Raw genomic sequence first — 72,089 nt, forward strand, 5'->3', positions numbered from 1 at the left:
GTGGCCAAATCCACCTTGGATTGGCGAAGGGTTCGTTGCTTGGCGATCCTCTGTCGTTTGTTATTTATTTGGGAGAGCCAGAGCTGAAGAAAAGTAGAAATGACATGAGGTCGCATTCGAAACACATGAGTATATCATTAACATCAAAACTTACGCAAAAATCATCCCTCCGCCTCGCTTCCAAGTCGTTAGCGGCCAAAAGTCGCTAAAACCGAGAGTATCCCATTAGCAAAGGAGCATGTACTTATGGTTGCTCCAATTAGAAATACGCACACGTCTCAGCTTTTGATCATTTAAGCCTTGTGCGTTGGTGGGCGGACCTGTTGTCATTTGCGCCTGTACTGCTGCAGGATAGGGAAATGAGGAAAGCAGCTCGGTGGCCTTCCTTTCACGAAGATTTACAAGCTTCTGCAGAACTGTCTCCTCGCCGGTTTCTACATCGCAGAGGGGTGGTGTTGATCTGTCAGTCTCACTCTCTCCCACATCATCGATGAGGCGGTCTCGTTTCATGTCGCTATCAAAACTACGAGTATCAGATTCATCCGAATCGGCCTGTTCTTTCAACTAAGTACAGGGATGTGTAAGGTACTTGTGAACACAAAAAATGTTGGGAAGTTACCGTCAGTTACATACCCGACCCATTACTCGTTTACGGTGTATTTCCCTCAGTCGATCAGCTTGAAATTGTCTGCGCTCAGCTAATTCCTGCGCCTTGCGTTGTGTTTCCTAGAAAATGTTAATCAAGCAAGTGGGACAGTGGGGAACAGACCGAAGTATGAATACGTAAATGCCTTCTAGAGAACTAACATCAGAATAGGGAATACACCATGTTCGTGTATTCTCCTGTTTGTAGGCTTCATCCTTCCAGCGCTGCATTTCTTCACGGTAATTCTCACATACCTTACCAAATGTTCGGATGAGATCCTGGTGAAAAAAAAAGGTGGTACAGAATGGATTAAGCTGTTGAGATACAGCAGTATCCAACCATAAATGAAAAAGGACCTTACTTCAGCTATAGGAATAGTGAACTTGTCTGAGTGACAGGGATACTTGAGGGCCAAAAGTTGTTGAAAATACCACGAAATGTGCGCCCCCCCAACAGACAATCGTCGGCACGCAGAAGGAATGTACGTGCCGTTCGAGAACGGAATAATATGTGTCGTGTGATATCCAAATGAAAGCATCATTGTATCTCTATTGAAGGCTAAAGCAATCGAATAAAACGCAACAGATACCTGGAGAATCAGTGCCGAAGTTTGCGTAAAAGGATGCAAGGCCATCTACAAAGTACGTAAGCCTGTTCACTGAATATGTTTCAAAAAGAAGTTCTGTGATTTCTGTAGATTTACATTACGAATGAATGCAAATGGACCTACGAGATCGGGATTGCTGTGGACAACATAGAGGTTCGCTTAATATGACTGGAAAATTAACCCCGGAGGACTCAATACCAATGTTACAAAAAATATGATCAAACACGATTTCCTGTACGTCCAATTGAGTGACTGTATTTTGTTCGAAAGGGGATTTTGAATTAACTTGGCTGAAGTCCATTTCATCCATCGATCCAACGAAAGTTTCCCTCATCCGAGACCGGGATTTCATGACAACGTTTCGAAATTGTAGCATAGGCTCATTCTTATTGGAAAACCCAGCCCTACATTCGAAAGAGCCATTGTCCACGACAATAGCCGGCACCACCATTCCTGAATGAATATGCCAACCAGAATGATACCAGGCTGACAGGGAACTACTATCTTAGCTTAAGCCTAAACTAATGCCAATGGTACAAGAGAGGCAGTAAGTTGTTATTTTTCATTTACATTACTCTGCTCAGCTTTTTATAAAAGCAGGAGCCTTATGAGCATATCATGTCTGGATTTTTTAATAGTAAATATTGATTTTATAGAACATTAAATATGAAAGGTTCAAAATACTTTGAAGTCAAATCTGCATCATTTTATAATTCTGCTGTGTCGTTTCATGCTTGCTTAACAGTAAAATTAGGCTAGCATACACCACACTTCTGCGGGAATGTGGTTATTTAGTCACATTATTTTTCCCGTGGTGCTCCACCATCATAACCATTTACCATACCTTCCTTTGCTCTAAGCAGTTTTTCTCATTTTGCGCTTATATTGCATGGCTAAATGGCTGCTTGTTAAACGTAGCTTTTTTAACAGGTTTATAGTTCATTTGGTTCATATTTGTGCTATTACTTGTCAAAAGGTCCCAATCGTTTATTTTGTACCTAATTCTTGGGTTACCTTATACTTATTCCTATCCTATAGCTAAAAATAAAATATGGTTGTATTCACCTTTTATGATTTCCCATAACTCTTACATTCGACTTTCTGCAACACATACTGATATTTTGCGTTTTAAATTCTAGTGGTTGCAATTCACTGGAAGGTAGTGTTTTGACATTTTGTTCATTCGTGCCTTTCACCGCGGGGGGTCTTTTGATTCTCCTAGGCTGTGCTCATGCTCTGCGCCATGAATCCTGGGTCGCACAAATGCCTTTCCAACTTCTCTGTATGTTGGTAATTGAAGGTTCGAGGCTCTACGCTAAATGTATTTGGATGGGTTAAAGTGGCTGCTGGTGGAGTTAATTGAGAATGGGACGATAATTGCACTGGTTGTGGAAATGACCCGGGTCTAAAAGAGATTTCACTTTGGGTTAAGTAGCGCAATCAAGGCTGCTCTAAGCCAATCCGTATTGGCGTTATAGTGGAAAATGGCGGCTTTTGTCATGTTCAGATTTAAGTGGAACTTCTGTTGTGAGTCGGTGGATTTTAGTGCACAAAGGCTGGTTTCCGCCGTCACTGTTTCGCATTTTTCCTACGATTGGTTACCATCTCTCAAGTTTGGTATAAGCGCAGAGGCTGTGAGACCCTCTTGACGGTACGTTTTCCTATCTTAAAAGCAGTAATGTTCGTTATATTCTCAGTTGCTGCTAAGCCCTAATGAGCCAGTTAGCGGATCCCCCTGTCAACGTAAAATAATTATAAACATGCTCCCCAGGGCGGAAGGTCACGAGTGCTGGAGGCGCTAAACTGTTGTTTGCACAAGCAAACGTCTCCGAGAGATCGATGGTACATTTTTACTTGTTATAACTGCAGGAGGCGGTGTGTGGTGCAACTTGCATAATGTGGTTCACCGTTTTAGAGGTTGGTTTCTTTGTAACGATGCCGTGAATCCTTTGGATTGCTTTTATTTTTGAAGGTCTGAAAACAATGTTTCCATCTAATTTGCATCGATGTTAGGTGTGTTCAGCCGAAAACCTTAGTTAAACGTTTCTTTTAGCTCATTGACAGGAAGGTATGAATTCATTACCGTGTTTTTTAGGTGGTGCATTTGTGGCACGTTTCTAGTCTGTGTGAATAATTATTGTGCTGCCGTTGGTAGGCTGAGCTGCAGAAAACGGAGTACTTGAGCGGTAGGATCCTTGCTTAAATTTCGTCTAAAGGTACCAGTAGACTAGCCTAGAACGTGTAGATTTCCTTCCAATTGTTGGGATTTACTTGTTTCTTCCAATATGCAATGTATGGTAATTAAGCTCATCGGCTGAGGAAAGCGCGGCTGTGTTTTATGGGGTGTTTTCCCACCTAGATTTAAGCCCCGGATGAACGAGAATTCGCCTATTTTGTGTGAATCAGATGCTTAAAGATTAATTTATTTAACTTTGCTCTAAGAATTGGATTCAGATAGTCCTCTAGGCTTCCTCAACTTAACGCCAGTAACTGAACCTACACCCGCAGTCGCTCGACTTTTCAGTCTCCCTAAGGAAATGCGTGAAGATTGGATTCAAGGTACTTGGTTGTAATGCACTTCTGCTGATATGTGTAGTGCTTGTTGAAGGCTCAGGTGCTAACAGGTGTAAGTTAGTTATCAAAGAATTGAGTACCATTTTAAGTTTACTCACTGATATTACTCAGATAAATTGTTCATGATCTTGCACGTGTAACTCAGTGGGTGAGAAATAAAAGACCTTGAAGGATTCATCAGTAAAATTAATGCCTTAGAATTATTAGAGCAAATAAACACACTTAAAGCACAAATCAATAGACAGAAAACAACCGATTTTTGGTATTTAAGGCAAACTTTAGTTCACTTGTTCTCCAGAAATTACCACCTTATGTAGGCAGTGTCAGACTGCTGCTAGTCGACCAAGTGCATACAAAGTAAGCTTTAGTGTTAAATGTGTGAAGGTCTCATTCACTATATTGGCTAGGACTCCACAGACATGCTCCTACGAAATCTCCTGGCCATAAATCCTAGCGGTCAATTGGAGTAGAAAGTGATGGCAGAGATATTGCACTCAATTGTGATCACTGCTTGTGTTGATTCAGAATGTGCGTGTGGCTCTTTTATTGTAGCGAATTGCACCATTCCTAAAATGGCAGTAAGGTGTCAACAGGCGATTTTGAATGTGCCTGCTTCACTGATTACAGATCAACGTTCATCACTGTTTTCTTTAGTAAGACTTTGCGGGTGGTACTCTCATCGAATTTGTCGTTATTCACGCCGATTGATGATGCCATCGCAATCCAGGTGATATTTTCTTCAATAAGTTTTTCGAAAGAAACATGAAAGTACTCCTTTGAAATTCCACCACAACATATTTGCTTTTTTCGATTAGGCATTTAAAAATTATTATCATGCTATTTATTTTTGGGAATATGTTATATCTGCCCCAAAAACGAACTTACTCTACATTTGTATTTTAAATTTCTCTAATTATTTAAAGATATTAGATTTTATGTGATTAGGTGTTTGTTGCATATGACTTGGGAGTCAAACACTTGCAAAATTAACTTTAACTGTCTGCACCAACACCTCATGATTTCCCGTGACAGCGATACGCTGCTGAAGCACAGCCGCTGGATAGCAAGTAGAACACTCAACTTGTGTGTGTCCATTCTTATCTGGAGACAAAGATACGATGTCGATTCGAGGACTCTAAAATAAACATTGCGAAAAACAGGAGCAGGTCCCTGGTTAGTTGAAGGTTAATCTACTATGAGATTCGTCTGCACCGTCTTTGACCTTACCCTAGTGTGGCATCAGACCCCGTCACAATGGTGAAAGTAAATGAACAGAAATGATGGTTTTTGTGTCTGCTTTGATGTTTATCTTTTTGTTGCAAGTCTTTTAAACTTCAGCATTTGATGTCCAGCTTTGTATTGAATCCCCAAATGTTGTATCGCAAATATTGAACTCGATATTGAATTTAAAATAGGACAGTAACATTTACAACCTCTCCTAGCACTCATTCCCTTGTTGCATTGGTTAGTGCCATCAAATTTGAGCGGAGTCTCATCCATTGTGGACCCACCGTTGCATGCCCTACTTACGCGCACACACCCTTGCAAGCACGCACACGTTGAAAGCACTCACAAACTTGGCCATTAAAACGTCGGAACCGGGAGAAGATAAAGCACCGGGTCTGTTAGGCACGCACGTAAGCGCGACGGCGGTGGGCGCAGCTGAGTTGACGTCACGCGGTGGGTTTGCGACGCGTACGTATGCGCCCTCTCACCGCTCGTGTGCGTGCGTGTGCGCGCACTCGCGCCAGCTCCAATCGATAGTCGCCATCGTGCAAGGGTAAAGCCTCGCAGCGCTATTTTTGTGGGTACACGAGTGAATGCCAGGGGAGTGGTGAGGGCAGTTTTGCTAGTGGGCCAACGAAATAAGCTTAAGAGCTCAACAAGCCTCTCCAAGCTCACCCTCCTCTCAAGCTGATTGATAAATAATAGGTGATCATCAGTCTTTAATCGCTAGAGTGTATAGCCCTCTATATGACGCATAGCCTACACAAATATTTGAAGAGATATGATACGGCTGTGATACGAATAAGTTTGCTGAACTAAGGGTTGAGAATGCAAAACGTCCCAAAACGTGATATAGTGGTACTTCTCATAACTTTGATCTCACTATCAATTTGTAAAAGTAGTTGAGTTTGCATTCATGCTAGAATGCCTTTTTATCACCCACTGCTTGTTATACAAGTTTTATGTAAACTGGGTCCCCAAAGCGTACAAATAAAATTGTTTACAATCTCATCACACAGGCACTGAGAATGTTTCTGAAGTGTAATTACAATCCTCCCAGCCATTCTGATCAAGTAGAAGCATGAAATCTTATTTGCTTGTTGTTCACTAAGACAGACCACCTCATTGCTGTTCCTCACCCTCATGCTCTATCAAACCCTCCCAACTTAGATGCAAATTACCTGCTTTTTGGTACTTTAGGAAACGCGTGCATGCCATTTCGGCCAGGCTTTTAAACACACTTAAGAATAAACGAACACTACACGCGTTGTGAATGTGAAGTAAAAACATACTAGGAATATGCGCTTCACGCAGCCAGTCCACTTCTCTTGCAAGTTCTGTCTTGCTAAAACAGACCTCTAACCTCCGCGTCGGTGGATTGGAAAGGTGTCACCCTCAGAAAGCGGGTGTAAATGTAAAAATGGATGCGCCTCAGGGGAAAGAGTCGGTGTACTGAACAACCGACTGAATCATCGTGTGTTGTGAACTACGTTGACAGTGGCGATGCCTCAGCTCAACTGAAAAACTACATGTCCCCTCACGCTAATTAAAAACATCATGCGGGTAACTAATTACTGAATGTAATTGCCTTAACAATTAAGCAAATCTGCACTCCGGTGTGAGTGCATTGCTGCTCGTATAACCTGCTCTTGCCAATAAGATGTTTTAGCTAAGCAGCATATCGCTTGGATTCGTATCAGTGCCTAATGCAACAGACTTTTAACTGGAAGCTAACGAAATTCAACACTCCAGCATTCCTTCCATTTACCGCGCTTTATTATTTGGCACTTGTGCATTCAAAGGGGCTTCGGTGTCACATGGAGCACGAACCATTTTAAATTGCTTAAACCTGTACTATTTATCTATTTATAGCAAAATACCTATGTGAATTTGATGGTTAAATAACCGGGATTATCTGCGAAACTTTTTTGATAATTTCAAAGTGAGTTACAAGTTTTTGCTTCGAAAAATCCTTGCAATTTCGGTGTAATTCTCGTTTGTGTTACTAAAAGGATGGGCGAGTAAACGAAAATAATGGTTATTCATTTAAGCCGGACGACGCCAATAAGAAGGCACAATGGGCTCCTCGCACTACTGAAAATGTTTTCACTCGCGCCTTCTTGACACTATGGAATTCATCACGATTAACGAGCCAAATTGCCCGCTTCAACACACCCATCCACCATTTAAACAGGGACTGTTTGAAGTGCATAATCATAGCTACTATCTTAAAGGGCTTACCCTAGTAGGCTTTGATAAGGGCAAGCTTGCATTGTTTGTTCCAAGGGTTGGTGGTAGGTAATGTGTCTGAAGGCTGGTGTGTTTATACCATCGCTATTTCACAAGTAGGGCTGTCCAGAAAATCAACGCGCGGTAGGAATATACGCTTTTCTGTTGCGGCTGTTATGCAACCCACATTTGCGCACCGGACACCTCGGACACGAAATTATTACACTATTCCATTAAAACATGGGCTATTAAGCGGCATCGCCATAATTCCCCAATGTATCCACATTCATTAACAATAGTGAGGCTGTCACCAACCCTGGATTGAGGTATTATTAAGTGATTTAATAGACAATGTGGGACAATCTTGGTAGTATTTTTGGTACTTTTTAAATTAAACCGCTTGAAATGTCGATTTAGGAGCCTTCAAACAAGCACATTACCATGCATTGCCTCTATAATAGCGGCAAAAATATTGCTTGCTTTAGATTTATAGCCTCAACCAATTGCGCATGGAATATTATTCTGGTGGAATCGCTTGGGGTTTCATACATTCTTTTGTTTGCATTGTTGCTGCTTGTAGTGGATTAACAGAAAAATTATTACGATATGCCATGCTCTTCGAGGAATTTTCCACCGATAGGGAGTTACGTCACAACTGTCCTCGGATTGTGTCTGTGATAAAACTGAAATCGCTTGGTGCAAATGCAAATACAAGCGAACGCTGGCCTGCGTACATTAATTCTTAGAACCGGAATTAGTTAAAAAACACGCCAATAACATGCCTAAACACTACTAGGTTCGTGCTGGATTAAAACCACCCCTTTGACTACAATCTTCCTGATTGCCAAGTTAATTAAAATGGTGCCTGTTAGAGAAACTTTAGAGTTGGATAAATGGTATCGAGGGTCCTTGTAAACCTTCCAGGTATGATACTTTGACGTCTTGAAACACTATTTCACTCTTAGCATTAATGCCAACATGACTGGTGATCAGATGCAATGTTTTTGAAATATTCTAGGTAAATGCTTAACAATATAGAAATGTATTTTTTTAGTTCTCGAAAATGAAATTCACAGATGCATTAGCTTAAAATAATTCCTGATGTCACCACAATAAATCGACTGTTAATTGGAATTAATAGTCTTGCGAAAAAATTGTCTTCACTAGTTGGTGAACTACTACGAACTATACTATTTCTTTGCATCAGAGCACTTTTTAACTTATTTGAGCAGAGAAAAACTATTCCAAATAGAATGAAAATGTCACGCGGAGGTGTCACGTGCAAATTTAATGGAATATGTCAGCATCAACGTCTGTCGCTTTCGGTGTGAGAAAAGTAAGACAAAAGGGTCAGCCAGTCGGAAAGAGGGCAAGAGTCGTGAAGGTCTGTGGTATGCACACTTCTTTCAATCCTTCGTTAGCATGCATAAACACTGTGAGGTAACGATTTTGTATTAAGACCCATATACAAATGCTTCTTTGGCTTTAAAAAGACAGGAAACACCGGCTTTTTTGCTAAATCGTCACCTTGGCTTCAGTTCATGCAGCAATAGCTGCTCTTGCGCCAGTCCCGTAGTTAATCATAGGCCCTCCAAGTTGATGGTGTCTTATGCATAAGCACTTACGTACACACGTGATGCCACGGCACTTGTAATCTGCCTCATGGTACGACCTTCGGATGATGATCGCATAAACAGTTTTAGTGTGTCGCTGCGTTGGTGTGTTTCGCGTGTTCGGTTTGAATGAAGGCACCACTGAGGGGGGGTGTAGGAAAGGTGACATCAACAAACCTGTCTGTTTAGGCTATGTGTACAAGTGCTTTCCGCATGGCTGTAAATTAACTTAGCGTTTGTGTGACGCCAAAGGTGCATGTCAACCAGTGGATGAGTAGCAATAAAAGTGAATGTTGGCTCACTCACTAGTGTAACGAATGGTTATAATGATGCATGGATTGAGGTGTGGTCAACACTTTTACGGTTTTTAATGTCTTTTGCACTTGGAAATGGAAATAATGGCAAAACTAGCTTTTAATTCTCTATCAACCTCATCGAATATTGCCAGCCTTCGAGAAACCCAAATTTCTCTAGGGTGACCTATCAGTGGTTGATTGATTCAGGAGTCAGGTAGTCAAAGTGAAAAAGGCCGCAATCCCTCACTGTGGGAATTTCCATCTTGTGCTCCACCCTTCTGCCAACGCGGTGGCCTGTTTACCGACTTGACTGCGAATGTGCTAGAAATTGGACTCTCAGCTGATATGTGGAATAGCAGTGTTGCGAGTGCAAATCACTTCCACATGCACAACTAAGGAGGTGTCGCCAACATGTCCTGTTCTCAAGGCTTGGCAACGCCTCTTGGATGCATCCACCGACCTAAATTTTTGCAAGATACAGAATCCACATTCACGTGCTGATATTTTACGTGCTAAAATCCGGTAATTTTTCCTCATTCTAATCCGATAGATTCGACAATATTCATTTCCTCCGCTGGATTTCAATTTTCTAAATTACAAAAAGGAGTCTCACCATCTTTTAACTGCAGATCTTGAGATTATGGGTGGGTTTCTACTGAGCTCTTTGGCACATAACTTGTAGCTGATGCCATCAGGCTTTTATGTAGTGACACATATCTTGAAACGTTTTGCTGCAATGATTGTGAATCACGTTATATAAACGTCATTATGTCACTCAGTAATAACTCCTGGTAGTTAGCACTAGCAAACAAAAGAAGCGTTACATCTCATCTCTTACAACGATCATTATCTAAATAACGAAGAGTCAACCATCAAAAATAGGTCAACAGCAGTAGTCCCAGTGCCCCGACTTGCCCCCTAATTTGCGTACGTCTGGTAAATCGCATGCTTTAAGGCAAATTGTGTTAATGTGCCAACCTTTACCGCCCTAAGTACAGTCACGCCGATGGTAACGGCTGTTTTGTGTGAAGTGTTGGTTCCAAACCAGTCTGTTTATACATCTTCATGTCGATGTTGACTTGGCCATACACGTGTCTAATATGCAGAGTGAAGTCGTGGTTGGCGCATGCGTGACCATCGGGTGAATGTGCCCGCGATCGCTTGAACTCGGCGAACGGGCAACTGGTTGATATTCACCCCTAATTACTGCCAGTGTCCGCGAAAGGATCACATGTTTAAGCAGTTGTAGTTCATTATGGTAGCACACTTCAAGTCAGTTCTGTTTTCAGGTTGCCTTTTTCGTGCCCTCAACGCCGACTCTTTTAGCTCTGTGGCTTTTACCTCAGCAGATGCTGCGTAATACTGGGTAATGGGCTTATGGAACCACTGGGCTGTTTTGTCAATTGTACATATTCGAGGAAGGCAACCAATCTAGTCCAGAAAAGATTCATCATTTGAACTACCTCCAAATAACCCGTTGTCCATCCTTCATTGCTTTAAAGTAACATATGTCCCCATTTTACATCGTAATTCAGGTAACCAGCAAATTCCTAGTATTGTTGCTATGAATCAAGTGTTTATGAGTGGTTCTTGTTCGTTCATATTGCTGATCAATTCGCAATCCACTAATAGTGTTTTAATGCGTTAATTGTTTGCTTAGCTTCGGTTTTGGTAATGGGTCACCTATGGTCTCCGCCACTTTCCCTTGCTAGGCACCTGGTGCTCGGGCCGTACCAGTAGCCCCAAGCCCTTCCTTACGTCAATAATACACATTCTGCCCGAGTATTATACCGTCTTTCCATAGTACTTCATGGTAATACGAATTTTATTATCGTCCTTCTTGCCACTTCCTGACGATAAGAAGTAAGAATTTGCAAGAAAACCGCCTTCCTGACCGTTGGCTCCATTACTCAGGGTTCGAGTTCTTTTTTTTTTTTGATGGAAATATTTACGAAATGGTGATTAAAATATTTTTCAAATTACTAGATCTTGTCTTCGTTGCATATGTAGCATGCTGTAACGACATGTAAGGTTCAATTGTTTATGTGCATCGTAAAGCATATACACGCGACTCCTGATTGTGTTATGCGATTTTCGGCTATTTTAGGCTCCAGAGGATGTCGGTTGAACTTGAGGGGACTTAAACAGGGCTCCAAAGCTGCAGAAGCATTACATAAAATGTGCAGTGTGGCGTTTGAAGAGTAATAAATAGCCAAAGGATCGTTTTTTAAAGTGGGAAGTTTGGAAAATAAAAGTAAGGCTGAAAAAGTAGTAGGTAGAGCTATTCTTTTTTATTTTGAAGGAAAATCATTGAACCGAAGTTAAATTCGCATGCCCGTATTTCGTTAAGGGATGACTTTAGATTGTGCTGGTGATTGTTTCAACAAATGAAACGCTTCAAGAAGTCTTCCGTGGTTTTTTAATTTTATCATAGAGGAACACCCAAAGTACATATGCAACTTTCCTTTCCCTTACCACATGTTTACAAACCAGAAGCATTTCTACTAAATGCACTTCGAGGAAGAATGACTGGATGAATGAACCCAACATAAGGCCTCATCAGCTGATCTCGCTGACGCGTGAAGTAGAACGACTTTATCCTCCAGGTAAATTAATGCGCCAGCATTACTCCTGCACTGCCCTCTCCTGCCTACCTTGTGCTTCAGCGCGTGACGATGACGACGCGCCAAGCCACCAGCACACACTTGTGTGTTGTTATCATGCCATTCCCGACTGTTCTGCCTTCTGGACAGGTAGGCACGCGCTTTCAAACACAAAGCAAGTCAGGCGCGTTTACGGTAAGGAGTGCATTTCGGGATTTTCCGGTGGTTGAATAGTGTTCACTCCAAAAAGGGTTTCATTGATCGAAAGAGCTTGAGTCCCCAGGACTATTGATTGTTATGAAAGCTCTGCACAATCCGAGCCCCCCTCTGGCGCATGTGTTAGTGCCAAGTGTGAACGTTCTAAGGCATGTGAGTACAGGTTCAATGCGTAAGAAAGCAAATCATATAAGCCATCAGTAGAAAGCATGCGAACGCCCACCTGAAGGGGAGCCTTTGAGTTCGCTTACCTTCAGGCTCTCACGTTTAGAACTTTTCCTGCCTGCACACGGTAATGATACGATTCCACGCTTCAACCTTAGCGTTTTGCGCTAGATTCCAGATTAATAAGGAGCTTTGGCCATTTGTAGAATTTTCGCTGCAAATGAGAGACATTTGATAAACATGTGATCAACACTATTCAAGTGAACACCCAGCTAATTTTCCTTATTTCTACCAGAGCATTGTAGATTTGTATTTACTTTTTGGAGGAAAGATTAGGAATTCCTATCTTTTCATATTATGTAATAAACAGGGCTAAAAGGGCTCGTGAATAGACTTTTTCGGATTCAGTTAACCTTCCTTAAAGTTCTTAAAAAAACTTTATATGCGGATGATCTTCAAATGTAATTTTTTAAAAACATAGAATAAATAATTTGTGTTATTCACTGTCGACGACAGCTTCTTGGCTGGGTAGTGGCGGTCGTCCTCGGTAGCCTTAACAAATGAATTAGGTAAAAGGCTTAGAACCGCTTTCATCAACCATTCGAGGTCGTATCGAGCACTTTACCCTCTGCTAATGCGACTGAATCACTGCAATTCAACATATAGACCTACCAAAGAACTGCTAAACCGGGTTAATCTAGTGTGAATATTGTAAATCGAAGGAGGAAGTAAGGGAGGAAGACTGCGACAGGCCAGGGATTCCAAACCAAACACTATTAATGAAATCGGTTTTACCAATCTTTTTGCCTTTTACTTTCACCTACACCTGTGGGCTTTACACAGGCGAGTGATCTTTTAACCTTTTTTTATTTAATACCACACACCTTTGCTACAAAAGAGTGAACTTGAAAGCTACTTGTTTTCATGGCTCCAATGCCTTAATACGAGTCTGAACAAATAAGCTAATTTTGTAGATAGCCAGTAGAACGCCTATCAAGTCTGCTTGTGTTGAGCCAAATATCTTTACCTTTTATTAAACTGTCTTGAAGGCATTTAAATGAAACTATTCCTCACCAAAAAAAAACAGCCCTAAACTCCCGTATCACGCGCAATCTCCGCCTAGTACCAGATCCGGGCTGTCAGTCGGTCAATAGTGCGGGATGCAATGTGTGCTGGTGCAGGTGCGCGTGATTAGGTAGTGGCGGGATGTTAAAATGCGCTTACGTCAATTCACAAAACCCTGCACCGAGTGCATTGCAGCATCGAAAACATTCATCCCTATCGCAGGAAAATGTTCCCCTATTGGAACTTTTCCTTCAGATCAGATGCACCTAGCAGTGGTACCGCAAGATTCAGTCCTCTCTGTTTTCTGCTCATATGCCTTAGACAGCTCCGCCTTATGTGATAATTCAAGTGGTATGATGCGCATAAATCCACTTTTCTATCAGAGCACCTGAAACAGAATCAAACAAGTCACCCATGCATCAGACAAAGCGCAGTATTGGTACGCAACCCAAACAGTTTACCACCTTATTAGGATTTAGCTCAATACAACGGGCAAGGTCGAAGCCAAATGGTGGAACCATGTCTCAAGAAAGGTCTTGAGGTACACAATGCTTTGTTTCAGCGTCTGAGAATGAGATACCTCGGAAGACTAGTAGCGGAAATTGTATTCGGCGCCTTATGGGTCAGGCTAGCGGCATCTATCATTAGGCGCCCAAAATGTGGAATAGGCAGGAGGGACGAATGCCGTCTCGACCACAATCCCATCGTACTCGTGAGCGTTAGTCACCAGGGTGTGAGTGGCTTCCAAAACGGGGATCGACAGAGGAGGTGAAAAAACAGCCGCCTCAAATGCACACGCGACGCCATGATGTGTGTGTACTATGCACTGTGTGCACACTTTGTAGCAAATGGTTGTAGCAAGCGCACACACATAACCAGTACTTTTTCCTAACAGTTGTTGGACTGCATGTATGCACACGCATGCACACAAATTGTGTGTGCGGCGAGAGTTGTTAAGTGTCAATGTATCCATCTCGTCATGACCATTCATACCGAATGAATTGCCAAGCATGCATATTTATGTTCAGTGGTGGAAATACCCCTTGGAACTATTCATCTTCACAATGGATCAGTGGGAGCCCGCAAGAGTTGCTTTTCGCGGATAGTCACATGTTTTCAAGATTGGTTACGGTTCATTTTCGGTTACCGTCCGCCTATACTTTTTTAATACCTACACTCTACCAATGTGAATGCATGATTCTATCTTGATTTGAAATTGTATTAAAGCTATCATTGGTTCTCAGTTTTCAGGTAGTGTTACAATTGTAAAAATGCGTTAGACTCTTAGGCGACAGTTGAATACAAGAGTAATTCCCAGTACGGCAATTTGAGATGTTTAAAACAAAACAGAAATTCCTCAATATCAGATGACCAAGTGAGAAATCTGCTTAGCAGTATGATTTTTATAGACAACTGGTTATGGCTGTGTTTCGAGGTTACATTCCAAAGAGGAACAAAGTTTGTCATTGAGATCAATAGATGTATTGGTAGTGCTTAGAGAGTACTATTTATCATGGTTTTCTATCTTTTGGAATCTCGGTTTGAGTAAGATAGCAGTGTGAATCCATCAAGCATAATTTAGAGCATTACAAACAAACATTATTGGTAAGGGCCCTAAAGTCTTGAAGCTCCCCTGAACTTGCATTCGCAACATCGACGAGCTAGTGGAAAGCAGCGACAAGTGATGTCTGAATACTGCCAACCTATTGGTTCGTGCACTGACCCATATCCGATTGTGATTGGTCAGCAGTGCTAGAAATTAGCTTAGTGCGTGCGCACGTGTTAATCACAGCTGAGAGAGAATTGGCAACACCACACGTATGCGTAGTGCGTGGCCTTGACGCCGCTACACTGGGACTGCCGTCGCCCCATGGACTTCATAATATATTCAAATTGCGGGTAGTCGATACGTGCGTGAATACTTTTGATTTCATAACTACTCAATCCAGTTATGAAAAAACGTCTTGCCACAACTGGTGCAGATCCGAACGGATTGTTGCCCTTTGGCCCGCAAGTGACTAGTAGCGTAAACGATCTTAACTTACAGCTCTCCAATTGTCCCCTTCCCCAAAAACCCCCTTGGGATGGCGATCCCAGACAGCCGTTTACAGCGCCAGTTAGTCTGCTAAATGCAAACATGCCCACTTCATCCAAATCTGAGTATGCTCCAACCACGGGTGACGAAAATCGGAATTCTGTCGGTCTCACCCCGCCAGTTATCAATCAAAGTCAATACGATTCCCCCAAAAAGTGCGACATTACAGGTCAGGCATCTTTCAATACCAGTCAGCTTATCGAGGCTTTCATTCACAGTGCCCAAATAGCAAGAGGTGTGCACCCTCAGCAAAGTGATTTGTCCCAACTCATTCTGGAAATGGCCAAGAACCAACTCCATCAGCAGCAGCCGCAGCAGTCAATGAACCGAACTATTCTGCAGCGAGCCACTCCCGACAAACTGCTCATAACGTCCAGAAGTCCGCCCTTGCGTTCACCGTCGGAGTCTATTCGAGGATTTGTCGATGGCAATCATTCCAAGCCTCGGACTTCATTTGGCCACTCACCAGCTCTTCAATCCCCGCCTCCTCCTCTACTCCCACCGCCTCTTTCCAACAGTGCCTCAAGAAACCAATCAGGTCGTCCTCTCACAGCTTCTGACTACAACTCAGCCTCTTCAACCTTCTACAGCCACCAGTTTCGCCAACCCACTCTTACCGAGCAACAAGCCAAAAAACAGGCGGCTTCGCTATCCATCGATCAGCAGCTATATCCCGCTACTCTGTTCTATATGATGGCACAACAGCAACAGCAGCAACAAATGCGCGGACATCCACCGCCCCAAATGCCCCTTTCTTCACATTCGGAAGGCGATAAGAAGTCTCTAATTGACTACTCAAAAGTTGGGTGGGTGATTACTCTTTTATGCAGATCTTGTCCTGTTTCCCTCTTCTTATCTCATTTGTAAGTGTAGTAAAATCGCAAGGCACCGTGACCAGGTGAGGCCACGTGAAATGCGACGGCAGCAGCAATGGCGACGTCAGCTGTCTTGTCGCTCGGGTGCTGAATCACCACCTCCTTCGCTGTTTTAATCGCTGCACTCATCCCTGGCTGGTTCGCTTCACACTTGCGTATGAGCTCAGTGGTTTCTAATCCCGGTCGTAGATCTGTGCCAGAGCGTATCGTGGTTCCTTTTCTGGTACATTCTGGGTTTCGTTGATCCATCTGCCCACTTAAGATGAAAGTTGTCGTGCTTGCCTTATCCGACAGTGGGCTGTTCTGAGGGCTCCTCTCAAGCACCCAAAGCGATCCCCTGACAAACCTTTTTTACTTTGAAGTTATGTCCATTCTGAATTTGCGATGTTGTATCAAGTAGCAACTAATCACCCACCTTATTAGCACAGGCGTTATCTGGTCTTCTCTACTAAGCCTTTTTAGCCCGTGCTGCGATTTTTTCACTTATCTAATGTTTCTCAATTCATGTAGAGCTACACCTTAATTACTAAATAAGTTTCCACGGCATTGTCCCTTCCTTTACCATGTTCATTATAATTACAAGGATAGTGCACCACTCCTCAAATCCTTTTTTGTTACTTTTTCTGCAATAGTTCTAAATCTGAACCTAAGTTTGGGTAAACGCCGAATGCCAACTACATTAAGAATGCTTGGTGTATAAGGATAGTCGATTATTACTTGCTATTCATTACCATCCTCTCTTTTGTCTACCTCTTAGTCTACCTTCAAATGCGCGAAATCCAAAGAACGATCCCTACAGTTCGCATACACATCCTCAATCACACAACCCCTACATTCGCGTACCACCATCCTACCATCCCTGGTCCAAAACGGAGCCCTCCTCATTTACAGGATCGGGTTACTCCACTATCGATATACTTCGAGAGTCCAAACAAGCTTCCGAGTCTGCAAAGCCAGCCAATAAACTACTGACCACCTCTGGTGTTTTCTACCCAGAGAAACAGCCAATTGCTCCCCCGCCTCCCCCCTCCTGCTCCTCCTGCCTCCTCGATCCCTTCTCCAGCCGCAGCCCCAGCACCAGCCCCAGCCTCTTCAATTAAAAATCAGTCCGACGCGGTGGATCATCACTTTCAAATGGCTTTGAGTAACAACAGGAGCGGTAGCGGTGGTGTCGGTGGCAGCACTCAGCCGGAACCACCGACCCCCGTGGAAATGACCAATGAAAGGAAGGCTAGTGACAGCCACAAATATCCTCATCCCTTTCCGAACCACTCCTCCGTGATTCAGACAGTTCATCATGGTGTTTCTTCGTGCTCCTCTTCGTCCTCTATCAGTTCCATGTCCCTCTTTGACCGTGATGCCAATTCTCCCAGTCGAAAACTCTTTCCTTTGCCTCCACCAAAGTCTGAGAATAGAATAAACAGTGAGGCCTGTCGATTTTCCCTGAAAAAGAGACTTATTCAACGCTACCAAGCCGATGCGACCACAGGACTTGCTTCGGAGTCTGCTGCAGTCAACCAGGAGAGAATACCCGAGCAACAACCCCAAACGATGATAAAGCAGGAGCCTGGTGCAATTCTCGCCACAACACTAGAGGCGTCGTCCTCCGATCGTGTATGTTATTTATCCTTTGCAAGTACCTCTTTACAAACTCCACCTGTCTATCTACTTTTATGCTTCATCCATTTAATTTTCCAACATGGGACTCGATGATTACCCATGCACGTCTTAAAAGACCCCATTTTTAAAAATTCAAAAATGCAACTTAAAGTTATTGTAGAAGTTTATATGTGGACATTTATTGTAATACAAGAGCGAGAAATCTGCTAGGTAGCAGTTCTGATGCAGGCGCTCTGTCACGTCGTTAGGTTCGATGAAATCGATCGATCCTTTGACGTATGGGGGCGTCCGCATCTCAAGTAGCTTCAGTCAATAAATATTTAGCCTCGGTGCAGGCACTCTGTTTCCTTGTCGAGTTTTAAAAAATGCGAGATACACAAAAACTATGAAATGTAGGCCCCTCCATTGTTTCGTCACAGGTGCTTCTCCAAATATCAGGGTGGTATTTTTCCCTTATCCAAATTTTAATTTTGGACGCTTCAAAGGCATAGTCATGATGTTTATAATTACAGGCTTTAAAACCCTTAAATCGGCTAAAATGCAAACACATGGTGAAACACTTCAGACTTACCCAGTTTGTGACATTTTAGCTGTTAATTACCACCTTTTGTGGTCGTAATGTCCTAATACTGCATCTCTAGGGTGTGATGCAGTAGAACATTTTGCCCTGTCAAGTCTTCTCCCGGAAACAAAGACGGATGATACTGGTGATGTAAATTCGCCTGTTCTGCTTTGGGTTGCTTTTTTTGCGCTCCTGACTTCGCCGCTCGTAAATTTGTTGATGGGCAGTTAGAAAAGAAAAGGAGCATTGGCTCGGATCTTTTCTCACCCCAATTCCACTCTTATTTGGGTTAATTTTTTGTGTCCCTGATGTGGAAACAATTGACCACTAGTCATCGCACGCAATGTCATTCCCTTCGAGTCAAGTGTTTGTCATTGCCATTCAGTGACGGCTACTCACTTTTTCTCACTCCCTTGGTATACTTGTAAACCTTTTCCGGCTTAGGAAAGTTTTAGATGACCTCGCATGTTAAAATATTCTATATCTGTGTGCATTTAAAAATGATATCGTAGTGGAGTAATTTGTATCGCGCTTGAAAACAAAGTTCACTTATACGTTTGTAGATAAGCAAATGATTTTAATAAATGTTGAAAAAGTTTCAAATGAATATTGGTGATGGTAACAGTTATCCTATTTCTTCTACTCTCATTTAGCAATTTTTTGCGGAATCGAGTAAAGCTGAAGAAGACCGAGCTCTGCCAGGGGGTCATGAATCACCGTCCTCTCCTGCGAGCGCTCACTCCATTGTCAACGGATCCTTGCCAGAAGAGGCTCCTTCCAAAGACATTACGAAATGCGTCGCAAACAGTACAGCTCGTCGGCACCCGCCAGTACGGGCCTCAAAGATGGCACCACTGATGTGCTCCCTCAACGAGTCTTCTCAGTCTCCCTCCACCACCTCCTCTCTAAGCAAACGAGTTCGCAATAATGCTGTAAAACAACATCCCGGTTTCACTTCCGTTCGAAAACGCACTGCTGCTGGGGGTAGTGGCGAATCGAGTGGCACCAAACTGTCACGTGTAAAGCCTACCAAACCCCGGTTTTATAACAGTCGAGTGGCATCACCAGCAGCGGCGAGCGATACAGCTCTGCAGAGCAGTCGCCGAAGTCGCACAACGTCGGTACGATCGACCACTGATCAGACCCATTCCGAATTTGATTTCAATGGGCAGGATGAAGACGAGAAGGAGATTTTGTCAATAGAGACGAGTGGAGGAAGTGCAAAGGCGACTCCTAATCGGAGATGGTTTGGCTCGCGAAAGCGAAAATCGACTGCTGCTTCGTCGGGCCCCTTGTTGCGAATAAAAGTACCACGTAGATCGATAGAAGAGGAGGAGGCTGCGAAACGACCGAAGCACAGGAAACGCACACAAAATACTCGACAAAACAAGACCACTTTGAACACCCTTCCGCGTAACTATTTGGAAGAGGAAGACTATGAGGAGGAAGAGGAAGAGGAAAGAGAGGAGTCGAATGAGGATGACCTGGAGACCACGACTCCAGTCCAGCGGGAAGAAGAGCGGGGATCAAATGGGGGTGAAGACGAGAAGGGTGGGCGAGGGGAAGAGTCTTTGAAGTGTCATCGATGTGGCCAGTTGGTAAAGGCGGTGAAAATAGGGCGTCTAACCGACCCATTTGACTTTCAGTGCTGCGAGGAGAAGTTATCACTTCAGAAAATTAGAAGGCGGCTTCCTCCTCCACCAAATTGTGAGTCAATCCAGTCAATACTGTGTTTAATGTTCTCCGTTGTTGCCCGAGTTAATTCCATTAGTGGTTGCGTGATTGCCATATATAGTTTCATCATTCCACCTTTCTTCTCCCATCATATCTTAGTGCCGTGCCCCCCGTCATGTTTATACCTGCTTTTATTGTGCGCGTGTGGACTTTAGCAGTATTGTGTGTATAAAATGGATAGGAGTTCTATTATGCGTATATTGGATGTCGTGGATATTAATTGGCACGTGCAGAGGCCAGGCAACAATTCACATGATCAACTACTTGGGAAATTTTTCCGTTACGAAGCTAAGTCGAAACGGTTATTTTTCTCATTCCTAGTGGCCATCCTCTCGCATCGGTCACTCTGCGGTGGTGAGCTGGGAGCACAGGACGTAGATGATGCCGGGTCTGAGGCAGAATCCCCCTTCCTTCAGTTGAACAGCTGCACGGAACTGGAGAGGCTAAAGCCCTCCTTCCGTTGCCGAGCCTGTAGGGAGGCCAGTCGAGTCTCATCTACCACCATCGTGGAGACCAACAGTAAGCCCAGCGTTATTGGCAATGGCAACAATAACAGCACTACGGACAAGAACGGTGCCCGTCGACGGAACATCAACAATCGCAACCATCCTTCCTCTGCTGCCACCAGTGCAAATAATCCCTCCTCTTCACGCGGCACTAGTGATGCAGGGAACGATTCGAAGACTGCTGCGGCTACTGTCTCTGTGTTTTGCCGATTCTGGGGCTTCCGAAAGCAAGTTGAATTACGTGCCCTTTATTACCTTCTAATTCACCAACCTTCATGAAGCCTCTTTTAATTCATATACGGCTTCTCGCTGCATGACTTTATTCCCACGAGAGTCATTTTTCCATGATTCAATTATGCTTTCGCTCATTTATGCACTGCAATTTAATTTACATACTTTCTGATTTCCACAAGATGTCAAACGCCTTTGCTATCGATTGGGTGATGCCAAGTCAATCGTGCTTTTAAGCTTCTGTTCTGAAATTTAACTAAAATCGTGCGAATTATTTAGAGACAAGGCTTCACTCATCCTTAACTGTTTCATGTAATTTTCTTTTCCAGCACTTCTAGAGTTTGTCTTGAGAGTGAATCCTCACATCCTTATTCGTTTCAATGATTATTTAATCCACAATCTCACTAATAATCGCATCCTATTTTCTGTGAAATGTATGGAACTTATTTTGAAGGGTTGTTCTTCCGTCACACTTTTCAATGGAACGGTGATGAATGCGTAGCAAGTTTATAACAAAAAAAACCTAGTAAAATTGTACATATTTGTCTAGAGATGCGTGAGAACTATGGTTCACTGATTAAAACAGGCTAGGTCACTATCATGCATCGCATCATTTAAAAAACCCTTGAGGATTTGATTGGTCGCGAAGGCTACTATCCTGCCTTGTTATCATGATGAGAAAGTAGTATTTTTGCCTAATAAAGCCAAGCATTCGAATGGCTTTTGCACTGGATGCTTGGCATTCTTTGTCGGCTGTGATGTATTGCTTTGGTTGGAATGGTTGCTCTCGGCTTTTACCACACAACACAGCATATGGTTAAATACTGTGTGCACTGATGGATGTGAGTCAATGGTGGGAAAATAGTGAAGCCTAAAAGTAGCTATAGCAAGGGCAGCAATAGCACTAGTGTGCTAGCAAGTGCCACGCAAATATCCTTTTTGTGCCTGCTCTTGCACAAAAGTGCAACAGTAGTGCTACCAAACAACCGCTCTTGCCTTCATTTCCTCCGTGTTGTCAGGTGGCGCAACCAGAGCAGCTTTGCTTGAAGCACAGTGCCACCATCCTCAGGGAAAACTGTTGGCGCCTGCTGAATATCATTTACTTTTATGAACTGCTCTGTTGCTTTTTTGTGGAAGGTTACTTAATTGCTAGCTTGGTGCACGTGAAGCTAGAGTCTCCTCTTTGTTGGGCCATCCTTTCCTCAGTGCTTGGGTATCGCTATTATGTGCGGGTCAATTGGGATAACTTTCCGTTTAGATTTTTTACGTCTAAAGCAAGTGGGTGTGATTTCAAGAAACTTATAGCAGATTTAGTGCCTCGTACTGTCGGAATGGTATCTCAATTATGAAGGCGAAAAACTATTCTTTGTGGTAGTGGTGCTATTTCAGGCAGGTAAATCATGTTTACTGTAACAACGAGGATGACTTGTGACTAATACGTTCTGTAGTAAATTCCTGCAAGCACTTGAAAATGTGCATGAAAGGCTCACAAAGATAAACAACCGTGAAAGTCGACATAATCTATCTTAATTTGCTGCCTCACTTAAGATGGTGCGGTCTGATTAAGCTGAAGTCTCAAGAACTACTCTGCGGACAGTCAAGGACTTTTTACATCCAGATGACCTTCTCCTTTTTTCATCATAACCATTTTCATTGGTCAGGGTCGCCAGTGCGATTTTGTAAAGTAGCGCGAACTTGCAATACCTCTCAGCTACGTGCAACTTTTCGTCTTCCCCAATGGGAGCTATTTTTGAAGGTTCGAATAACGCGATTAATAGCGCCAAAGTTGCGTTCTTCTTGCTATCAATGCACGTACACGTTGTAAGCAATTTGGTGCCCTTCGTCTAGTTCTTTTCTCTTCACACTGATCCGCGGCGAAAGCCCTTACAGGCGAATAAATTTACATGGGTGTAGTTTTTGCTTTCTCAACTTCTATTTAGCCGGAAGTTTGGTTCCAGTTCATTCAGTGGTATTCTTGCTGAAGCTGTCGAAATTTCCTCAATATTCAACTATCATTTATCCTGAGGAGCTAATTTTACTGCTTTTCTTCACGAGGCAATTTTCTGTGAGCCGCTGCCTACAATCAATCGACCTGAAATATCCTACTATGTAATTAGGATGAACAAAGCTTTTACGTGGAAATCCATATTTTTCTGTTCGTGAGAAATCCCATTCGGTTTTATTGGATGCTAGGAAATAACAACCACTATTGACTTCCCTTCCGCAAACATCCTGACTTCCCAATCGGCAACGACAAAAAGAAAAACAAACATTGTGTCTAAAAATTGATTCCTTACGTGAGGTAGGGTAAATAGTTGTCAAATCGGTCTTTTCCTTCTTACCTCGTGAACAGACATCGAAGCAACCCCATCGCCAATCTACAACGTTAGTTCGTTTGTCATCCTCGATGAGTTAACAATAACCGTGGATAATTCCCTTTCTTGATGTATAAAGGTCAAGAAACCAGCAGATCTGCACGCACACTAACAACCCTATATCACATATTTCCCTTTCCACTACATAGCATACTCTCCTGTCATCACTAGAATGTGCATTAATACCCCCCAAAAAATTGACTGTGTGGGAAGAGCTTGACGGTTTTGATCACGTTCCAGTCCTGTTTAAGCACCTTCAAAGGGTGCATTTACCTCATAACGGCAATCGATCCAACTTGACCTTGACGCCATGACTGATGCGCTTGCATGTGTTAGGAGGTGCTATTCAGATTGAAAATATTCTACTAGGTTCTTATTGCTGTGCAGATGTAACACATAGTTTTAATAGATCATGGGGCTGTTCATATTTTTCTTCCACTTAATTCCATCCATTTATATAAGCGTATCATACTTATTCACAATGAATGTGTATTTTTAACCGCATTCGATAGTAGGAGCGGTGATTATCTTGTTCTTTTTCTCTGATTTTTGCTGAGCGCTCGTGTGAGTTCTTTTGGGCTGAGCCTACGCACACACACGTCCGTGCGTCCGTGCTTCCACCCCGGTTATCGATCGCTCGCTCTCTTGCGATGCCAGCCGACTAGCGCCACCTTCCCACGCCGCCACCCAAACGCTGAATTCTTTCCATACCACTCATTTTGCTCCCACCCTCTCTCTGCCTTGTGCCGGCAACAATTTCGTACTTAATTGCTCGCTTAAACTTTGTTTTCCTTCCAAAAAAATTCATTTTTACCTCATCATCGTCAACACGAATGTTTTGTCACTATGTTGTCTATAAAATTGGTAAGCTACACGCAGTTTTCCTCGCACCCCTAGGCGCGTCCACATGGCGCGCCTTACCAACCCCCATACACGATAGGGACGTGTTTATGCCTTCAGTATCCACAATAAATCCGGATTTTTTTTCAGGATATATTTCCTCGGCCGAAACAACAACTATACCTGCCATTTGTACTGGAGTGTTATATCATCAAAGTTCTTAACGGTTATTACCTACCCATTTAATATAGCACTCATTTGCATGTCCCATCGAAATTTTAATCATTTCTAATTTATCGTTTTCATTTTTCTTGCGATCCCCTGAGTCGCGAACACAAGAGAAGATGTCAACACATCGAGCCAGACCTGTGGTACATCATGGGATATCAGTTTATTCTCGGCCATGCATCGCTTGCATGAAAAGCAAAACGATCACGCTTTGTATGAGAACTGATTACTTAGGTTTTGCGACTTTTGTAGACTCTACTACGATCAGAAGGGTCTCCTTAGTGTCTCTGACTTCTGTCGAACCTCCGAGGCCGATTCGATCGACCGTTCACTCTGGGCCATGCATCATCATGGTAAATACACAAGTTTTATCCTGAAATATATGCACATTCAAGAGTCATTATAGTATACACGAAGCAGAAAGTGACATGCTGAGTGTCCCCCAACCACTGATGTAAAAATATGACGGTATGAGGCGTTAATGCTAAATAACCATTACGTAGCCGCTCTGTTAGCAGTAAATCTATCAGACTAGCACACGTTCACGCATTTGCTTTGGTATACGTGTCATCTTTTGCGTTCAAAAATCACTGCCTTTATGTAAAACTATAGTGTGATGTTCCTGTTCAAGTCTTATCGCGTACAACACTGCTGCGGTCAAGGCTCCTACCACAAGTTATGCCTTAAAAATACTTTCGTGCTGGTGTCTGAAAAAACTGAAAAGTGGCTGGAGGATTTATTGTACTTAACGGATTTCTTTTTCTTCTAGTGTCCCCACCTCTGAGTCGGCAAAACGCTATGTACTGCCTGGAACAATTAGGTGCAATTGCATGTCGCCTTATGCTCTCTGAGCTCTCCATTCTTTCCTCCTCAACCTCCGGTTATGGAACTGTCACTCGGCAGTGCCGTCCATCTCTGGACTCTGCCGCCAAGAACCTTAACTCTCCTTCGCGCCACGTTGCCTGGAAGCGACCTGTTCAGGGGGTGAGGGAGATGTGCGATGTCTGCGAGACCACCATGTTCAACTCCCACTGGGTCTGCACCAAGTGTGGTTACTCAGTTTGCTCCGCTTGCTACTACGCCAAAGCAGCCTCCCTTGCCAAAACCAAAGACAGTCCCGACCCTCTGGGAGATGTCACTTCCAGTGTCACCTCTACAGTCCACGAAAGTGTAGTGGAGGAAGTGGGAGTCAAGAGTAGGATCCTCTTCTCATTAATATACCTCTCCTTACAAAATGATGGTGTTTAGTGCTACATTTGGATGTTTTCTTTAGATCTCTCACCCGCAGTAGTCCAGCTGAGCTTCGAGGACTACTCGGTGCGTCAGCCGTGGTCCACATGTTCAGCCAGTCGACGACCCCATGATCCCAGCAAGATGATGCTTACTGCTTTGCTCCCCTTCGGCAGTCTGCATTGTTTGTGGCATCGCCTCCACAGAATTGTGCCGCGCCTGGACTGTCCCTGCACTTGCCCTTCGGCTGGAGCTAGGACTACAATTGAGGATGTCGCCTCCCCAGCCTCCTCTACTGACACCTCGGCGGCCACCTCCCTTGACCTCCTTGCAGACCTCGCACTAAAGTCGACCACCTCATCTGGTGGGTCTCTTGAAGATAGCGGTGGTGCTGAAGAGGAGACAGTGGACGGCGAAAGTCGCGAGCTAAGCCAGAAGGCTGGCTCTCTGGGTGTGCTCTACCTGAAAGACGGTGATCCGACCAATTTCAAAGCCTTTCAGGTGAGTCCCCTTTTACCCTTAGCTGCGCTGGTAACTCTGGCTCCCGATATTTGACTTCTCGAAATTGTGATGTAATGGTATTATGTTTCATAAGTGTGCGAATTGAACTTCGCAAACAGAATTTCTTGGTTTATTTGAAAGGTAACAACTCTAGAACTTTATAGATCTTTCTGTGTCAGCTGTACTTTACTGATGGACTCACTCTGCAGCTTCACACACAATTACCTGTGTAGTAATTTTGAATTACTAATATGGAGACTATCAAGTTCTCTCTAAAAATATCTAAAGTCATCTTCTCTCTAGGCTATGTTGTGGATGCTATTATCTTTTACAACAACATTCAACGTGTATATATTTCTTCTAAACCATTGTGAGTTTGGTCCGTATTGGAAAAATACTAGGTGGTATTATGCAAGTTAGTTCTTTCGGCATTTGTCAGCGCGCAACGCTCCCATGATTGCAAAAGTTAGGCTTTTATATAATCATCAGTCACGATAAGACTCTAGGGTAAGCGAAAATAAACACAAACTTGGGTTTACTTGCTGTTGCTTTTTCTGCATGCATTAAGATGTCTTCGATCACGTGACAGAATTGTCTGATAGACGACCGTCTGTTCCCCCACTTCAGCATACGTTGATGATGCATTCATGCACAGACTCAAATACTAACGGCGAATGTTATTGAAGAAAGGTAGAAGTAATTTCATAGTTTAGTAATTAAGTTAGGTTACCAAGATGTCCTAGCCAGTTTGGCCGTTTAACTCCACTGATAATAAACACACGCACTGGATGTACACCTTTTTCTCAAGTGCGCACGGCTATGTACACATCGATTGGCCCATGATCAGTGTGTGGCCCTCGATGCGGGCATATCCAGGAGCAGGCCCGCCTACGTTCGCGCTTCGAGGTTAGTATCGACCATCCGTAGCGTGGAGAACAATCCTAGATGCACACCCTAGGATGGTCAAACGATTCCAATGACGCATTGCTACCTTCTTTCCCACATTGAGGGGTGAAAGTACACTTCACATCGGCGCGTGTGTTTTAGTGATTTGGGGCTTGACAAACCACAATCCACCCCTTGCGTTGGAACGAATCAAGTACGCCTTTTCTACAGACAGTGGGGCATCGCTGCATTCGTCACGTTCCTCCTCTTTGTTCCAGTTTTTGAAAAGTGTGTTTAAAAAATCGTGCACCTATACGTCAGTGTCGATGTGGCATCACGTCGCGGGTGTGTGAGTAGTGCAGTCGCTAAATAACCGCGTAACCAGATTACCGGTCCTGAATTAGGCTTGCACGGTTCACCTGCGGAGAGCCTGCCTTTAGCACTGATTGCGCAAGTCTTTTTCAATTGGTCTAATCATGCTCTCTTCATTATTAAGCACTAATTACCTGAAATGAAACGGCATCATGGTAGCTTACTGTCCTAAGACACAAGAATTACTTGATTTTACCTGTTATTTTCACTTTGAGCATTGCATTTTTAGTATTTATATCAGGCATTATTTGCTTTCGCTCAGAAGAGTGAAATTTTAGCGACTGTTTATTGTGAAGAATCCCCAAGTCGCACAATTTTCTGTGGGATTGCAGTCGTAACGCTTCGCTTCGTTTAGGGCATGAAGATTTTTGTCTAAAAATAGCAACTCGTAGCTTCAAACTCATTTGGGGAACGCAGGAAAAAACAGCCCGCAGGCGTTGTTATAATATCTGCTGTAATGGTTTCTACTAGTCTTGGAGTCGCCTCTCGAGTTTTTGGACTTTTGTGAGGGAACTTTACACTTACCTGCTGATCCGTTCCGTGATCAACTTTGATAATTCTACTGAATGCAAAAAGTGATTTGACGGAGCCTCACTGTCATTACAGACTGTCACTTTGTGTGTTGTATTTGTGCAGTAGTCTCAACTTCTGTCCAGAGGTAAGGCATGTGGATTTTTAGGAAATGGAAGTTAATTGCTCGAATAATGGGAATGTGAACATCGAGGCTTAGCTCGATGCTGTGATTTTGGGCACTTATGGAAAACGCTAAGCTGGTATCCACAGCTAACTATTGCGAGCAATAACGGCGTCCGAAGGCTCACCTGGTTGCCCCATCCAAAGTCATGGGTCTGAGCAACATAAGAGATAGGCTCACTCGTAACCTTTTACCACGTAAACCAAATACGCCACTTTCGTACTGGAAGTTCAGCACCTCGTGGTGTACGTAGGCTATGATTTTCATTCCTTTTTTCGTAAGGAGCGATGAAAACGAGACGTGTTATTTGGTTTTTACACACAATTTTAGCAACACTGGGCCACCAACCAGCCGGTAGTGATCTCCGGCTGTGGGAGGCACTTCAATGCTTCGCTGTGGACCGCAAAATCTCTCAGTCGCGAGAATTCCTCGCCAGGAGCCGCCTCGCAAATCGTGCTCATTGACTGCGAAACCAACCTTATTGTTCCTCGACATCCGATCCGGGCCTTCTGGGAGGCCTTCGATGCCCATCTAAATAACTCCAGTATGTTTCCTTTCACTTCAACTCAATACCTACTTTAATTATTTAAGACTCCCTTCTAAAATTAGACACGTTTCAAGGATCACGTTTCGAGGACCAATAATTGTCTGAGCACAATTGCCGCAACTGAAAAGGTAATGGGGAGGAATCTCAGTCCTCAACCCCAAGCTTGCAAGGCTATGCCTAATTTTCTAGAATTTCATACACGTAACAGTCAACATTTGATTGAAATGTCGGTTGCTCTGAAACCTATTTGCAGCCAGTCGACTATACTGAAAACGAGCAAATCATTATTATGTACTTTGTAGTTCGAACTCGAACTCATTTCGGTAATTGTAAACGGCTTCAGTGCTTTCGCTCCTTTCTTTCTTTAAACTTATTTGGGAGCGGGTGTGTTGGCAACTCTCTATTTTCACGATTCCATTCTTGGGTGTAACTATTCAGACCTTGTTTCATAGAGCTAGAACCTCTGTGACAAGAGTCTCTTTTCTCATGTTACCCCTTTGCTATTATCCTGAGCCCACTGTTTGTGCTTGTAATCCTGCAGCTGCTGATGCTGCTGCTAGATGGCTGTTTTTTAGCCTACATGCTGCTTTGCATAGAGGGAAAAGGTGAGAGAAAAAGCTGCGTGATTCAGATGATGTTGTCGTTTAAAAAACTAATGTAGGGTAGGCGCTGGTCAACGATCGCCACACGCACATGCGTGCATGAGAAGACAATAGGCCCTATGTTAAATTCCGGAAAATTCTCAAGGGAATGGCGCTCACAAAACTGTTTGCTTTCTCCTCTTTTAGTGGAGAAATTTCACCTCCCATAAATGAATGATAGTGTCACTTACACTAACAGGTGTTTTTCAGATGTCGATCACTGAATGTGCTTTCGGTTCATATCAAGTTTGTCTACGCGTTTTGTTGATGTAACGGTAATGTGTTCTCCCTCTGCTGCGTTTGTAGAGCGTGCCTCATCGACGAAGGAGACTACTAGGCCGCTGCAACACCTGAAGATTCGTGAGTGGCCCCCCTTGGGTGACCTAGCGGAGGCGCACCCTGATCGATATGCGGATTTTACGGAGCACTTGCCTTTGCCGGAGTACACTCACCGCGAGGGTCAGCTCAATCTAGCCGCTCGTCTACCCTCCTTCTTTGTGCGTCCTGATCTTGGACCTCGTCTCCACATCGCCCAAGACCTCACTTCTCAACCCAAGGTGAGTTTCACCTTTACCCACCTCATTAATTGGCTCTGGATCTTTAAATCAAATTACCCCCACCGATCACTTGTGTTCAGCGTTGTTTCTCAGGAAGTTAAAAGGGCAAGGAGGATATGAAATTGGCTATACTGCCATCGAAAAGTGGAAGTCAGGTAAAATCCTTGTAGACAGGTATACAATTAGAATAAGTACCATAATGGTATGCAGTCTTCCTTTTCTTTTGAGTATCATTTCCGATGCTCCCCTTGATCGTTATTATACTTCAGACGGCTCAGGATAGTTGAGAAACTGAAACGTGAATAACACAATGGTTTCTAAGGCCGACGAGAAGGCCTTGGTATCTATTTATGTTCCTTTCCTAAACATAATGTTAACCTGAAAAACATTTTACGATAATCAAATTTACTGCGTCGAGTTCTAACAAAGGTAATATTTCCCTAAAAGTTAAAAGGCTGAATAAAGGGCAGAAGGTAAAGTGGTTTCATGGAGCTGTGTTCTGTGCTCATGTTTCCTTCCCACTTTGTTGTTACATCATATTCCTGTTCAAATTATTCTCAGCTTCTTGAACACGGGAGCTTTCCTTGTCAATACGTACTGAAGATTCTGAATCGTTTAAATCTAGTCTCGCTTCACTGTTGGCCACTATGTGAAACTTGAGATTGGAGTGATACCGAATCCCAATGCGGTTTTGGTAGCCTTCTACTTTGATTCTCCATAGGCTTAACCATCCATAGTAGCTGCCTCCCCCCCATACCGTCTAAACTCAGCTGTTAGCCTGTGTAATCTCTATTGCTGTACTTTCTAATTGAATTTGGTTGCCGCTGTCATTTACTGTAGTGCCCAAATCATCACTAAAGTTTTTTTGAAAGCAAGCCGGTCTGGAAGCGGGTTTATTATCAACGCAGATAAGAATTAGGCGACTAGTGGGCGTTGCCTTATGCCACCAGGGGAAAGATCAAAGCAGTGAAGACTGGAAAGGCTCAAGCACTTAGGTTTACGAATGAAATAAACAGTAATGCGTTCGCAGTAGTGCTCGCGAATTCACAACTTTTCCTACCCTTTTCACAAAAAGTTGCTCTACTGGTTACTTACATTTGCTTTTTATGATAACGTTTATGAAAATAACTTCCGAGTTCTCACTTGCTGTCTGCGATTATTGCGGCTTTTAGTAATTCACAAGCCAAACATTTATGTAGTCTTAAATCGTTTTAGCGGGTTTTGAGGTGGTGGCGCCATCGAGGATAATGAATGGGCGTGGTCTCCGTACCCAATTCACTTGCACGCACGGCACGCATTGAATGCATGGTTAACGTATGATGTGCAAACAGACACACCGGAGTGAGGTTTATTTTGCTGCCGAAAATGGGCGACATCATCATCACTATCATGACCAGAATCCCTCAGCGTACAGTACTAACTGGCCAACCAGCACTCTACCCAGTCACCCACCCATTCATTCACTCGCCACCCCCTCTTCTCGTTGGGCGCATCCTAGTTGTTTCCGTTAGGGATATCATGTTGTCCCGTTAGCCCGCTTGCGAGCGTCCAAATTCAGTGCACTTGCACGATGACTCGGAAAATGGTGTTGGCTGTGCGCATCTCCACTTTTTGGGTCATCTAGGCTATCCTCACTTTTGTTTGTCCGTTTAAATTACACCTCGGCTCGTGGATCCTCTTGTTGTTTTCCAACGCAGAAAAGAGTAGTTTAGTAGTTAAAAGCAGCCTTCCAAATTTTTCAATAAGCATTCTTATCTCTAACCCCGTTTAGAATCAATAGTGAATTCCACTGACTTCATAAGGCATCTTATACAGAAGCGATTAAAGCGCCACTTAATGAAATCACAATTTTTTGATTAATCTCTCCGAAGTAGGGATCAAATTCCTGTCATGTGATGTGATCAGGTGCTTTTATGTGTGCCTAATCACTAACGCTTTTTAATGAAGCCCTCTTCGTTGCAGATTGGTACGATGAATCTGCGAGTGGATGTGACGGACGTAATCAATGTGTTGATGACCGCAACCCGACAGATGGAGCAGATGTCGCCAAAGGGCGGAGAGGGTCAGTTGCGCGCCTTCCTTCGCACTGCCAGTGTTGATGTTGCCGAGGTCTTTCTCACCAAAGAACATACCAACGTGTCATCGGCCCGAGGTAAAGTGGATCTCTCCTTCTATTTGATCATTTAAAGATAAACTGGCGGTCATTGGCACGTTTAGATGCGCCAGATCACTGCCGAATCTTGTATATTTTTCTTTCTAGGCTAATTTTGACGGAATTATAATTATCCTATCTGCATACTTCTACTATAGCTGAAACGATCAACTATGGTAAAAGTATAATCTCTCCCCACCTATAGTGGATAACACCTATGCGGTAAACCCGTAGCGGTTAAACGTTGCAACTAGCTAACTCGGTCCCCTGATACTTGTAACCTCCCATAAGACCGATTGTTATTGGTAATGGGAAAAGAATAAGGTGATACATTTTTCCTAGACTTCGGGTCGCATTGCTTCGATATTCAATTATAACTAGTAAAACGGCGATGCCTTTTGATGACAGATGGTTGCTTTAATTGCGTATTGCAGATTACGAGCACTTATATCCAAAAAGGCTAGCTCATTCAATAGCATGACAATAACTAACATTTCATTGCAAAACACCCATTCTCGGTAGACTTCTTTGATCTCAGTAGTTTGGCATTGCTGTGTAATGCCAAGATGACCTTCACGTCAAGCAATTTTCTTACATCCGCACTAGAATGCGGATGTGTGCGTAAGCATGCAGAGCTGGTTATCGCGGAGGTTGCTGGACTCATGAGCAAAACTAATTCGATAGAAATCGGCGATACCAATTTGTACTAAATCAACCGTCAATAGAGGATTTTTTGCACTACTCTTGCTAAAGCTAGGCTCTCGGATTGATACCCACTTCTTTTCATCTCAATGTAGAAATCTGACGACTCTTCCTTTATGCTAATTATAGGACTTCCCGGAGCAGTGTGGCACATTTTCAAGCCGTGTGATACGCCGGTGTTGCGAGAGTACTTAACCAAAGTACATAAGCTCTCCTCCGGTCCCGCCCACCGCGGAGGTAGTGGTGGTGGTGGAGACGCAGGTTCTGCAAAGAACTCGTCCGCTGCTGGTGCCCACGGTAATACCGTGGGTGATGTTATCCATGACCAACGGATTTACCTCTCCGAGGAACAGCTGGAGGATCTGAAGGTGGAGACCGGAATCAAACCTTATACCGTGCTTCAGTTCCCTGGCGACGCAGTATTCATACCTTCTGGGTCCGTTCATCAAGTGAGTATTTTCGAGTAATCTGAAGTACACCTGGCATCACAATGTATCGGAATCAGATTTTCCCATTTCTCTGGCGGCATTACTATTTCCATCTATAAAGACTGCACACGTAAGATGTGGCTTTTGTTGCTTTATCTAAAGGAGGTTTTGCATGATTTGGGTTGTCCCTATTGAGGAGTTTGTTCATTGCTGTCGGTTATTAAGCCTAAAATTAAAATCTCCGGATAACAGATGTTTCAGGCTTCATATCCGAAACGTTAGCCAAGTGGGAATATTTTTGTATTTCGAATTCGTTTTAGTTAATTATACAGTTTTTTTCAAGCAATTATTTGCTACTTCAGATTTTGGTTTCATTGCTTGTCAACCTCCTTGAAATTTTTCCCCTTGTGCTGTTGTCCCTTGATTTTGATGAAGAAGGTTGTGAGCCTTAACAAATTAATACACCCTAACAAATACAAAGTAAATTTTGGGGAGAATGGTAATCATTTTGTGCTTTTGTTCACTTTGGCCATAGAACTGTTTCACCACTACACCACTGGCTCTTACGATGTAACGGATTAACTAGTGTACATGTTCAACACTCCACCTTTTTCAGTATTTTAGAAAACGAATGTTACATTCTGCAATGCAGTTAACATTAAAATCGATTCGTAGCTGTGTGAGAGAGCGAAGGAACGCGCATGCGCCGTTGTTTTGGAAGAGATTGTTTATTGCGTTCGACCTTAAACTTGTGTGCTGATTGTTGATGCGACCGAGTCCAGCCTCTGGCATGAAAGATGTGGCAGCCTTCGCACCAGTAACCATATATTGCAAATTGTGGTGATGTCGAAATGTCCTGTAAAGAGAAGGCATAAATAACCCCACAACCCATGTGGCTATGGAACTGGATTAGGAATTCTTTCTCTAATAATAGCAATACATCATGAATCACACGTAACTTAGGTGTTAGGAGTATTCGAACACTTTTCGCGGGGCTCAGCTACATTTTTCTGAAACTTTAGTTGTTCTAGAGCAAGAAGTGGGAAGAATATTAATGGGCAACGTTTTAGTTGGGCATTTTTGTTTCCCAAATTTTATTATAAGGGCGCCTCCAGGAGCTGTCAACATGTTGCTTGCATTCGATTGAATGCGAATTTGTGGCATAGTACCAATTTTGGTAATGGGACATCACCCACACTTTTTCAGCTTTATTGCTGATCACGATCAGCGTCTCAAAAAAGCGTATCGTTTTTATACATGTACATACACCGGCTTCCTTTTACAAAGCTGTCAGGTGCCATCATAAATGGACTAAATAATGGGTAATTAAGTCCAACTCTCAAGCTTGACAAACGCAGAAAATGCATTGGATGAAAGTTCACCTGCCTGTTGATACTGTGGTAGGCAACGTCATTGTTCGTGCGCATGCGCAACCGTGGTGATTAATTAGCCGGGCCCTGCGCATACAGAATTCCTTTGCGGGTGTGATCAAAGCTGCGCTGTCGCACGACTGACATTAACTTCAGGTCTTGCATTTGTGTTTAGTGCCAGCAGTGAAATCAGCTTACTAAATAGACAGGCAGTTGCATCACATGACACGTTAAAAGTTCTCATACCAGAATTCGGTCGCAGTATGCAAGCGTTTTACAGGCACTCTTCTTCACATTCAGCGGCCAAAATTAGGTATGCTTTTTTTTAACGCTTGTGGTCAATTTCATCAAAACCCATTGTTCTAATTTTATGTAGATACCAAATAAAACAACATCTAAATCTCAAATTTTATGCTGAATTTATCGATGAGGTATTATTCGCAACTCTTACCAGAACCCAGCAGCCAATAAAATATGGCGCCTGTCAAAATCCCAGAAATATACGTGTATACGATTCATTGGTACGATACCTTACTTGATTGAATGAAAACAGAATAGGAAATCAGGCTCTCCCAACGCTACCACCCCGTAGTTAACGCAAGTGGCCTTACATGCAGTGATATGAAAAAGCTCATAAATAAATGAACTTTCGTTATCGGCATGGTCTCAAGGGATCCTGCTGGAACTTGACCGTCACTAACCACTGCGGTAGCCCGCAGCAGCATTAACAATTATTAGAATAACTACTGTCTGTAATCGTGATACTAAGTCATCTCACTGGATGTTTGGCATTAACTTACCATATCTGATTTGTGAGATGGCACATAATTCTGGTTCAGGAGGATGAAGCTCCAAAAGCAGACCCTTATTACCAGGATGTTTGACTTGTGCAATTAGAAGCAGGTTCTGAGTTTAAACTTTTAAAAATAGTGGGATTTTTCAACTGGCAGTCACATAAACAAAAAATTTTGCTGCTATTCTTTTGTAGGTGCGGAACTTGGCAAATTGTATCAACGTTTCCTCGGACTTCATATCGCCTGAGCATATACTCCAATGCCTGGAGTTAACAGAGGAATTTCGCCGATTGCCGCGGAATCACCCCAGCCATGAGGACAAACTACAGGTAAAGAACATGATCTACCACGCCGTCAAGGATGCGCTTTCGACGGTCCTTAAGACGACCACTACCACCTCTGCTTCCAACCACCGCCATCCTTCCTCTCCAACGGTCACCTCCACGCCTTCGGCCCACCAACGCTGCATGTAAATTAAGAGACCCCGTCCTGCCTCAACTCGACCTACTCCATCGCGTATTGTGATGCCTTTCATTTAAGAACCTCCCATACACCCCCACTGCTGCTACCATTACCAACGAGAAGAAGAATGACAAATGTTGCTGACGTGTTTTTTATGCTCTTAATCATTCCGCTTGGTGTGTATGCATACACATGTACCCCCTATATACATACACAAACACACCCAGACAAACTGACGAACAGCGCTGCTGCCTAAGTAATGTGTACATACACCTGCATAGAGTCCGACGTAGCAGGGAGCAGTGCGTTTATGTGCGTGAACTGCCTATCACAGCTACCACCTCAATGACAACACCAGCATTGAGTCTTCGGAAATTGGAAAAAAATACATGTTCAAATCATCTGTGCTGTCTTTTCTCTCTTGTCATGGTGATGCCGCTTATTAAGAGCAATAGCACCCTCTACCAGAGCTCCTGCTAATAAGGATCGAGTGTAACTAGTGTTGGGATAACCTTGATGCCTTTTTGGATGCTTTTAAGTGTAGCTTTTGCTATCCATTGAGAGGTAGCTTAGCCAAAGCGGTGAAGCTCGTATTTGCTGACAGCCTATTATGAGCATAAAGCTTAGTATTTACCGTTTGCAATTGCAGTTGTCGGATGACCGTGACTAATCCCTGCGGGAGCTATAGAAGCAGATTATGTCGATCACCACCTGAAGCAAAGTTCTCACTTAGAGTGAATAGACCAAGTCTGAAGACGATCAATGGCTAAAATTGATGTATGTAACTGCTGCAAGCTGAGTTTTATATGCGCATGGCCTCAATCCTTGGAGCATTGGAGCATTTGTTGCCAATGCAAATGAGTAAGCAGAAGGGGTACGGCGGGTGCACACGCTCCTGGCGGCTTGATACCAATGGAGACTGCCTAATTGTGAATTTAAGTCGGGGATTTTAGTTACGTGTAGTTATAGCACTTGATTAACCTTGGGGTTCGAGTGATTAGTACTACACTCAGAGCACACCAGTGCTCGATAGGGGCCAATCAGGAGGGAGTGAACAAGAATATGACTCCAGAATGTTCGTGAATAGCCATCACCCGGAGCATCTTGGAAGTAAAATAGGAACATCCTCTGGAGTTGCAGGCATTCTTAGCAGTAACAGCCATAAATACGTTAATGGCCAGGGAGTATGTGCAGAAACAAGGGATTATGAAGAAGGTTAGCTTTCATATACGCGAGTTAAAACTGTGGAAAGTATAAGCCTTTGTTTCTCAAACTAGGGGAAGCAGCAATATGTAACGTTGTCGCTTCGGTTTTTGAATGTGCAACAAGGGCTAGTTTACGATTTGACTAGGAATGATGACATTCAAAACACCAGGATTTAGCCAAGTTTATTTATGGTTAAATCATGGTGGAGGTTTCAAGGTGATTTATGGGAATACCATTCGTGTGGTGGTAGTAAAATCTCCCACTTAAAAACACCAGATTAATTTCCGGTTAGTTAATTATTCAACACTGGTTGCGTCAGTATTCTGTAAAATATTGCATTTTATTTGACTAAGGTTTAATCCATGACACTTTTACAACACCTTTTAGGTTACAAGGCGGATGGTTTGTCTAGCGTCGTGTCTACAAATATGACCTACGTATCTATGCCGCATTATTCTCTTACACCATCCATAATGTCCCCTGTGTAGTAAGCACTCTCGATCCAAAAGGTACAAAGTTGGGGGTCGATTGAAGCAACAGAATTTATGGTGGCATAGACAAACCTCTCAGCAATGGCAACTGATGTAGACCTCAAGGATGGCAACAACGCGCCAACCTCAATCTCTGGTTACAATCCCAGGGACAAAACCCCAACAAATTACGCGCACACATTCAAAACCTGTTATTCATCGTCCTGAAAGCAAGCATAACTCCACAAAATGACCTCAAAGTAAGCGCAGTTTGCAACTTTGTAGGAGGGGAGTTGTTAGCTCGAGACTTATCTTTTTCTTATCCCCTGGTGCTCAATGATCAATGCCTCATAGACACCCGCTGTTGCCTGTCTTGTAAATAAAGCAACTTTTTAATTTCAAATCTCCAGTACTAAACCTGAGGTTATCAAAATAGCAGCTTTTGTGATTCACAGTTAAAAATAGTATTTTACCTTAATTGAGGCACAAAGATTGTTACATTTAAATTGCGCATATGCAGGCTAATATTTTACTTTATTAATTTTTTAATAATATTGTTGATTTTACCTTACCTTTTTCAGCTTGGAAATTTATCAGGTTTCTGCGTTTCCATAAAGCTCACTGTCTTTAAGGGGAGTTGCTCATATTGTTGAAGATTGTTGTTACAGAGCCTCGAGTCTCCCCTGACGACGAATTATGACATAATATTTTGGCCAGAATATATACATATCGATATACATTCAACACACGGTAGGGCTGGGGCTGCTGTCGTAGTCCAGAGGTTAGTCCACCCGGCAAAAGTACAATGACGGATGTCCTAAGTGGACCCTTCATTAAAACAGATGGTTAAAAAATGAGTGTAGCACATTATTATTAACCAGAATATGTACTTATGCAAGGCGATTTGGTGACAGTGATAATTTACATATGCATAATTGCGGTGAAAATTTTCCAGCATCTAATGACTGTTAGCATTTGAGCTAGTAATCCACAAACCCTGGATCCGTCTAACGAGACGGTGCCAATTTTGTCTTGCTCCTATGATTGGACTTACGTAGCACGGTGGTGCGAACGTAGCATCCTTCATGACTTCTAAATAAATATTACAAGAAGCGCATTAAGGCTCCTTGATGGTAGTACACAGCTATGATGTGTGAGGTCTACCAAAAGCCTAAAGAAATGGATTCAAAGCATTGTTGTAGAGCATCACGGATAAGGGTAGAGGTGGCGCATTTCACTGAAGTTAAACTGGAGCTAAAATAAGTCAAAGTGAATTTGGTCAGATCTACTAACAAAGTGTCCTGTAGGCTTTTTTTGGCAAAACTGTAACGTTTGTGGATGATGGAACCTCAACTTAGGACTACAAAAACAATGCGTTTATAAATCCATCAGTTGTGGTCGTTCAAGATGCTGAACAAAATATAGATGTCATGACATTAGGAAAAATTCGTGCTTACGGCCTTTCAAAACAATTTACTTATTTAAAAGGATTTCATGGATGCGTCCTGTGCCGCATTGTTCAAAACTTGAAGACCTTCTCCACCATAAGTAGTAATCTTGCAGACAAATTTTGTGAGGTCAATGTGCCTGTCGATTTGTCCGCTATTGTCTGCGATCGGGATCCCTGGTCGTCCACTAGTATTTCATATTCGCATAAAATTATTTAGTCACGCCCCGTACATTTAAAACCAATTCATGAAATATAATCATAAGCGTGGCTATCATTTTTGCTCAAAAATGACCCAATATAATTCCACTAAGAAATGAGTACTAGCTTGGGCGTTTATTAATAATATGTGGATGCCAGTCAGCTGCGGGTATTCCATGTGCCAGAACGAGTTTTAGCAATGTGCACAGCATAGAGACCTTTGTATCGGAAACAAACACAAAGCAACGTTGACAGGTGCGATGTTTTTATGTAATTAACGCTTTGCCCAGTTGTGGTTATACAAAGAAGAGTAGACACATCAGCAAAACAACGTACGTAAATAAACAATGTTGACCTTACCTTCTCATCGAATCTTAAATGCTATCGGTGATCCAAACTAAAGCCAATTTTCATTACGGTCCTATCCACGATCCATCCCTACTAAAAAAAACATCTATTTATTACTTAGTGGTATTATTAAATGATGAAGGTTCTATTTTAATGGCTGCGCACTTGAGAATAACTGCGGAGAGATGTCCTTTTGTGGCATCTACTGTTGTAGCATTCTCTTCCCTGATTGCCCGCAATTATTGCAAAATCTTGCAAGTGAAAGTGCCCCGGTGAAACGATATACTAGCTGATTTTCTGGAGATATGTTTTAGCCCACAAAAATACGATGAGGGAATGCTGAATTTTGATTAGCTTTGTGGTAGTGTGATTGACATAAGCGTTCTCCCCGCTGTATTGGTCTGCCAGGTCTGAAGTGTGCCATTATAGTGTTATAGGCAGGCAAAGGCATATAATTTAGTGGTAAAGAGAAAGCGATTGCCACCTACCCCGATACCAAGCATTGCCCATGTATATCTACATTTAATGAGCTTGGTAGAGTGTGACAACCCAAATGAATGGATATGGACTGCCTGAAATGTGTCCGAGGCGCTTGCGCCGAACTGTAGACTAGACTAAGCACAAGTAGTAACCATTACCACTTCGTGTAAGGCTCTTAATTATTATTTTACATGTTATGCTTGAATGACCAAATACGCACTATCCGCGGCGTCTATGGAAATAGGAATCCTGGGTCTTGTATCAGTAGTAAATTACTAACTCAGGGCTAAGCAAAAAGGAGGCTTTGGGTACTGCTTTACAGTGCTTGATTTTTGAACCAAGTCGTCTTGCATGTTATTGAGTCAGGTTAATTTGTTGACTAGTGTGTATGAATAAGCATAAATGTTGCCTAAAATTAACATTTCTCCTTTTGACTGGTATTGGTCACCTACTTTTGGCTTTTCGTAAAGCGCAGAAAGGTAATGACAGACTCCATAATCGTGCGGCAAGTTTTTTGCTTTATACGTGTGCTTATGATAGGCCAATGCGACAGGAATCACGTGTTGTTTTGACCAGCTGCCTTCTTCATGATTGCAGATGCAGAATTAAAGGCTGCGCTAGCAGCAACTTATTTATAGTATTCCGCAGTCATATCGTAGGTTAAGGTCGTGCTCTCGATGAGATATTACACCTCAGCGTTAGTAATTATGTAGCAAGATCAACGCGCCTCACCGTTGCCTCATTCTTGCGTAATTTTTACTTCATCTACGCCCCAGCTGTTTTTTCTGCTTCCGAGATCAAGTTATCTACTCTATGGGTGGGTGGGTAATCGTTGTGTGCCTGCCTAAAAGCTTTCGTTAACTGCCTGACTGACTAAATACGCAGTTCTTTTTATGCCGTAAAGGCCACTTAGATGGACTCACAAAGGGCACATATTTAAAAAGTTGCTGGTAAATCGATCTTCAAGACATAAGAATGGCTTTCACTTCAGATAAAAAAAATAGTGACGTTTACTTAAAATAATGCGAGATTTGCATAAAGTAACTCATGAAAATCTACTAGCACACCACCTAGTTCGGTTTATCTCCACCCAGACAGTGTCTACGAACAGTTTATAATTTCAAAACTTAAAATAGTACAACATTAGTTGTGAGGATTGCATACTTGTTTCAAGTGTACATAAATACATAGACCATCACTAGTCCCCCAGCCCTTCTTTTCGTTTACAATAAGCCTACATCCTGACTAATGCACTCTTCAGGAATGATTCGAGGGCTGCAACTGTAAGCGCAGATCAAGGGAATTATTTATTTGCATGTAAATCAAAAAGTAACGTCTGCAATGATTACGTGAGCACTTAAGCTCCACGATTTTGTTTCTCTTCCTTCCCATTCGCAAAACATATAGCAATGTTGGCAGCAATAGTGTTGATAAAGTGGTCGCTGCTAAAGGGCCAAAGCGGTGTACTTGTATTTTTATTTGCCACCACGATACCATGCTTCAGAATAAACACCATTCTACCACCGCCTTGCCTTAGAGTCTGGTAAGTGGGCCGCTCGTGGTCACGCATTATTGTAAATAGGTTGTTTTGTCTATCGCCGTAACCAAAATGAACAATGTTTAAGCATTACACAAGTGATAGGACTTGAAGCCTGTCTTACATTAGTCACTAACCGATAAAAGTAATTATTTCCTAAAACATCTAAATTTCGACCAAAGGTTATATTGAATAAAGCTGCCTCTGCTTACGTGAATTGTAAACGAAACCGTGCACAATTAAACACCATGTAACCATCAACCTATGGGTACATATGTGTGTTTGGCGTTCATTTTGCCAAGGTCACAAGGTCATAGGGAGGAGTCAACAAATGACTTCTCACTGGTGGCAGTACTTTGGTGAATAATGTAAACCGAGTAGGTTTTTGAAGAATGGAAGGTCGAGGAGCTAGAAAAATGTCAATGGCTCATCTGTGTCCTATTTGTCAAGCCATTGTTTCGATGCAACTTGGGACACCAACCAAGCGCCACGTTTACACGACTCTGTCTGAAGTAGAAGCCGGGGATTGGATATGCAACGAATTATTTAAAACAACAGAAACAAGAACTTTACTTACGGATATAAGATTTTTTAGTCATGGCAAGCAACACATTGATACACCAGTTACTATAAGAGAAAATATAGATTTGGACTAAGAAATCCTTATCAAACGGTTATTATGAGATAACAATAGACTCACACATGCTGGAATCCAAAGGGGCATACGTTTCCATTTTTGATACGATACTTTATACTGTCAGAGATCCACCCTTTAGGCTAGAAATCAGCCGAAATAGCAGTTACTGTGAGGTTTTTACTTCTTCCAGGTAATTAAATTGCACCCGCGGCGTAGAGACTGAGGAATTACGTAAAACATATTTGCATAAACATCCACTGTACCGTACATTTGCATTTCAGATTGCTTCAAATTCCAACAAATTAAAGTAGTTCTAGCGAAAGTGACCAGTCACTCAGTCACTTTTTCACTTGCGAAACTTTCCGAAAGGCTAAGAAATAAAAATTAACTATGGTTAGTTTTGGTCATTATACAGGGTAATAGCATTATTTACTGGATATAACTTACAAATGGAATATTTTTATAGGAGTTCCATTTAAAAAGGCATGATTGAAAATGAAATGAACTTAATCGAATTTTTTTATTGAGATATGAAGGTGTGCCTATTTAGGTATAATTGTAACAAAACTATTTTTATTTTGATTTGGCATTTAACCACCAAAGCACTTTAGTCTCTATGGTTTCGGCTTCCTGTTTGGTATCCCAGCCTCCTGCCTGTGGTTACACACCCGCTCCTATTATAAATCAAAAAAATAGTAAAACGTCAAACGGCACCGGTTTGGCATACATTGGTTTCAAGGGAGCACACTGATGCCGGAAGTAAAAGAACTCGATCCGAAGGGACAACTATCTTGATAAGCTTGGTTGATTACCGACCCACTATACCACAAAAGAAAGACAGATGGCATGATCCGTGTAAACTAACCAAAGGAGGTCATAGGAACCCCATTTACTGCAAAAAGGTAGTAATCAACTGAAGCGACACCGACTTGAACGATTTAAAAATGTTCATTGCAGAGAGGCCTGCTATACCTGTGTAAAGATGTACAAATCAAAACAATGAATGAAATTTTCTCTGTGCCCCTAGCAGCTGTACGGAAAGCAAACTGATTGTTAGGTGGGATGGAATTGAGAATAGAGTGGCAAGAAGGAATAAATGGAAAATATTAGCTTATTATTATTCCTGCACTTCAAAATTAGTGTTCTTACGAACAGTAGTTAGAATGTGAAGTGCACTAGATTGGAGAGTATTACCTACCCTTAAGCAGTATGAGGCCAGTAAATTCCCTCCTCCAAAACATATTTTAAAAAGTACAGAACTCTTGACCCATTTGAATAGACGAGGTGAATCACTGACGTTGGGGTCAAATGTTCTTCTGCTTTGGTAAAAATTTATTGACAGTAGCCTATGATTGCTACCTGATATTTCAAACATCAACTACATTACAATGATCGAGTCAGCAAGTTGGTCAAGAGGAGCGTCAGGCACGCTGCTTTTGAGCAGGGAGGTATGTAGTGCCCCGGCATTTGATAAGTGTAGAAATAATTATGCCTGGCCTTGGTCTCTACAAGTCGTATTTTAGTATTAGTAATATAAGCTTTCGGTGGCACCAGAGGCATAAAAACCTTTGTGATGAATTCCCTCTTCAAAATACGCATTCTTGAACAGAGCTTCAGGAAGAAGAGAGGAGATTTGTCGCGAAGTGCTCACAACTTTGAAATTAAGTCTCCTACATGTTATTATTACTGTTATAGGTTTGCGGATTGTTTTCTGTATTTATTAGTTAATTAAGTAAGGGTTGAGGTGGCCTCTACGAAGCCGCTGTGATGGCACACCTTTACGGTTAGCCACACCATAATGAAGGAAATTGAGACTACTTACAAACACAAGTAGGAATTAAAGCATTGTTAATTTATATATGCCTTGAATGACGCGGGTTTGCAAACCACCCATGAATCAAAATTACAAACTAAAATTCACTAAAGGTAAATTAAATTGGGGGTGATTTCTTGACAAACTTATGTTGCCATTATTAAACAGTTATGAAACATATAGTCGCTACCATATCTCTAGAATTTTGTAAAACACCTTACATTACGCTTTTTAATGAACAAAAGTCATGGGATTACTCGCAGACTCAAAATTAATTTTTCCAGAATTTACAGATAAACGAGGGTTAAATAAAATCCATGGCTTGCGAGTGAGTCGAGAGAAAGGCGTTCTTCTTAAAGCCTCCTACAACGGGATTGCACCATCTGCTAGTCCCTATAAGATTACAAGCAAACGGTCTTAACAATCACTGGGTAATGTTTTCCGGATATACTGCTATTCTAATGAATGTATCATTGTGTGAAAACAGTTAAATGCCTACTCTATTTAGTTTACTCACTTTTTTGAGTTAAGTTTTCAATTTAAGCATGATTGTTTGAAAGGTATTTGATGCTTTTCTCCCACTGCATATGTTAGTCTTTCTCCAAAAGGCGTTTCTTGCATTTTCTACGGCTTTGTAAAAATGAATTTCGGATGCATTAATTTACATATCAGTTGAAAAACAATAATATTATTAATGAAGGAGGGTCTAAATATGAAAGGAGTCCCAAATCAGAGGTTATTTCCATTACTCCGGTTTCAGCTGAGTCAGTGCCTATTTAGGTAACCCCACACTTCCGCTCCCTTTGTTTTAGAAAACAAGGTTTTAATTTAATTCACTCTAAAAACAGCGCTTACATGTTTATTTTTTATAAGGAAGTAAGGGGGAATACCCGGATGTAATTATTTGGGGAGGTGTAGGGTGTATGGATCCAAGACTGATTGATAAGTCCGACCTCAAAAACCTGACTCAATGTGGATTGTTTGTTTTATCGCAGATATCATAAATCAAGTTGTTCTTTTATGATTTCCTTTAATTGGATCTAAACTTTGGCATTATTAAATTTTATGAAGATTCAGCTAACCGGTAGCATTCCGACTGTGCTCTCGGATTCAGCTTCTAGCTCCTATTAATGCTTTTTTAAGAAATTGGCTGCAAACACCCATGAACACAAGGTGATAGATATCAGATAAGGTAGATCATGGCTGCTTAATGCTCGCTAATCTCCTAGTCGCATCACGGTCATTAATCAGTAAGTGTGTGCGAACGAGACCGCAAGAAGCCGATTCGCTATCGCCTTTTCTTTGTTCTGAATAAAACGCGCAGGTTCATGCCAGCGATAGCTTTATGGTCTTTTATGCGTTCACTGTTTGCCTCCCTTACAAGCTTTCACTATAGGACGACCTGCAAGGGTTTTTTGCTGGTAAAATTCATCACAGTCTTGCAGAAACGTATTTTAAAACTCCTCTTTTTTGCTGATGTAATGCATGCACTGAAGACTAGCATTGCCTAGCTATAATATTAAAACAAAAAATGTGTCTTGAATGATCATTTTGAACTCGTGTGCAGCGGAGCCCTACCGGTGCTCTTCTCTTATACTAAATTTAAAGTCGTTAATACTTAGGATTAACTCGTCTGTAAGTGGCTGTTCAAATTATAAAAAAATTCAATGATGTTACTACAAATACCTTGTTATACACCACAGTAGTTGAACAGCTAGTGTTGCCTCTCTGCTTGCGAATTTTAGGCTGGTAACCAAGCGCCAACTTCTTCTTAGCCTCAAATCACCCCTCTGTAGAGCACAGAAATTTATTTCTGCGTTTCAGAATACATTTTGCATTCTCAAAGTTACTCATTTGGAAGATGAAAGTCAAAATACTTCTTACACAGTGACATTATTTTGCAGAAACGGACCCAACAATGATCGGGAAACTAAGCAAATGTGTGAAACTTTTTACTTGCAAGGGTAATAAAGCATCCCAAATCTACCTGGTTCCATCTGGGACCTGGAAATGCAGTTGTACATTTGATATGAAGCGATTTCAAAGGAAGGGAATATCGATGAGAGAGGTGCTTTTACTCAGATATCCAAGAATCATATTTTGCAAACCATCAAAATTATTTTTGAAATCCAATCTGAACAAATTACGTTCTTGAACTGCAAATTTTCTAGTAAATGGGTGCTGGCTCACCTCACGTTTAAAGAAAGGGAACAATTCACATCCTCTTCCTCTTTGATTCATCAGCTTTAATGCAGTATCAAATATTCTCTTTTTTCGGTCGTTCAAAATGGAAAACATCTGCTCTATTCTGTCGTTTTTGTGCCTGAGAATCTCGACATCAAGTCTACTGATTGAGTTTCCGTTACGATGCAAAATAATCGAATTTTGTGTATATATTCCGACAATTACCGAGTAGTTCATTTTCGGCCAACACTTTCCATCCAGTATACCCATTTGTAGATAACATCAATGTACAAATTACCTTACATATAAAGCGGTTAAGCATGAAATGTTAAGAAGGTTTTTGCATATTCCATCGGTTAATGTTGGGTTTTAGTAAAAGCATAGTTCCCATTGTTTAAAATAGTCCGTTTGTTCATTCCTAGGATTATTTCAACTTGGGAAAGTGATCGGTTGTAAACTCCAGTACTAGAAACCTAAACGCCAGTTTAACTAACTCAAATCAAATAATAACTTCAAAGCCTGTATGATCTTATCAATAAGATTTACTATAAGATGGGCTCATATATGAAAGCCATCCATTTGCCGATTGCCCTGTGATTCTGTTCCTCACCGTTCAGTCCCACTCGTCTATCGTTCGAGACAAGAGACCTCTGCAGTATCCAGGGTCCTAAAGAGAAATTGTGTGGGAATGTGAGGCGACGGCATCACCATTAGTCATACAAGGATTTGTGCATCGTCTGCACCGATGTGCACTGGCGGTCCCATCTCGCGGACGTGGCTTTGTGGATGGAGGAAGCATGGGTGGCTGGGTGTATGATCTCGGCGTGATTCACAATGCCCCACTCTGGCATCAGTCCCACTGTAGTCTTAACCTTAGGTCCAGTGGGACACAACCATCATCAAATAAATTATCGGACGTACATCAAAACCTGCATAGTGGGGGTGTAGTGGTGTAAACATATAAAGATGAGGCTGATACCTGGTCCTGCTCATAGGCCAATGACTACCTGTTGTGCAAGTGGGCTTGGGATCTGAGCTATGATAATGGTAAATGCCCATATATATGTCAGTTTTGGTTACGTGGATATCACTAGATTACACATTCACGTTTAGAAAATTTAAACTGCTGATATCTTAAGCTCTTTTGTTTATAAATGACCTTAAGCAAAGGTTACAACAAAAATGGCAAGGCAGTGCCTTATCAATCCGATGTTTTAGTAATTTGATAATTGCGCAAATATTCCAAATAAAGTATTTTCAGAACAAATAACACCACTGAAATCGAAATCGCTAATCAGCGTTACGTTTAGGAGGAGAACAGGAATGCATTGTAAAAAGCACTAATATCGAATTCAAGTCTTAAATGAATCTTGCATTTTTGAGCAACGTGAGGAGGAAGAATGATGGGAAATTTTTTTTAGATGACAGGAATGTTTTCACTCAGCATCCTCCGATAAAAACGAAACCTGGCAGCACGCAGAACTAATAAAAATGGGGTTAATCCCGCCATGTTGATTTCCCTAATGACTCCATCTGGCGCATCGAGGTCTTGTTCTCCTGCCTCTGCCTTGACAAACTTGCCCTCCCATTTGGTTCCGTCTGGAAGACATGCATTAAAAAACCTCCCATTCAACCCTCCATCTGCCCCTCGGCGTGAACTTTATGAGGCTATGCTTCTCGATCCCCTCATTGACGCATCGTAAACACTACCCATGTGGTCGTACACCTTAATTTTAATCACGTCGTATTCATTTTACCACATGTTAAAGTTCATTTCGTTTACTTTTTTTAAAATAAATATCTTCTTAATTAGAATGAATATGCTTGGAACCGATTGGTGAAGTCCAAACATGCATTTAACGTGTACCGCATCAATAAAAATGGTAGTTATTACAATGACACTACAGGGTCCACAATCCTGTAAGTAAGTGATAATGGATAGTTTGAATTTTGTTGATTCATTTTAGCGTTTCTACTTCTACTTAGCTGTTTGACCGAACAATCCAGTGCTTAATGTGATGATCATCGCTGATTCCGTAAACCAAATACTCTAGATATCGGGCTTTTTCATCCCACACATGACCACAGCATGTCAGTCTTTTCATAGCCAACTACCTATTATTAAGAAAATAAGACAAGATTTTTTGATTACTTTCATTGAATTTTGGTGGGTCCCTTCGTGCTCTAATTCGATTTGAATGATTAATATGAATACGATTTTTTTAATAATTATGTGCTTAAAGTTGAAAATAAACAGCGAAATTGTTAACAATAATGATCTTATAAAACTTGTAAGTAGAAGTGGGAACACCTCAAGAATACCTCCCTTTGAGTAAGGTATAAGTTAACGAAACCCCAGTCTTTGGTTTTTAATTGAATACGACAGGGAACAAACTTTTTAACATGCGAGGAGTATGTGAACCTATCAACAGGTATGTGTAGCAATTCATTCGCCAGGGCGAAGAAAACTGAAACTTGGTTTGTTTCCAACACTCATTTAATGATAATCTCTTCACCAACATAGAAGTTACTTTTTTAAGTAATTTGGACCAGAAAATTGACAACCGTAACGACTGACGCAACAATTAATTGTTGCGTAGTCAAGGTTGATTGGAAACGTTTTAAGATATAACGGCCTGGTAAATGTCCTAACAACCGATGGCCGTTGGCTTTGCATTTGTGGACGTGATTCATATGACGCAGCGTCACCATCCCCCCGTTGACGATATATAGGATGGATGATCGTTCCCATTGCCAGCTTAGCAACTAAACAAATAACTAGAGGCAGTGTGAAAAAACAGGTCCAGTGGGAATTGCTTAACAATTTATGATTAAATTTTCCAAATTAACTGATAAGTTGATCGGAAAACCGCCAAGCCTTAAGGCGTTTTTTATATCATCGTCTAAGGCCGAATGTAAAGTAGGAATTTAAGCATATGTTAAACATCATTTTATTTTTGAATGGCTCTGCTTAGAAACAAAACGAAAACTTCCCAATAATGCATGTGTTTAAAGATGCCAAACTGGCGAAATTAAGTCCCCTAAGCTTTGTCAGGTCAGTCAAAATTGGCTTATTTTTAGTTAGCAGATATCAGTACACATGTAGTTAATACATCTGACATCCAAAATAGACATACTTTTAAAGATGGATCACGCGGGGTCTAGGGTCAAGCACTTGAGTTTTCAGCAATATCATTTCTTCCACCTTTATCTCTCCGAAAACCTATAGAACATTCCGCCACGGGCCGATAGAAAATTGAGAGAAGTTTCATTTGTGGGTACGTATGTTGTTCGATTTTCTGACACCTCTTATAACATATTTAAGTAACTAGGTATTTCGTGCATTACTATTATTATTTATACGATACACTGCATAATTAGCACGTCCGCAACTTGAATAAACAAAGGACATATATCCATTATCGGCGACATGAGTAATTTGTTTTGTGTGCTCTCACACCTATGAATCCACGTGTAGCTAAGCGAGGATTTTATTAGTTGGTGAATGAGAAGACCTAGGGGAAGCTACAGACACCGCTGAACGCTCAAACATTGTCGTTACCATGGTGCGACAAGCCGTGACGTCGAACTAGGCAGCTGCGCAATTTAGCGACATAGATACACAGCTGAACTCTTCACCCCTTTCCCTATAATTGAAATGGGGCGTGATCTGCGTGACATGACCATGTATTGCGCAACAGTTGTTACTCCACTAACATTAAATCGGTTACCGCGGTAGGCGCAGCAATATCGAAAGTTGTGAGTCAATTACTCAGCCCACCGGATGAAATGTTTAACAACTTGTCAGGTAAGAACATGGAGAGACACTCATTAGTAAAAAGGTCAATCTCCTGTTTAAGGTTTGCTTACTAACTTTTGAACAACCATTCCTTGGCCTTACCGGTTTTTTACTTTTAATTCAAACGGAGTTAGAGTAACCAAACATACTCTCAACCAGCCATCTAAAGACCTCAAGTCTTATTTTAAATTATTCAAAATGAGGCACGAAAACAAAACATAAAATGTACGGGACAGTTTTCCACACAAGCCGGGTTTGAATTGGAGGAAATTTTCGTTATAAGTGCGATTAAATCCCAAGAAAGCCTTAACTATGCTTTTATTGTGTAAAAAGGACTTCATTTGGGCCGTGCGCTGTTTATCAGGGAGTTTTTAAAGTTGTCTTAAGCGTATCCAGCCAAGCTTGCCACCGTCACCAGGTTTGAAAATCATGCTCGGAAGCCAGGACAACCTGGGAGAGCCAACCATTGTGACCCAATATCTGAAAACGTCACGATATACGTTTGATAAAGTTAGCCTCCAAAGCCGAAGACCGGATTAGGAGCCAAGACCCCCATTAGGTTCGAATCTGAACCTCGAATTCTTCGCGCAACAGATTAACGCGTTAAATCAGAGATTTATTTACACATTCAAATTTCACAATAGTGAAAATTTTGGAGCCTTGGTGAAAATATTATACTACACAGAACATCTAGAGTTTGTGGGGGTTTTACAACCAGAAGTCAATGTTACGCAGGGCCTTTCAATCTTGCCTCGATGATAGTGCCTTCGCACAGGCATACGCTGTAAGCATGTATGCCTGCGAGTCGCGCTCAAAAGTCCCACGTGAGTAGTACCGTCAGCAGCCCTAATTCCAGAATTTGGGTAAATATTTTCAGCTATGGGAGCACCCATATCTCCAAAAATCGGACTACCGATAGCCGCCGGCTTTTTGTGCCAATTCTGCTCTCGGTGTGGCTGTTTCGGCTGTTGATTGACCGATCGGATGGTGGAAGACAGGATGCCAAAAAGGGGACAGCATAGTGAACCCACGTTGCCCACGCCCAGACTGGACGAGGAATACGTCGTGGAAATCTCACCCCCAAGACCACCATTCACCTCAACCACTGGTGCTCTAGAAGTTTGACGCTTCGCTAAAGCACCGCTAAGGACCTGAAAGGGGAAATAAACACTCTCAAGCACAAATTCTGATGTGCAGAGGATTTTTGAACTTGAAACCAACCGCGTTCGAAGGGGTTTCAAGGCGCCGAAATGACGTTCGGTGCATGGAAGAAGGAGAGACCAACAACACATCCCTCAGCCGTTTGCGCACCTGCGGAGTCAGACCACCATTTGAGTTATTAATCCTCTGCACTAGACGAGCCTTCCTTGGGTCGGAATCGGGCAGAGCCTGCACAGTGGCGCAGAGCTCGGCTACTGCACATTCCGTAATTGTCAGACCAACATCACACAGATCGCTCTGAATGCCGCCCTGACTCTCGCTCGACTTGGCAAACATCAGGCCCGTGTAGAGGGCATCTCTGGCATCCTCTTCATGGCCAGAAGAAGTCATAGAACAGGTGTCCAAACCGGAATCTTTTGAGGGGGAACGGCCACCCAGCAAGCCATTGGATGCCAGGTTTCGATCCATGTCGTCAACGAGAGCCTCTGGAATGCCGAACACACCCTCAGAGCCCTGGTTAATCATTAGAGTGGTGAGGCTGTTCAGTGTATCATAATGCTTGTGCAGGTCGGGGTTAGGGGACTGAAATAAGTTGGGTTACAGTTACATTGCCCATTAATTGAAATAACCAATAAGTAAGTATACCTACACAGGTTGGGGCGAGGAGCAGTGGTCCAAAAATGGTACCCAGGCTCTCGGCAGACATGCCATTGAGTTGCGCATAGCTCACTGTCTCAGTTAGGAGATCGAGAAGTCGACGTAATAGCCGTTGATTTCTCTCGGGGAGGAGGAAACGCAGAATCCGAACTGCCATCAACTGCTTTGCTTGAGCCACTTGAAAGTCTGCTGGACTTAGAGGCACTTGCACTCCCTCATCGTTAACATGTCCTGAAGTGATCTCTGTAGAAAATAAACATGGGTTAGGCAAGTCGGTGAGGGAACGAAGTATAACATACTCGATACGGATACGAAAATTGGAAGGAGCTCCCGGGTGAGAATCGGATTACGCATTTCTCGAAGCACATTCTTTAGAGTGTTGGCGTAGTCATGACCCTTAAGCTCATCAAAAGTACCGGGTTTAGCTTCAGATGCCTCTGCTTTAACCTTAATAGATCTTCTGCAAGACTTTCGACTCCAAGGGAAGCCAGACGAAGAGGACGAGGAGCTTGATGGCGCACAGTCGCTGGTGTTTACGAAACTGACAGGAAAGGAGACCTTCACCCCTGAAAGTATGCGCCTGCGGAGCTCTCGTTGGCGAACTATGTTCCCACTCTTTCGGAATATCATCTCCATTTTCAGGTCTAAGAGGAGACAATCTTTTTACATCTACAACCACGTCTGTAGGAAGCCCAGGCAATTCAAAATATAGCTTACTTTCATCAGTCGACAAATGATCCATGAGCTTCATGATATTTTCGTAGATGGCATTTATCCTCCGGGTTCTCGCCGAGCCAGACAAGTCTAGATTTAATGCAGAAACGGAAATGACGATCGGCAGCAGAACCAATGATGTACAAAATTCAGCTAGAGTGCACTTGCCATTGGTTGACTCATCCGATTTGTGCATTTGCCCCATAGAGCTGGCTAATCGTGTCCATGGTCGATTTTTCTTGTGCTTACACGTCGCATCGCCAGTAAATTCCGTTCCGGTGCACGCCCGAGGATTGTAGTTATTAAAGTCAGCAGGCAACTCGACTAGCAGAGAAAGGTGAAATTTACAGAGATCGATGAACTGTTGTGGCTTTTGGTTTCTGTACAAATTTACGTAGTCAACGGCCGCAGTCGTTGCAGCAAGACGATCAGCATAAGCCATGACAGTATCCTTTCAAGAAAAAATGGCAGTTTCAGAAAAGCATAATACTTGCAGATCTGCAGTACAGTTTAGCTCTTACCCTTGGATGCATTTGTACCTCTCTTAAGCGTGCAGAACACCGAATTATAAACATACCTGTAATTTTTTAGCGGACGGTGTGGGGTAAACAGATCTTTGGCGATGAGGAGCCATTCAACCGAGCGGGGAACACCAGAACAAGGGAAAGGGGAACTGCACGTGCGTGGGGCGGTGAGCTCTATTAAACCTAGAAATGCTTGTAAGCTGATTGGACGTCGTCAACGCATCAGCGTCCACCAGTAAAAATTGGACGACACAGGAGCCAATGAGGGAGGGACTGTCATCCTAGTACAGTATTAAAATCCTCTTCACCTTTGGCGTAACAAGTTGATGAATTTCCTAGGTGTTTAGTGGTTGGTGATTTGTTCCACTCATAATCTGACAAAAACTCGGGGGAGTAATTTGTTTTTGGGACTGGATAGACTAAAGATCACCAATTAACCTGAAGGATTTAGGAAATTATCTACTTGGATTGTTATTACGCCAATAAACACTACTTTAAGTGCCGTAGGGTAGTTTTGTAAATAGACTGGAAAATTCCAATCCATTTGATATTATTTTGACCCAAACAGTTGATTAATTTTGTTAATCACTTGTACCAAACGTAGGCCTTCTTAGCAAGTATTGGATCCGAACTAGAAATGCGCTGATGGTGAAACTGAAATACTTTGAGCTTCTGTGAATGCTGGAATTGGACCGAAAAATCTTAAGCAAAAGCGTCGTTCTAATATCCACTTTTGACCTGCAAAAAGGTATGACATTTTCTATTATCCACCAAAGCAAATTATCGCTATCTCAGACTCGTGAGGCGAATCTACTCTCTTAAAAACGCCTGTAAGTGGACTTGCGCCGCCGCATCAGTCCGCCTCCACGCGCACACAACATGAATTATCGATTTTTGCATCTACCCAGGGGGCCCGCCAACCCACTTAAGCGCGTTGCTATACCCGCAACGTCTATCCGACGTGTTTTGGCTTGTCTGTGGAAAGCTGACAAAAAATTTGCACCTGTGTTCCCATTGCAGACGCCGCCGCTCCTCAATCCGTGATACCTGCTCATCGGTTGGCCAAGCGCCCTCATGCATTTCCAAAAGCTGGGACCACCTAATAGCCTGAATGCCCTGCGAACTGCTCATTTTCGCGACGCCAGTATTACCGGGAGCGGAAGTTGTGATCACCCCGAAGTAACAAATTAGCGTAAAGTATTAGTGTCTCACTCTGTAAGAAACGCGGTTGCCAAATTCATAAATGCCATTTCTTCATGTGGGGATGTCAGGTGGCCAAGAATCGAAAATTAGTAGAGAGCTCTTCAAATGCGACATTATTTTGCCAAATCCTGATGTACCACGCCAAGTTAGGCTAAGGATTACCATAGTCTTGGAGCTCTGTCTACCATTTGGTTTGTCCGCAAAAATACGTTATTGAATTGACTACAAATTCATTTAAAACCGCACAAGTGCTGTAACTGCAACTTTGTCTTCATGCATAATTTTTCAATTTTGTCTTATTATTTAGTCCACAAAAATTATCACTAAAGAAAGAAGACTGTACTGCGACCATGGGTTCAAGTGGCTCTATCAACTGATGCACTGAAATAGTCTACTTTACAGGTAGACCTAACATCGAAACCAAATTGGTGGACTTGACTCACGAATGCTTGATAGATAGCACGAAATTTAAGGGTATGCCAGCCATTAGAGACAGATTGGCGAATTAACATATGGTTTAACTAAAACGGAACTATTCCATGCGTGGGAAGAAAGTCTGAAATGTTCCACTTTTACTAAAAGCAATTAGAAAATCCGAGTAGAAGGATGAGGGCTCAGAGAATGTAAAATCACTCAGCTAAGAGGTATTTTAACCTGCAGGTCAGCTTCCCTTTTATATGCACAGATTTGAAATGATTCATAGTCCATAATTAGATTCGCAGCTGCTAATCGACTCATAAGGATAACCATTTGAGAACGTGATTTAGTTGTGATCTCGGAACACTATTGAGGAAGGGAATTAATTACCTCCTAACTTGTCTATAGGTCATACAAATCACGCATCAGACACGTCAGTGCGATATCACACACGTGAGTCATCGTTCAAACGCCATTTGTTTTTAAAACGAAAGGGGCACTGAATGTGACAGTCCTCACCATAAAATGAACGAGGGACACAGCATATAAACAAACCGAAAGCAAGTAATGGAGGTGAGCCCTCAATAAGGTGGGCTATTAGTATTTTTTACATATTTTGCATTTTCTTAACATTTAAACATGGCATTTTATTTTACGGACATGATGGCTAATGCTAAATGTTAATTAGGATAAGTTAACTCTTAAAATGTGGGATTTATCCGGTGATTAAGAAGTAAGAGAATCTACCTGCTAACTCCCGTTAGATCACACAAGTTGTCATTGCTAGAGAAGATAGAAGAGCAGGTTTTCTGCGACTACTTTTATAGGACATGCTAATCTTGTAGATATTAACTTAAGTACACCAAATAGACAACTTGGAACACCCAACTCCAGTGTGCGTTAACGCATCAAGTGGAAGAACTATGACAAGGGTTCACCCGATTGCCCAAATCACATTAGCACATCATGCATTTGCTCTCTTGCAAGAAACAACAATCTAATCGCAAGAGGAGCCTGGAGAGCAGTTGATCGCGTCTCCAGCGCAGTAACTGCTTCAGCGAATACCGGCACAAACTGAATTTCACCGCCTCGTCGGTCAAGGTTATGTGGTCGAGGAGATAACGAATTATTTATATTTTGCGGCAGCTGGGTCAATGCGACTGCCCGACAACGTCCGTGCCTCAGTCATCATCATCAAGACTCGCAACCGGTCACTGAGGTGTCTGTACCCCGATGGGCATTTAACTCATCGCCAATGCTAACCCCGTCACTTTCAAGCTACCTATGCCATGGACGCGTCATACATTTAGTGGCACTCACATTTGTCGGAGCATTTACTGCCTTGCTTTCTGGCCACGTGAGTAACATTGCCAATGCAATACACTTGCGCTTGATTAATGCTAACGTAATGGGCACAAGATGAGTAAATTGTCCACGACATTCGTGAAGAGACTTTGACTAGGATAATCAAAATGCCACCACATTAGTTTCAATGTGATCAGCCCATCAGGTTGTCACCTTAACTGACTCAACACGTCTGAGATGGTTCCACAACGGCAGAGATATTCACACAAACTGTATTCATAGTCACGTTTCTAGGTGCCCCAGTACTGCCAACCGTCAACTTATTGCGCGCAGGCTGATGGAATTGGGTAATAAACGGGAAGATCTCTCACCTCACCTAATATTCAGCAGAGATAGAAATTCATTCCTTATAACACCATTTGCAAATGCACTGTATGGTTTTTAATTAAGCTATGAAGGTCAAATAAAGATAAACTTGTTATGACCCCTGAACCATTCTTGACGCATGACTGACAATAAGCACCACTTTGGTCATCAAAAGCATCGATTACAAATCATTTGAATAAATTAAACTCACTTCCTTGATCCAATCTGATCAATTAGGCAGCAATAAACGAATGAATAAGTAGAATAAGTCTGATATTTACAATCAACTAGAGTAAAATTTCTTGAACGAGCATGTTATCCTCAATACTAACAGAACTGGTTTAACCAAAAATATGAATGAATGAATGACAAGGAAAAATACCAGCTTTGAACGACGGTGACTCCAGGAACGAAGTTGATACCACGCCATAAAACCAAGATATTTCGATGATATGGGCGCCTGGTGTCGTTGAGATAGAAGTCGGACTAGGACATTATTTATGTTTATTCTCAGTCACCTAAATTAATATCACCTTTTCTACATGTTTTACCCTCGGTTTAGGAAATGCTGATAACATAAAGCACATAGGTGCTACTTCCCATTATTTAGGTCTTGTTCAGTGAAATGCACTAGAATAGTAAATAATAGAGGCTAATCCGGAATGCCTTCCAATATCTGGGCCCAATCTATCTTCCAACAGCAGTTGAACTTGATATCAATCAAACCAGTCGTTTTTTTAAAGCGATTATTTTATGGTCTGGGGTAATGATAAGTCTGGGTGGAGAAAGGAACGAGGGATAGGTAGGCGACAAGTCACTAAATGAAGGGGTGGAAGTAAAGGGGTCAAGGCACCAACGTCTAGGGTGTTACGCGTGTGACAATTTTGAGCGTCTATTCTTACCACACATCAGCATTAGCATCGCCATCAGTCATGCGTCGTGAGTCCTCGATAGAGAGGAACATGTCGGTTGTCCAGTCACTGCTTTCCATCATGTAGCTGTGCATCAAATCTGACGAAGATATGCTCTCTTTTATACAATACTCATAAAAAAATGATTGTAGCGAACCCAACAATGGATACTGGTGCCTGCAACCAGTAGAGTGCCCTTTTATTGTTTCAATGTACAATACGGAGGATTTACGAAGGTGTCCATTCAATGTAGACCTTGATTTTTTGGGTAACGTGTGACTGCCTGACGTGATTTATAGATGCGGTCTACTGATGAGCATCGCATAAGACGATTGAACGAAGTTGCTTCTCAGCAGGTCAACAACCAGCACTTTTCAAGCGGACCGAATTTCTTTATTTATTGCATTTTTATCCCAGACCCGATCAAACGGATGATGTGTGATGGCGACAACTCACTGTCAAATATTGTCATTTAGAATAGAATCAGAAATTTCGCTGACATTAAACAACTAACCTGAATACTTATATTAGAAAAATAGAATGAGAGCAACTAGAGGCAAAGTTCTGATCCCATGCCTTCTCCAACTCTTCCAAGCACTCACAACACCGACTAATTTGAAATTATTCATGACGCATCAATTTTGTTGCTGCAGTTACTAATGGCCACGGCTGAAAGTGTGCCAGGCTAACCAAGCTTCACCCTAGGTATGGAAAACCCTTTGAAGTTAAAAACCATTTATTTGCTTACAAGGTGTGTTATGTCTTCTTACAAGATATAAACACATCTTCCCTATTTCATTTGCTTATTAACCGATGCATTCTCGGTCAGCCTGCAACGATAGCATGGATTTGATTCATTCAAAAATGGGATACACTTTGCAAGAGTGAAAGAAAGGGTAGATGGTTCTTTGCGGTTAATCTTAGTATCGTTCTTGGTAAATGCGAAGGCATCTCATATTTGCCGTTGGTTCGCACAGTCCAAATGATCACCTTAAATTGTGGGTACGAACGAGTTTATGCTTCCAATTGAATGTTTCCCACTTATTTGTTAATGATTAGTTTGTTCAACACAGTAAACATCCCTCCTCCATTTTTAATGGTACCTTGAGGGATTGAGCTACTTTGACTCATAGTTACGCGCTTATAGGGGCAAGAGTTACCATTCTCTCCATTTTTTTTGCCGAATTACAGGTGTATTAAATGTGGATAACTTAACAACCTGTTTAGCATCGTAACTTTTGATAAAGGGAATACTAACAACTGAGTTCAGCGTTAAAAGAAGAAGGCATTACGCTTTCGTAAAGTTAGAATCTGGAAAAATTCTTTCATGAGATAACCTTTTACTGGGCCAACTACGCAAACGGAAACATGTATTTGGTTATGACATGTACAAATGGAGTTCATAAATGTACAATAATTACAAAGGATTTGTCTGACGGATTTCTAATTTGATCTTGCATTGTTTATAATAGAAAAACCACTACCTGTAGAAGCACCAAGCCTGGTTTTCGTTTGTCATGAATATACATCCTAATAAATATGCTCAATATCGCGTTGTTAAAAGGCAATTTTGCAAGACTTAAAAAGGAGCATCTTTCCAAATAAGCGAAAATGTTATTTCTCCTCGATGCTCCCCTTCGCCTCAAGCGCACTTTCTTCGAAAACCATGTCACCAATATGCAGCCACCTTCACTGTATTGTAATCGCATCTTAGGTATGAAGAATTCTGGAGGGGTCTGGTGTTGAACTCACTCGAGTAAACACGAAAAAAAGAAAGCACTTTATCCCCACCATGTTCTCTCAGCTATTTCTATTTGTATTTTCCCTCCCCCCCTCCGTATCTCATCGTTTATTCATACTTGCCCGACAAACTGTTATGAAGTCAAAGTCGGTCACGTAAGTTGTGTGTCTACAAGCAACTACAGTATCCAATTCATTCCTTCTTCGCTTCACATCAATAGGTTTGTTCGAATTACGGACTAGTTGGTCGGCTGATTGGCTACAAAAGCTACCTTGTTTTAGATATTTTGATGAAAATTCCTACCCCAAAGCGTTAGCTCAGCTTGTTCCTCCAGTAATTTTCGCCTCTTTTCGAGTTTAGTATGATTTTTACACGAATAATTACAAATTCCTTTCACGTAGCTCGGCTAGATAGTGTGGATACACTCACACCCAACCAAAGTAACATTAAATACAAAGTGGTATGAACGAAAAAAACGGGACGGACAAGCAGTATGTGGATAAATTGTATCGGACGCAGCACATTGCCTCGCCATATTTGGGTTGACTGCCACCGGAGCATAAGTTTTTTGAGGATCTCTTTTCCGTCACCCGCACCCTCTTTCTCTCTCTAGGTTTCATTAAGGCTATTTGAAAACAGAACAATATGAAGTCGATTTTGCGTGTTAGAGCTGTCGAATATTTAAGAAAAGACCTAAACTGCTTACTAAAATTCGTCAACGTCCCTCGGATGACCCTTAATTCAAAATATCTAGAGCTTCTAAATTTTTCTTTTAACAACAAGAATATTATTTTAGAAATAATGGACTATAAGTTATACTTAACCAATTAGCTTTTACACTATTTAGTAAAAGCTGGGTTAAAGTCGAGCTTCTAACCACAAACGTTTAAAGTGGACATTTTCACGTAAGGAGGTCCATTCAACACAGTATAATTATCGCACCTGTAATCGGGGGTGGACAGGTCGATGAGGTCTTCACTGCTACATCTCCTATCTTGTTTAGTCTTACCGTGTTCAGTTATTCACGACGGGTGTGACTTTAACGTTCCAACTTACGAGTGAGTGTGTTGTGGATTCGGTGTATTTAATTCATTGCAGTACAGCATTGGCTACAATGACCTTAAATTGCCACAGCATCCAGCTTATTAAAGCCACCACCAACAGCAGTCACAGGACAGAATCTGCTTTTGCAAGATCACTATCCAGGTGTGTGACAGTGTCTGCATCATGTACTTCGATGGGCAATGTGGTGGGTCTGCTTCTAGGTGCTTGTCATCTTCAGCATTGTGTGGATAAAATAGCAACAACAGCTTCACAACTCCTCTGAATGTATTAAGCCGTAGCAGTAAGGATGAACAAACTTCTCGGAACTGACCTTTACTAAATCAGTCATTTACGCAATATAATTGCTTAATAATAAGACAAACTAATGCATATTGGACCAAGAAATGTATTCTCGCTTATTCATATAATCCATAATTCTGACAGTATATGGGCATGTGTGAAGCACAGCACAAACTTGCCATCTTACGAGAAGTTTGATTGGGGTCGAGCATGGCAAAGCCTTGTTTCATTTTTCCTTTACATACAACAAAGTCAATTATATTGGCTGTTTGGCCAGATAACCCGCAAGCTACGATGCTTTTCCTCTCCTCCGTTCAAGTATACCTTAATCTTCACTTGCGTCCTACCATCACCATCTTATAAGGGGGAAAACTCAGCCACCCTCCACTAACCCAAGCATTACTGCCATCATATTACATGCGACAGTATGAAATGTAACCGGCTAGAAAGTATGCATCATTTTTTTTAATTTTCAAGCAATAATTGAAAACCGTTATTGTAATATTTTGTAGAGAACTCGTATCCACTTCACTTGCGAATTTTATAATATTTCGATCATTCAATCTACACAATGGTAGCATAAAGATCCGACTATTCCACCAATGATTAAGAACTTCTGACCATTCAATAGTACTTCAAGTTAATTGAGTGTTTTAGTACGTCAACGCTCTATTTTCATGAAAATGTTCATCATTCACTTTCACTTCATTTTTTTGTCGTGGGTTATCGATTGCGTGATTGGAGTTGTTGAATGTGGCATTTGGCGACGGACATCCTGTGAATATTGCATTTACCAAAAGTCTAACAAATCCACCTCTTGGATTGGACACACATCTGTAAACAGAAAACTGCAGTTAGCACGATCTATCAGTTGGTTGATATTGCTCCGCGACCCACTTTTAGGTGTTCTCGAACAACCAAAATATTTTAATTATGCGCAACAATTTCCAAATCCTTATTTGAAACTAACAAATATTTACGCTAATTCATTTCTCATCTGCATGAAGGGTAGGACTAATTCAAGTCCCCTTAAGTACGGAGTCTTCCATACATGTTGACGAATTATGCGCACTGGGGAAAGGCGAGTTGACAAGCTAGACACCGTCTTTGATGTGTGGGGAGGTTTCTGTTACCGGGGTGGCCTAATCCCCACCAGTTATTTATGTGGGCGCTTGTCCACCCCCTTTTATGTGCCCTATGTGACCACAGTGTAAGCATACCCACCTGATCCCACGGTCTTCAAACATGAGCTCTAACATAGATGCAGACAGAATATTTGCAAGAGGGGATGAAATGACGTAGATAAACAGTGAGGTTGGCCATCGTCTGCCGAACCGGTGGGTTCTTACCACCTAGACGCCCTAATTCCTACTACCTAGTTATCCCGGGGGCTTTATCTCACTTTTGTCTTACCATGTGCAGCTACGACCTTTAACCTTCATCAATACACTAGATGTGCACTTGTCAAAGTATTTGGGTAAACGCCTAGTAGCGACAGCTTGGCACCTAGGCTGCTCTTAATACTACATCGTCCAGATACAAAAGAAGGAAAGCATGTTCAGATTTAGTGTAAACAGTGCCATGGTGATGACCTCAGTAGAACCAATTTCACCATCTTAAAATGCGCAAAAAAATGAACATAAAATTGGTTTGGGTTAGAAGCATTAAATACTAATCCGAATGCACACTTACTATCGTTAGTTACGAAAATGAAGGAAAAACGTTTTTCTTTTGAAAATATTCAGAAGTAAATTTATAAGTGCCTTTCATTTTCAGCTAGTTATTTTTTAACAATCTATTTTCCACTCCTGATTAAAATCTACCATAAGCTTGCCTTTGGCTGGGACCTCTGAAATTACAGTAAACTGCATCATATTTAGCGTCCAAGTTTACGCAGAGCTACGAGACGGTGAGCAGCATCACGGGTGGTTTCCATCGCCTCGCCCCCGTCATCGTCGTGGGATCATGCACCGACTGCCCGAGGTACATAAGAGGGTGGCGATGTTGATTATGTATGGTTACTTGAGACATCCCTGCTTGACTTTCTTGAAATGCCAGACTTGAAGCCTCCTCATGCGTCTCTTTCTCCCTGAGGAGATTATGCGTATTTATAATCCATTACAGAATTCTAGATTATAGGAAACTGTCTTCTGTAAACTCTATGGTTAATGTTTTCAGTACAGTGTCAAAATGTGTAGACGCAGCATAAGTAATCCTCTGGCTTACCAATCTCAAAGATGTCAGGCAGCTATAATACCTAATAATCTCCATTTGTATGTCAGGGCTTCGACCCTTCCGTTCTTAATCGAACTCTGCTTGAACATTTAGTGTCATTTTGCCTATGGTGTCTGAATTGTAAACCAAATCATTACTTATATCTGAACCGTAAAAGGGTTTGCAAGTGACCATCGCTTTATTCTGATGTCGTTTTAGAAATAATGACATAAGCAGCACGAACAGAGCTTCATTTCTCTGCAGCAAAAGCTGATTTAAGGCGAATGAGAAATCTTGAGCAATATTTTGCAATTCAATATTTGGGTAGTATTTTAACATACACCGATTAATTTATTTCTAGAAATGATGTCATTCATTGTTCTTGATCTGGGCAAGCCCATAGGATTGATTTTGATGATCAATCGTCCTGTTTGGTCCAACAAAATTATACCGCATCCCTATAGAATAATTTACTCAGAATTCTGTATGTGATTGACTTAAAGATCATTAGTTATTTTTAAATTATAAGCCGGTTTAACAGAGTGGGCATCTTACGTTAAATGTGTCAATAAATTCCCTCCAGTTCTTGGTATGTTAGAAATAATATAAACTTTGGCGCGCCTCTCCGTTTTACTAAGGCGAATACTACTGCACCAGATTCATGCAAAAGTCTGTGATTTTGTGATTGTGTTGGATACGCAAAATTTAGTGTTAGGCCTTTTCAAAGGGCGTGTATTGACAGTAACTGCAATAGTCCTTTCAATACTTACATGATCGGGCTCCTGTAAGCAAGCTTGCAATACTGGAACTGCACATTTACAATGGCGAGTACGAAGTCTGCAAATTTGCGGATTAGTGTCCTTTGAAGTGCGAAACTTATAAGGTGCATGGAATATACGTGCTCTAAGTTACGTCTTTCCAAAAGGCTGCGATATACATCGGGAATTACCAACTCACGTTCCGAATAACCATAAAATACTTAGTCACCGCCATATTTAACCATCTTCTCGGTTGAAATTGTCGCTGCTTTGCAGTGAAATGCTACATAGTGGGATCAAATTAACGGAAATTGACAATTTCTTACCTATGTACTTCAACCACAATATCCTAAAATCCATTTGAAGGAATCGTTTTTATCTTAACAAAGCAGGTAAGTGTGTTTGCCCAGAAACGCTTGTAGCTGTTCGTAGTATAAAGTTAACAAACCATATTCAGATTCCACCCAAAATAATCAGTCTTACACTTATCCATAACAGGAGGAGTTAATTATCCACCAATCACAATACCAAATCATTTGAAGTTGATTTCTAGCACAAAATTGCAGTATTAATTGCAGCATTGAGCAAGGGTAGTTACATTGGTTTGGTAAGATGTCAGTTCCTATAGACGAGCTGCTCTTCCCTTAGGTCCATTGACGGATCTTTAATAGGAAGGATCAGTACATTAACATATTCTGCCTTAAATGAACTTAATCAGTATTCCGGCTTACCTATCACTTACCCGTCTTCATTAGCATTCCGAAACGTGCCTTATCGCCTTCAAGTATCATCCGACCTCAAGTTCACTGCCCCCTTCCTTATCGACCCCTCAACCGTTCTAGTGGCGACAACAGTCCATCTCCAAAATTTTACCATGTCCAGTCTGAATATGGAGAGCTCGGAGGACGGTTTGCTCCGACGTGCTCGCCTTCATGTACACAGCGAGGTCTAGTGAAGGTCCAATTACTGAATGAGGGTATTAATAGGAAGTATATAACCACTGTGTTCCACCTAAGTTACCTACCCTGTCAATTCAATCTTTGTCACAAAATAAAGATGTGAAATTAGCTTTAGATCGCTGAGTTGGATATTTACGAACACTTCCAATTTTGGATACCGGACTTAAAGCATGTTTATTGGATGTTTCTACCATTGATCTCTCATGTGGTCTTCGTTTTTCTGCGAATTTTAAATCAAAATATTCAGTCTAGGAAATATTTTACGTTTTGCTTCATACCTCAGAATAAAACCACCTTGTCACAAAAAAGCAAAACCCTCTGCAGAGCATGAAAATAGTAAGTCAACTACGGCATCACCGGTTTTCCTCCAGCTCTAGTAATGATTCACTTAAGCCCCTCCTTTCCTCTCCACCACACTTCACCACTTCCCCCTGTTCCACGGATGTTCATTAAAAGGCAGTTTGAATGCCTAATGTGCCAAACCAAAGAAGATTTCATATCTATATTTAACCCACAAGCTTCACTCTTTCCTGTTTCTACAGGGTAAAGCCATCTCACTCTGCACACTAATCCAGGTCTACCAGATTATCAACCTCCATTGGCTTTCTGTCTGCACCGTAAAGATGCCTGATCTGGCATTATTTTCCCATAAATTGATGTGCTAATCGTATTCCACCTGTCATTTGCAGTATGAAACTACTAACACTGGGAAGCCAGGACCAACAGATGTCAATCACACTTACTTGAACGCCATGGTCCCTTTAAGACTTTACACCGGATTAACTTACCTATATTCTTGTGACAGGAAAGGGCTATTTAATTTATCCTCATGCACAGAATGTATGAACTAAACCAAACCATTAAAATATACAATCCCTTGGTGGTTGATGGAACGTAATAAAATTTTCAAGAAAAACTACTCAGTTCAAACAACATGTAATTTTTGTCAATTTGCAGTGTTAAACACCCTTTTATGATGTGTGCATTACTACTATCATTATTGTATTATTCAGACAAAGCATGGATTTCATCTCTAGCCTTGGGCTTCGAGGTTTACAGCTTGAGAGCATTGACAATTTTGACTCCTGTCCCTGATAAGTTCACTCACACATTGAACCGGCTCGCATTAGCAGGTAATTCAGATCGTATCATTTTAATATTCCATCACACGAGTCTGAAATCTGTGGGATTCCTTTTGTGGCTTACAAGAATGCGTTGATTACAACCACTTCCCATCAGCACCGCAATTTTTCATTCGAAGTGCCATAGCACTAGCCGGAAAAGCCATAATCGCTCACACTAGTAGTTACCATCCGGTCTTAACAAGGGCACTCTGCGTTACACGGAATGGGTGATGGGTGAAATTTATGCTTTAGTCAGCAAGAGAACCCGCTTTTTCGGGTCGGAATTTTTGCGCAACATGATGAAGCTTAACCGTAATTAAAAAATCACTTGCGTTTCAAACTGTCCACTAATAACGCCAAAGGCGGACTTAATCATATTAATGCATGGAAAGAGCAAAACACGTGAATGAATGCTTATAATCTTAATGACACGACATGAAACTATGTACCTATTAGGTGGAAAAAGATGGACATGCTCACTTGTATAATCTGAGCTTTTACCACAAACTGAGTTAAAAGTTGGCTGTCAGCCTCTAAGAGGTGACTGCTCCAAAGTAAAGGTTGCAATTGCGAAAGCCCAGGGAGGGACGATTAATGTATGGCGTGCGGTAGTCGTTGCCCCCCGTGGTGGTCGTCCGTGTCTTTATCCCTATTCATCCAATATTTGGGTGAAGCTGAGATTACCGATCGCGCGACGTTTGAATATTTCGCCTGATTTACTTGCTTTTAATACAAATTTCTTTAGCCCCTCGAGTCTTTTCTGAAGACGAAAGAGGTCATAATACTAGGACAGGGAATGTTTCAGGGATGTGCAGAAAAGTGGGGGGCTACTGACGTTGTCTGGGGGCCATGGCGCCAGTGGAAGTACAAAGGCGGAGCCGTAAGTGTCCTAGACGAAGGGTTAAACAAATAAGCAAAGCATTAAACTTCATTGCATCTAATCGTCCTAGTAGTAAACTGAAAGAGAGAATTATCTAATTTACTATACACAGCGGCTTAGTAACAATCAAGGGTGAATTTGTATGACCACAGTACAAAATCTGCCATACTCCCTTTTTGTCTGAAGAATGCAAATGTTAAAAAGGAAAGTTTGCTTTTATTTATGATTAGAACTCCTAGCAATGTCATTTGGACTGGTCAATTTTAGCTATGTAAGCTTTACAAAGGAAACGGCATCATGTGGCCACAGTCTAATGTGACGGAAAATGCACAAGTATGCCCGCGACTAACCCCATGAAATGCTTCCTAAGTAGGGAGTACTCCTTGCGGGACTTCCATCCTTACTTTTATCATAAATCTTATTAAGTTGTTGTGTTTTAGTAGGTTTGAATACACCTTTTTGATTATTTTGCTATTGAATTAAATCAGTGTAAATAAATGAATCAGTACCATTCATGTGTTAACTCCACAACCTCATCCCGCCAATAAAGTACCACGATATGTAGACAAAATAACAACATCCACAGCGTTCAATTAATGAGAAAGATGTGCGACAAACTGACGGGCTCATTTTGGTCGCCATTTATGCGAAAATTCTCATGCAGTACACTAATTCTTGAAAGAACGTGATACCAGGCCAATTCCTTCGCCATTGACTCATCTAGTATTTTGTTAATCGAAATAGTTTGTCCAGGAAGAGCATCCCACTCATTAAGCCATAAATAGTAATGCCACGATTTGGTTAGACAACCACGACTCCGGCTCCTCTTAATTCATATTCTCCTCATTTACGATAAGGTATTGTTTTCTTGTGGTATACCAACCCGATCAAAACAAATCCCACAATCTGTTGATAATATCGTACGTGCATCATGCGATGGAACAGGCACACGTACACTTTGGTTCATTAATTCAAATCTCATTAAATTAATCTGTAGGCAATTACATCAATCACCACGACGTCTACATGCAACATTTCCACTTTTACACTGCTGACGTTTCGATTAACACCCACCATTCCATTTGACATTGGCCTAAACAAAATGATGTTTCATCGCAATATTTCACTGAATCACCTCACTTAGAATGAAAAGAGATGTTTTCCTAACAGTTGCGCCCTGCTTTAAATTCGCTTTAAATCAATGCCCATATATGTGGCAATTCGACTCATTAGCATTTTTCCCTTTCCTCTTCAGGCTCAAAAGATGAATATGGAAGACTGAGCATCCTCAATCACTGCCATCACCACTGACACTAACATAGCAGTGGGAGTTTGGCATGCTGACTTGTTGTTATTGTCTGTGGTCTGGGATTGGGGAGAGGTGATTCCTAGTCTATGGAAGTCTAGGACATAAAGTGTCAGAAACGTGAGGTAATGCCACGAACTGTTTAACCACTAGTCAATAAGTAAAATACTTTTAAATAAATTTGAGAATAAAATCGTATTCTTGCAAATTTCAATTCAGCTCTACTCATTTGCACACACAAAGCCTCATCAATACATAGGCATTACTCCTACTGAGTCAATTAATCATTCAAGTATTTGCGACAAATTAAAGTGCTATGGAAGCGCTTTACAGTTTTCAACAGTAAAAAAGTCGAGAGCTAAAAATGTGAATGGTATACAAATATGAAGGTAATTTATTGATCCATCAAATTGAAAACTCCGCTTATAACACAATGTATACGCATTTCTTCTTTTTTCCGTCCATGCACGATCCAAAGTTTTAGCTTATGCATTTTAATTATGCAGTTAGCATGAGTTATCAATTAATGTAGAGACTGCTCTTAGACAGGGAGAAGCACATGGCACGTTTTGGGTGCTTCTGCAGCATAGAGATCTGTGGAGAGAGAAAACTGCTTGTTCCACTGTGGAGTCACCGACAGGTAGTTAATTGATGGCCTATCTCGCGCTACGAGGATGCTGAATATTTAAGAAAGTCAAGAGTGACCCACCAGATACCCAGACTTAACCTTCTTGTCCCCTCTTCCCCAAAGTCCATAAATTCTTCGAATTCTGCTAGTGGGTGCCACCAGTCCGTGATTTGTCTTCCTACTCCCCAATTCGTTCCTCTGACATTCTGACTTCTGATCACTCTTGCTCGCAAAGCATAACATGCTCTAAACGAACATCCAAATTAATTCATATTTAGTTAATTTTGATATGAAGTGGTCGTAAAAGACATCCACAAGACGTGTCTATTTAAAAAGAGACTTTGATATCTACTTTTACATTTCGAATCAAAATTTGCTACTTATGCTTCCGGAGTATTTCATCGAACCAAGGCTAAATCATGTTGCTTCAATGTTCAGTACGCCCATTAGATTTATAAGTAAACACAGCATTAATTAACAGAAATGATGTCCTGGTTAGTCTACGGCCCCAATGGCAGTGGGCACGCACATAATCGGATGACCTCTAGTTTTTTGACACATTGTCTAAACAGTTTCTGTAACCACTGTCGTCACGTCTTTTCACCAATCCAATCTGCTTTGTCAAAAATTGTTTTATCAAGCTTAAGATGGGTAGTTTATCAAGATTAAAGTTAGTAATACACCGGTCGATTCCATTGCTCTAACTGCATTTTATTTCTGTCTATCAACTCACTTCGAGAATCTACTCAGCTAGAAATGTGATTAACTTATTTTCCTTCACTGCCCCCATCATTCCCCAGGAGAAATTGAACGACCACACCTTCAGCAGAAATGTGTCAATGATTTTCCCTCTTGTCCTCAAGGCCCTAAAACTTATGCATGTTTGAGGAGAGCCATCTCACATGACTGTCCTATCGAAGAATATAATGCTGCACTGCGTGAAAGTTTCCACCATTACAAAATGTGGAGTAAAAATACCGTCACGATAGCCTTATTGTAAGAGAAAATGAATGGCCTACCCCTAATAACATCATTAAAACCATACTCAAAATCTCTTTCGGAAATTTTGCCAATTCACTTTTGATGCAAAAATGCAAAATTAAATGGCTTATGAAGCGTGAATGCAATAGGATGTGGAAATTTGTGCTTGTTCCGGGCCAGGTGTTTCAGGGAAGATGAGTTTAGCAGTGGCGATAAATTAATTGCCCATCGAGGTGTTACTCGTTTCTAGGCTCATGGTTGGTAGCCGAAATGCAGACATTTGGGTCGTTAAAACGTCGTCTTAATATAGTTACCATGAAGAAGAAAAGATTCATGATCATTAAATTTGACCGTGTGGCTATAATTTTTCATTTGCAGCGTTGCCACGCTAGAGGTTAAATCGCGGAGCCTTCAATTCAATCTACTAGTTCGTTGGAATTATTATTCGCATACTCGTAATATTCCCGCAGATCCTTACATTCTCGACTAAATTTTGGTGATTTACATACGACTATATAGCCTTATTTCCAGTGGCTGGGAAAACTAGAGCGAACTAATTATTTACCTTTATTAGGGGCTTCGATGTCGTCCTTTCCTAATACAAAGGAAATTCACCCGTAGATTTGCTTTCGTCCAAATAAATGATGAGTATCAAAACATCGGCCTAGAAATACGTGTATGTGGTCGCCTCGTTGTGTAAATAAATAAGTTTCACATATAAACAACTGCACAAAGTAAATCATCACAATAGCCATTTTAATCCAGCATTTATCCATAAGAGGAAAACTTCCATCCATCCAAACCCCAATGGAGCTGGAATTCGTCAGTTGTGCCCTCCCTCAAATTCAACTTTGAGGAGGAATTTTATGAATGGGTTTGTAGGGCCTGACACAACAAAAACTTGCTATTTACTTCATTACAAGTTAGGCTATTTGAGTCGCAGTCGAGTGGAATAATTCCTTCTAAAACGGTAACTCATCCGTTGGACAAGCTGCATGATTCTTCCTTGTATCAGTCGACTCCTAGAGCAGCCTAATTCGCCTCTGCACGTCATTCAACGATCACAAGTGCATCGTTCCAGCAATTTTCATGACCCTGCCACATAGACCTTCACCCACTTTTCAACCTCCTTTACCTCACATATAAGCTAAACTTGAGGAGAATTCGGTTCCGGGCTGTGCAAAGGATAATAAGAGCATTTGGTGTCTAATGGATAGGCAATATATTCAACAGACAGACGTTTCTATCCACAGCTCTTCTCCTAAGTAAACCTCATTCGAAGTTACCGTTTTCCAAGACAATACAGTTTAAACTAAGTATGAATGAATGGCTCACCAAGCGTTTTGGCATCTGATGCAAAATTTGTCCAGATAAAGTGTTATCTGGCTAATAACCTGTAAACACTGAACTTGTGCACACACCTGCCACCAAGGCTGGCAATCGTGTTTACTTTAATGGATATTAGTTAGAATCCTGCTTTCTCATTCTGCTCACTGACTGACCATGCTGATAAAGACAAAGTCACGCAATCGGTCATGTTGATCAAACGATGCGATATTCATCGGTTAACAATAAATAAATCCCCTTCACGATTGATGATATCGCGTCTGAGCGTTATCACCTGCGTCAGGTGTTAAAACAGGGGATGATATAAACACTTCAACGAGATACGAGATTAATAGGTCGCTCAAAATGGAAAGGCAATGCACATAATATTTAACACTTGTTTTCCACCCCGATAATCCCATGCTTAAAAACACCAACTGTACTTATCAAATCAATTACAATTTAATCATTCACTTGTTTAATTTTATAGTGTACAAACAGGCATGGACTTTTTCCAGGTGGATCGTCAATTATCCCCAATTTATTTCGCGAATACTGGTGAGGAATATCCCCCTGACAAATTTTATCAAAGTATTTGAATTAATGGAGAGATATGTTGCATATTCAGTTCAAATGCCTTTTAATAAATTTCACAATCAACATTGCCATTCCTGGGTTTGCTCGCGCAATCAACGGTGTAACGTGAGTATATGGCGTTGACAATAGCACTCTCGAAACTACTATGGACTGAAAAGTTCCGAGACGTAGTGCACGTATTTCAAATTAACAATGACCTATACAAAGCATAGAAGTAAGAAGTAAATACTCCTCGGAGAGTGGAAGCAAGAGGATGAGTAGATTAGCCCTGTGCTTGAATAGACGTTTCGGGCGACAGGGTTAGAATTGGTTGTAAGTGTTGGACCTAGCTGGTGGTGTGATGCTGGTGACCGAAACGCGGACACCTGGGTCCCTAAGATGTCTCGAGACCACTGACTTGACCCAGTTACTACAAAAAGAAATGGTCCATGACTCCAATGACCATAAAATTTGGCCAATTTGATCTTAACACCAAGTCCGTGTAATCGTTTTTTACTTTGCGGAGTTGCTGTGCCGAAGATTAGATTAAACGACCTTTACTCGTTGCTACTGAATCCTCGATTTTTCTCAAATAAGCACAAATTTACTTAGAAATTAGGTGAAGTTTTTGAGTGAATAAGTCAGTTTTGCCTTGTCACTACTTCCAACAAAAATTAGCTATTAGCTATATGCTTTGCCGAACTAAATTGCCTCATTACAAAACACCATCTTCAAAAAGGGGCTGCTTTACACAAAATTAAAAACTGTTCCTTAATAAAAATAGCTAAGCTTGGTAGAAGAGATTTGAAGCTATCATTGAGGCACTCTAGGAACGAAATTTACAAGAGGCGCTTGAAAAAAGGTGAAGTAAAAGGGACTTTAAATGTAAGAGATCGGTAAATTCAAAGTGGCATAATATGATGCTCACAATGACTCAGGTAATCCCACAAACCATCGGAATGGGTGGAGTCTAGTTCTGTTTGCTTTCTGCCCAAAAAGTAAATTAACATTGAGCCACACTACCGCAACTTGGGTATCAAGGCTTAAGAACCAAGTGATGATAAATATAATACTGCACAATATAAGTTTTTAAGGTTGGAATCTTTAAGGGATTATCCCCTTCTCTGGCAAAACTAATCCTACATCGCCAATTGTCACAGCTACCAGCTAATTTATCGAACTGGTAAGGAATAAACGCCTTATGAGCATAATGTATTCTTTTTATATTTT

At 41.7% G+C, this 72,089-nt stretch overlaps 5 protein-coding genes across 5 annotated transcripts in view; 2 read left to right on the forward strand and 3 right to left on the reverse strand. All coding sequences in view use genetic code 11, as the record gives it.

Annotated features, from left to right (window-relative positions):
- EGR_01788 (Actin-related protein 5) overlaps nt 1-1,704 on the reverse strand; it is a gene marked incomplete at both ends in the record, with an annotated part of 4,391 nt that extends 2,687 nt beyond the window's left edge. The window contains 8 exons of the mRNA XM_024491037.1: nt 1-83; nt 155-205; nt 274-564; nt 634-726; nt 766-924; nt 1,008-1,204; nt 1,236-1,337; nt 1,377-1,704. The exon at nt 1-83 is cut by the window's left edge and continues 184 nt beyond it. Coding sequence (XP_024354493.1) covers nt 1-83; nt 155-205; nt 274-564; nt 634-726; nt 766-924; nt 1,008-1,204; nt 1,236-1,337; nt 1,377-1,704 — 1,304 coding nt within the window. The remainder of the gene's footprint in view (nt 84-154; nt 206-273; nt 565-633; nt 727-765; nt 925-1,007; nt 1,205-1,235; nt 1,338-1,376) is intronic.
- Nucleotides 1,705-13,898: 12,194 nt separating this feature from the next.
- EGR_01789 (hypothetical protein) lies at nt 13,899-20,912 on the forward strand (the record flags this gene model as incomplete). Its single annotated transcript, XM_024491038.1, has 6 exons — nt 13,899-13,959; nt 15,506-16,142; nt 16,969-17,192; nt 17,275-17,825; nt 19,047-20,100; nt 20,449-20,912. The coding sequence occupies 6 exons, from the start codon at nt 13,899-13,901 to the stop codon at nt 20,910-20,912; spliced, it is 2,991 nt and encodes a 996-aa protein (XP_024354494.1).
- A 3,570-nt stretch (nt 20,913-24,482) lies between these two features.
- On the forward strand, nt 24,483-35,653 carry EGR_01790 (Lysine-specific demethylase 3A-A; the record flags this gene model as incomplete). Its single annotated transcript, XM_024491039.1, has 9 exons — nt 24,483-24,520; nt 24,560-24,660; nt 25,077-25,502; nt 25,581-26,038; nt 28,320-28,533; nt 29,484-29,734; nt 31,697-31,886; nt 32,718-33,037; nt 35,375-35,653. 9 exons carry the CDS (start codon nt 24,483-24,485, stop codon nt 35,651-35,653), a joined length of 2,277 nt encoding a protein of 758 aa, XP_024354495.1.
- Nucleotides 35,654-44,085: 8,432 nt separating this feature from the next.
- On the reverse strand, nt 44,086-53,951 carry EGR_01791 (Rho GTPase-activating protein; the record flags this gene model as incomplete). The annotated part of the gene is made up of 7 exons (XM_024491040.1): nt 44,086-44,174; nt 50,600-50,915; nt 50,986-51,507; nt 51,575-51,825; nt 51,882-52,226; nt 52,300-52,747; nt 53,868-53,951. The coding sequence occupies 7 exons, from the start codon at nt 53,949-53,951 to the stop codon at nt 44,086-44,088; spliced, it is 2,055 nt and encodes a 684-aa protein (XP_024354496.1).
- A 10,161-nt stretch (nt 53,952-64,112) lies between these two features.
- EGR_01792 (hypothetical protein) lies at nt 64,113-67,577 on the reverse strand (the record flags this gene model as incomplete). The annotated part of the gene is made up of 6 exons (XM_024491041.1): nt 64,113-64,286; nt 64,317-64,356; nt 64,827-64,885; nt 65,491-65,603; nt 66,447-66,513; nt 67,518-67,577. The coding sequence occupies 6 exons, from the start codon at nt 67,575-67,577 to the stop codon at nt 64,113-64,115; spliced, it is 513 nt and encodes a 170-aa protein (XP_024354497.1).
- Nucleotides 67,578-72,089: the final 4,512 nt, after the last annotated feature.

This window comes from Echinococcus granulosus (assembly GCF_000524195.1).
Source record: "Echinococcus granulosus chromosome Unknown EG_S00007, whole genome shotgun sequence".
Classification (NCBI taxonomy): domain Eukaryota; kingdom Metazoa; phylum Platyhelminthes; class Cestoda; order Cyclophyllidea; family Taeniidae; genus Echinococcus; species Echinococcus granulosus.